General features: G+C 54.0%; 2 protein-coding genes across 3 annotated transcripts; one reads left to right on the plus strand and one right to left on the minus strand.

The window, feature by feature from the left end:
• Window positions 1–7,670: 7,670 nt before the first annotated feature.
• On the plus strand, window positions 7,671–34,590 carry LOC111149860 (VPS37C, ESCRT-I subunit). Of its 2 annotated transcripts, XM_022507165.1 has the most exons (6): window positions 7,671–7,697; window positions 16,543–16,654; window positions 28,146–28,243; window positions 31,219–31,390; window positions 32,201–32,283; window positions 32,909–34,590. In XM_022507165.1, the coding sequence occupies exons 3-6, from the start codon at window positions 28,151–28,153 to the stop codon at window positions 33,629–33,631; spliced, it is 1,071 nt and encodes a 356-aa protein (XP_022362873.1). In that variant the 5' UTR covers window positions 7,671–7,697; window positions 16,543–16,654; window positions 28,146–28,150; the 3' UTR covers window positions 33,632–34,590. The 2 variants fall into 2 exon arrangements, with proteins under 2 accessions (XP_022362873.1, XP_022362872.1); XM_022507164.1 differs by lacking the exon at window positions 7,671–7,697 and having other exon boundaries at window positions 16,488–16,654.
• Window positions 34,591–38,907: 4,317 nt separating this feature from the next.
• Window positions 38,908–57,552, minus strand: LOC111149699 (CD5 molecule). The gene is made up of 11 exons (XM_022506921.1): window positions 57,437–57,552; window positions 48,497–48,535; window positions 45,947–46,252; window positions 45,415–45,477; window positions 44,801–45,139; window positions 42,553–42,846; window positions 41,758–41,883; window positions 40,976–41,029; window positions 40,191–40,310; window positions 39,511–39,602; window positions 38,908–39,237 (listed from the first exon to the last, which is right to left on the minus strand). The coding sequence occupies exons 1-10, from the start codon at window positions 57,486–57,488 to the stop codon at window positions 39,514–39,516; spliced, it is 1,482 nt and encodes a 493-aa protein (XP_022362629.1). The 5' UTR covers window positions 57,489–57,552; the 3' UTR covers window positions 38,908–39,237; window positions 39,511–39,513.
• Between the last annotated feature and the right edge of the window lie 11,269 nt (window positions 57,553–68,821).

Genomic DNA, 68,821 nt, shown 5'->3' on the forward strand with positions numbered 1-68,821 from the left:
ACCGTGGGGCTCGAACTCAGGACCCTGAGATCAAGAGTCCCTTGCTCTACTGAGTCAGGTGCCTGTCACTGTTTTTAAAGAGGGAATACTAACAGAACCTCATGCGTTAATATGTGTAGGATGCTTACCCCCCTTGGTAGGTGCTCTGTGAATATTACATAAAGTATTTTGGACTTAAATTCATACATGTTAGACAGCTCTGGGTGGGAAGCCTGTCCGGGATTTAGGCGTTAAGAGGGAGCTGTCACTTAGTGCAATGTCATGATTGAGGGGCCATCTGGTTCCATCTCTGGTTTTACAGATGAGAAATCAGGACCCAGAGAACAGCAAGGACTCGGCCAAGGTCACCCCAGACCGAGACCACTGAGTGGCAAAACTTACTGGAGCTCAGAGGCATGGTGAGGCCCATGTCTGAGGCCCAAGTGGGCTTCTCCCTAGCTGTGTGATGTTGGTTCTGGGGGTGTGTCCAGCCTGGGATGAATGGGTTGCCTTGTGGGTCTCTGGCCGGAAGCTGTCCCACTCTACTTTGGTGGGGTCTGCCTAGAGTCGGCTGCCTGCAGGAGAGGCTGTCCTTTCATTCTGACACCAACTGGCCCTTGGGCCTGGGGAGCTGTGTTTGCCCGGGCCCTTATCATGGCCCATCCCAAGGCCGGTGAGGATAAAAGTGTGGGGAGCTGTGGTGGGACACCAAAGCTTAAAGGTCGGGGGCCCAAGCTGGAGACTGAGCCTGGCCTGTCTTGCTGACCACATCACCGGCAATCACATCACGCCCTCCTTCTTGCTCTTAAAAAAACTGGCGTGTCTGTGCATGCATGCGTGTGAAAGCATGAGGGTGAAAGTGTGTAAATAGGTGCGTCTGAATGTGCGCACACGCATGTGTTTGTGTGTGTGTGACTGTGGGGGGGCTGTGGGGGGATTTAATGCCAGAGTGCTAGGTGCTCCTGGTCCAGCTGAGGGCTCCCCCCAGCTCAGCAGAATGGCTCACTCTCAAAACTAGAAGAGGCTCTTAGCCTTGGTGGGATTCTCGAGCCAATGCTGGCGAGAGTGGAGGGGGTGCAGGACACATCCACGTTATCTGAGGAGGCATTTCTCGTGGCTTTGGTGGTGCTTTTGTTTCTAGTAGCACCTGTGACCTGCCTTGGGAGGATGGACTACAATGGCCCCGAGGCCACAGCGCAGCTCTCAGAGGAGAGAGCCCAGCTCCCCTGCCTGGGGCTGGGCATTTTCGAGGCCAGACTTACCTCGTTCCCTGCAGGAGCAGGCTGGAGCTTCCATCCGTAGGATTTGTGCAGAGTCACGGCCAGACTGGGCTTGGTCCCTTCCCCGTCCTGTTTCCCCTGCCCCTCAATGGTTTCTCTGAGAGCAACTTTGAAATAAATTTTTTCGACATGAAAGCTCATCTTTTGGGCTATTTCTGGGGAGACTGACCTGAGAAGACCTAAGATGGTCTTCTTCTTCTTCAGGCAGCTGATGGACCGAGACCTCGGCCCGTTTAGGTTTCCCTCCTAGGGGCACCTGGATGGCTCAGTGGGTTAAAGCCTCTGCCTTCGGCTCGGGTCATGGTCTCAGGGTCCTGGGATCGAGCCCCACATCAGGCTGTCTGCTCAGCAGGGATCCTGCTTCCTCCTCTCTCCCTGCCTGCCTCTCTGATTACTTGTAATCTCTGCCCATCAAATAAATAAATAAAATCTTTAAAAAAAAAAAAAAGGTTTCCCTCCTATATCTTCCTAGAGCACCCTGAAGTGTTCTCTGCCATATAGCTTTGCCCATGCTTGATTTTCTGAAACCCCTGTTAGACAACATGCTCCGGAGGGCAGGAATCTCATTTGACTCATCCCTAAGTCCATGGAAAGACATTTGGTTTTTAAAAGATTTTATTTATTCATTTGAAAGGGAGAGTAAGAGAGTGCAAGCTAGTGGGGGGAAGAACAGAGGGGGAGGGGGAGGACCAGAGATTCTGAAGCAGACTCCACGCTCAGCGTGGAGCCTGCTGCAGGACTTGATCTCACGTTCACTAGATCATGATCTGGGCCAAAAACAAAAGTCAGAGACTTAACAAACTGAGCCACCCAGCTGCCTCAGGAGATATGGTTTTTATTTTCCATAGTCTAATTGTCAAAACAGGCTAGCACATGGGTTGGGTAGTAGGTTACAGGCTCACCTTCTGTAACCAAGGCCTAAATAATCAAGGCTTAAATAAAATACAATTTCATTTCTCTCTCATGTATTACTCCAGTGGCTCCCTTGTGATGGGGACCCAAATTCTTTCTTGGTGCTTTGATATCTTCAATGTGGGATATTTGTCTCTTGGTCTCGTGTGGCTGCTTCAGCTCCTGTCATTGCATCTGCATTCCAGCCAGCTGGAAGTAGAGAAGGGGAAGCAGGATGTACCCCATCTCCTAAAGGGCACAGCCAGAAGTTGTAAATATGATTTCCACTCATATCTCATTCGCTCTAATGAAATCACAGGAGTACTTCGAGGTGAAGGAGAGGCTAGGAAATGTACTCTTTAGCTGGGTGGCCCTAGACTAGGGGTTTGATTACTAAAGAAAGACGGAGACAATTAACATTCCCTGCTATGCTCTCCTAGTTCAATGCAGATAAGCTGTTACACTGTGAGGACATACAACCCCCAGATCTCAATGGGTCAACACAACTAAGATTTATTGCTCCCTCACATCTGACATAGGTTAGCAGGGGGCCCTGCTCATCACAGTCACTCAGGGAGAAAAGCTGATGGATGTGCCCTCTTGATGCAAGGGAAGGGGATGGGCGTCAAACTGGACTCTGGTTTGTGAAGGTGTCTACCTGGAAGTGACCTACAGTAACCTCAGTGCACATTGCAGTGGCCAAAGCAAATTCCCCAGTCTTGCAAACCTGGGGCGGGGGCTGGAGGGGGTTGGGGAAGTGCGATCCATCTAGAATATTTATGACAAGCCATTATGGTCTCCACCTTCATTCACGTGCCTACACTTTTCTTTGCTTCTCCCCACCCTGCCCCTCAGCCTCTTTTTGCCAGCAGATTCAGATTTGGATGAGATTATATGAGAGGACATATACTGGGCTGTTAATAAGTAGGGAAACCGAGGGCAAAAAATGAAGAGAAAAAAAAGAATCCAAAACCATACTTTAAAAAAGCATGTATGTGTATAATTGCAATTTTGCATTGACAGAAGAGTATGTGTGTCTTTGTGTGTGTATGTGTGTGTGTAGTTTCTGTGCAAATTTAATAAAATAATAAAGGAAATAAATCTGTAAAATATAAATTCGTTTACCAAACCCAAATAATGATAAAGCAGTGCCATATTAACCATAGCCATATCAGGTTTCAGTTTGGGCACTCATTACAAAAGATCTAAAGTGACCATGTCAAGATAAAACTGGATTTTTTCCCCCTCCCTCTTAAACCAGTCTGGGGGTAGGCCATCCAGAGCCTGAATGGTTTCCACTATGTCACCTCATGGTCCAATATAGCTGCAGGAGTTCCAGCCATCACATCTGAAATTGAAGCAACAGTTGAGAAGGTGGGGAAGGCAAGAGGAGTCACCTCTCAGCTGACTCAGCTCTTTTTTTTTTTTTTTTAAAGATTTTCTTTATTTATTTGACAGAGATCACAAATAGGCAGAGAGACAGGCAGAGAGAGAGGAGGAAGCAGGCTCCCCACTGAGCAGAGAGCCCGATGTGGGGCTTGATCCCAGGACCCTGGGATCATGACCTGAGCCGAAGGCAGAGGCTTTAATCCACTGAGCCACCCAGGCGCCCCTGACTCAGCTCTTTTAAAGCAGACTTCCAAGTAACTCTTCTCAATCCTTCTGCTTATATCACAAAGTCACTTATTTATTTATTTTAGCAGTTCCACGCCCAGTGGGATCCCAACACAGGACTTGAACTCTCGATCCTGAGATCAAGACCTGAGCTGAGATCAAGAGTCAGATGCTTAATCAGCTGAGGCATCCAGGTGCCCCTAGTCACCCAGTCATAACCAACAACAAAGGAGTTTGGGAAACGCAGATTTTTTTTTTTTTTTTTTTTTTTTTTTTGCTACTGGGCACATTGCTATGAAATAAAATATACTCTAGTTTTGAAGGAAAGCCAGAGAGTGGATAACTTTGTTGGCAGCTACCAGCCCCTGCCTCAGTGGCACAATTCCCTTCTGGGTCGTGCAGGCAGAAGTGCTGAGTGCAGAGGCGGGGGGTGGGGGTGGGGGGCACCCAGTGAGAAACCAGGCAGACCAACCTGACATGCAAGTCCAGAAAAAAAATAACATGAAGTCTCCACTGAAGATCTCTTGAAGACCGAATTGGGGGTCATGTGTACCACATGGTGAAACTTCTTTTAAAAACTGCTTTTCCATCCAGTTCCCAAACCCTCACTCCCCAATACCTCAGCTTCTCAAATATCTTCTTTGTTACACCTCGAACTCTGACCTGTCCAGCTGTCCTCACTTCCGCTGACATCACTTCTCCAACCAAAAAACGGGCATAACAAGATCCAGTGCTGGGGAGCTAACCAACCAACCAACCAACCAACCAACCAACCAAACAATTTGTAGAAGAGGATAGAGAGGAAACAATAAATATTTCGACTTTGCTGAGATATTCGGGGGAACGGAGATCTCCTGTGTCCTCTCAAATTCCAGCCAAGAATGTGACTTCCCTGAGGCTAGAGATGGTGTCTGTGCACCTTTCTATCTGCAGTTCTTAGCAGTGAATGTATGTGGAATGAAAGAACGAGAGAAGAATAAGGAGCTGTCTTCTTTGCTCTCTCTCTCTCTCGCTCTCGCTCTGTGTGTGTGTGTGTGTGTCTTCTGCATCTATCAGGCTGATTCTGAAATATGAATGAAGTGGGGGATAACTGAGGCACGATATAGGGGACAGAAGTGCCAGTGATAGGACACCAGGACCAAAGGGGTTGGGCTAGACCACGGGGAGCTGAGAAGAGCCAGGAGTGGAAAAATGGGGGAAACAAAGTAGGAAGAGCACCCTCTTCTGGTGCCACCTGCCTCAGATGACTTGAATTTCCTGCCACTTTTTCCTCCCTCCCTCCCTCCCTCCTTTGCCCTAATTTTCCATCTTTGGTTATTCAGAAGGGCCCGCCCCAAAAACCCAGATGACTTGGCAATGTCCCGTTTGATGCGGAAAGTATGCAGCAGTGTGTCATTTCCCCTCGACACTCTGGGTGGAATCATTGTGTCTGTCACCTTCACAAGTTGTTAGTGTCATTGTTTTAGGAGTTTCTAGCATTTGCAGAAAATGGTGTATAAAATAGTTTCTGCCTGTCCTTCTGGAAGTCACTGTCCAGGGGGAGTGAACGGTCAGTTACAAAAAAAAATGTAGTAAATGCTAAGAAATGAAAAAGTGTGGGGTGTTTGAAGAACAGACAAGAGGACACTTACCCAGCCTTGGGGGTACAAGAGGGGCTTTCTAGAAATAGGTCTAACACCCAAAGGGCAAGAATGACAGGAATTCCCAAATAAGTGTGGCTTATGCAAGGTGGTTTACTTCCCTCTCCTATGAAAGTCCGGAGGCGAGCATCCAGTGGGGTCACGATGCTCCGTGGTGTCAGGGCTCAGGCCTTTCCCTTATTTCACCTGCCAGCACAGTACCGTGAGCGAAAGGATTGTTGAATATAAACTCAAGTTACTCCATCAGTAGTATTTTCTAATTTTATTTTTTTTAAGAGAGAGAGTGTACATGCATGTGCATGTGAGCGGGGGGAGAGGGGAGGGGCAGAAGGAGAGGGGAGAGAATCCCAAGCAGGCTCCTTGCTCAGCTTGAGGCAGGACGCAGCGCTCGATCTCACGACCCTGAGATCACGAACTGAGCTGAAATCAAGAGCTGGATGTTCAGTCGTCTGAGCCACCCAGGCACCCTGTATTTTCTACTTTTTTTTTTTTTTTTTAAAGAGAGCACAAGCAGGGGGAGCAGCAGGCAGAGCAGGCCCCCACCGAGCAGGGAGCCCCATGAGGGACTCAATCCCAGGACCCTGGGATCCTGACCTGAGCCGAAGGCAGACGCCCAACTGACTGAGCCACCCAGGTGTCCCTGTTTTCTACTTTTTTTTTTTTTTTTTTCCCCCAAAAAAAACATTGCAAAAGGTTAACTATTTTATAGTCCAAAAGGTTTATGACACAAAGTGACGGTCATCTGCCCTGGTCCCCCCGCCCAACCCATCAAAAACAGTTTCAACCCACTTTCTGACAGCTGCTGTCAACAGGAGCTGCTCTGACATGTTCAAAGCGAGATGTTTGCAAAACCCAACCAGGATATCCCTCAAATAAGTCAGTAGCTGAGACTGCCTTCCTCATGATCCCTTCTGCTCTCTAGGGGTGATCTCTGAGCAAAGTGTGATCACCTGGGTCATTAACTCATAGGCTGCCTGGCAGCCAGGAGAGGCAAGAAAGAGGAAGCTCTGCCCAGCAGGCATGGTGGTGATCACCAGAGCCAATCAGATCCATTCTCTCTAGAATTAGAAAGAGAAATTTTGAAACTACCTGCTGAAAGTTTTGATGTGTCACACACACACACACAAAGAGCAGAGTCAAATGAAGAAGATGAAGCCTTGAATACTGCTGTGCCCGGTGCTACCAATCCCCCTGGACTTTGTGGTTATGTGACCCAATAATTCCCAGTCTGCAGAAACTGGTTTGAGTTGGCTTTCCTTCACTAGCAATGTTGGTCTTAATTCAATACCTAGTAAGATTGCGAGTTTTGGGTGCTACGGTTTCCTTGCTCTAAAGCTCTCCTCTTGGGATCCCACTTCTACAAAACTGCTGTCGTGGACCCTCCTGAGAAGCAAACCAGGGACTGGGATTCCCCTGGCCGTTCAGTACAGGCTGCCCAGGGAAGAGAGCGCTGACAGACATCAGGCCCTTCTTTCCAGGTCATCAGTCTCGTGATTCCGGGCAAGGGAGGATGTAGAAGGACGTCTGTCATGCACTCCCCACACAGAATGGACTCCAAGTGCCGTCTAGGGCCTCGGGAAACTACGCCGAGTTGTTCTGAGGAACCCGCCAGCCAGTTCCAGACTGACAGGCACTGCTCTTTGTCAGGGAAGCGTACACGGACAGGTCCGTGGTTACTCCCGTGCTGGGGCCCAACGGTGTCAGGGCCATGGGCGTATGGTTGGCGTGGAGGATCCTCAGCCTGAGCTCAGACCACTAGGGCGTTCCCCAGGTGCTGGGATTCCACTCGTTTGTTCTCGGGCCCCTTTTGGGCAGCTCTGAGCAGCCTCCCCAACTCTGAGCGGGATAAAACAGCGCAACCTCTAGCTCAACTGCCTGAGAAGCCGCCGGCTGTTCGCGCAGGCGCACTCGCCCAGGCGGTCGGTCTCCGCCCAATGGGCGGTGCCCCCCCCAGGGGCGGGGAGGAGGCCTTTAGAGGGGCGGGGCCCGCCGTCTGCCGCTGGCGGGAGGGTCTCGCGGGGACTCCCGTGGGTGTGGCCCAGGGGGTGCTGCGAGTGTGTGTAGTGGGGGGGTGCGCAGGGGGCAGCGGTGTCGCGGTGACTCGGACCCGCGGGCCGTCCAGCGCGGTGCGGGCCGAGCGGCGCGGGCCCCGTCCCCAGTCCCGGACGTTGGCGCGGAGTCACATCCGGCGGGAGGGGGCGGGCCTGCGGGCCCCGGAAGTGTGGGCGCGGGCAGTGGTTTAACCCGCGGCGCCGGTGGCGGCGGCAGCGGTGGCGGCGGCGGCCGGGGGCAGGTGAGCTGGACCCGGGGAGGGGCGAGGACGGGGAAGGGGGTGGCGCTGGCAGTGGCTCCTAGCGCGCCCCCGCCTGTCCGCCTCATTCTGGCAGAGGCCGGTGATTGGGTACAAGGGGCGCGTGACTGCCGCCGGCGCCTCTGCCCCTCGCCGCCGAAGGGAGGGAGGCCGGCGCCCCTGCCCCTAGTGCCCTCCCCTCCCTTCCCCCTGCGGGTGGGGCCTCGTGCCCCACCCCTCCCCACCACCCCTCTCCAGCCCCCATTGCCCCCTTCCACCCCCCACCGCACCCCTCCACCCCCCACCCCATATTTGAGCATCTTGCTGGGCACAGTTCTAGTGACGTTAGAGCCAGTTCGCCCATTGTACAGATGGGAAAGCAGCCCTAGAAGTGGGAGCCAGAGGTCACACGGGGAGGCCGGTGGCAGAGTAGGGTCACAGACTGTGACTCCCTGCCTGTGCCCTTTCCCCAGGACAGTGAAAGAAAGGGGCTTTCAGCCTCCGCTCTGTTCTCCTTTTTTCTGTACCCAGACTAGGAGTGCCCAGCGTCCTGACCGAATCCTACCCCTGGACCTGCTGGGTACAAAGGGCATTGGGGTGTGCGTTTCTGTATCTGTGTATCTGTATATATTTGTATCTCTCACCAGTCTATATCCCGTTCCTCTTGGGTACAAAGGACAGTGGGGCGTTTATGTGTCAGTGTATCTCCCTTGGGTGCCTGGTTCCTCCTTCTTTCTTCCCCGCAGCCAAGAAGGTGCTTATCTTCCCACCTTATGGGTGGGAGAAGGAGTGACCTGGGGCTATGTTGTGAGTTACTGGCAGAGTTGACCCTGCATCTTGGGGTTTCAGCCCCTGAGACAGTGCCTTCTCAGTATAGTGTCTGGCCTCACCCACCCTAGAAATGTCTCCTTTGGCCCTGGAAACTTCACAGACTCACTTCCCTTCACTCACTAATCCTGTTGCTGAGTCAAGCCTTTTCCACTCTCTTCATTGGCCCCTTGCCTCTTTTCCAGGAGTCCTGTTTACTACTGGTGTCCCCAGGATGCCGCCACCTGACTCTCAGGACTGTTGGCCCTAGAGCTGGAGGTGGCGGTGACAGAGGGAGTTGGGGAGGAAGGACTTTCTTTGGCCGTTGTGCAAAGCTGCAGCCCTGCCCAGGCCTGGACCTTGTGGTTCTGGGTGGGAGGAAGGGCTTGGGTGAACTACTTGCTGCTGAAGTGAGAGTTTTTGTTCTTGGCGGTCACAGTGCCCAGAAGGGCTGTTTTCCTCGATTATCTTGGAAACTGGCTTGTTGCCTTTGTAATCTCCATTAGGTAGAACATTTCATTTTAGATTTCTTCATCTGGGTAGCTTCTGCCGGCTGGTTTTTAGGTAGCAGTAGCTCTGATTTCTAGCTTGACTGCCATGTGCTCTTGGCACTGTTTTAGGGGCCTTGTGAACATAGTGAATTCTGAGAACATGTCAAGGTAGGTGGTGATCCCATTTTACAGATGGCAAGGGAGTGGCAGAGATGTTACTTAATTGGGTCACATGGCCCGGAAGTGTCAAGTCAGGATTTTTTTTTTTTTTTAAGATTTTATTTATTTATTTGACAGACAGAGATCACAAGTAGGCAGAGAGGCAGGCAGAGAGAGAGAGAGGAGGAAGCAGGCTCCCTGCTGAGCAGAGAACCTGATGTGGGGCACCATCCCAGGACCCTGGGATCATGACCTGAGCCGAAGGCAGAGGCTTTAACCCATGGAGCCACCCAGGAGCCCCTCAAGTCAGGATTTTTAACCCCTTAGTCTCATCTCAAAGCTAATGTTCTTACTGGACCTTAAGAATCATCTGTGATGCTTAGGAAAGGCTGGGTGGCTCCGTCGGTTGAGCATCTGGCTCTTCATTTCAGCTCCAGTCATGGTCTTGGGGTCCTGGGATCAAGCGCTGTGTTGGGCTCCATGCTCAGGGAGTCTGCTTGAGGATTCTCTCTCTCTCTCTGCCCCCCTCTTGCCCCTCCCCTCTTGCACGCTTGCTCTCTCTCTCTCAAATAGATAAATGAATCTTAAAAAAAAAAAAAAAGAAGAAGAATTGTCTGTGATAGATGTTAAAAATATGGAGCCAAACCTCTGGAAATTGTCAGGAGAGGTCCCAGAAATCAGGTTTTTTTTTTTTGTTTTTTTTTTTTGTTTTTTTTTTTAAACATAGGCACTGAGTGATTCTTTTTGAAAGTCAAATTTGGGAAGCACCACCTTAAAGAGTTTGTAGATTTTCTGTACTTGGAAGTGACATTGTTTCTAAGGAGTCTAGTTTTCTCTTTACTTATTGCTGTGAAATTTGCTAATCTGGCATAAATCAGCCATTGAAAGGGCATTGGGCTAACTAGCCATGTGAAGCATTTCTGGATACTTTTGGCCAGTACCAGTAGGGTTTTTCCAGGCTGACATAATCAGGTCATTGAAGACTTTGTTTTAATCCTGCTCGATCTCTGTTCTGAAATTCTGTTAGTTTCTGCTTAGGGTCTAGAGTTTTCATAAAGTTCCAGTTTGTTCCAGGATAGTTGCCCTGTAACTCAGAGATTGCTGTAAGGTGAGGTCTCTGAGCATTTGGGTGCTTTGTTAGGCATGTTTACCTCCCAGGTCCTCTCCTCCTGCTGCATTTCTTTTCCCCTTGGCTGGTTTCTGTGAGAGACTTGAGCAAACCCCAAAACAGGTTTGTCGTGATTTAGCTGGTGCTGACAAGTGGGGCCCCTGGGGCTTAGGATGGGCAGGAGAGGAGAAAAGGAGAGACTCAATCATGAACAGGTTATCAAACAGATAGCCCAGGTCAGGTATGCCTAGCATTGAAGACATTTAAATAACTTTTAGTCCCACTGCTAATGTATCTATTCCCTTCTTGGCAGGATTACAAGTAGCGGAGGACACAAAGTCATCATTATACTGATACTTTCTCTTTCTGTCCAGTAAACACTGATTTCTAACTTAATTTCTTTGTAAACAAAGGATGTACTCTGTATGATTGGAGATGTCTTAATTTACTGAGAGTTGTTTTGTGACCCAGGATATGGTCTTCCCTGGTAAATGCTCTGTGAATACTTGGGGAAAATGTGCTTCCTGGTTTGTTGAGTAGAGTGTCATATAAATTGTCAGTTAAGTTGGTTGGTGGTGCTGTTCAAGTCTTAACTGCTTACTGCTTTTCTGTCTGCTTGTTCTATCAATTAGTGAAAAAGGGGTCATTGAAATTTATGACTATCATTATTGATTTGTCTATTTCTCCTTGTAGTTTTATCACTGTTTGCTTCATGTATTTTGAAGTTCTGTTATCAAGTACATAAACATTTTAGAGTGTCATTTGTTTGATGAATTGACCCTTTTAACCCCTGGTAATGAAATCTACTTCATCTCATATTAATATAGCCAGTCCAGCTTTTAAAAATTATTGGATTGATATCCAGGCTATATATAGAACTACAACTCAAAATTAAAAAAAAAAAAATGGGCTGGTTAAAATAGGCAAAGGACTTGAATAGACATTTCTCTGAAGAAGATATACAAATGACCAATAAGCACATGAAGATACTCAGCGTCACTGGTCATTAGAGAAATGCGAATCAAAATGACAATGAGATACCACTTTACGCCAGTTAAGATGGTGGTTATCAAAAGAACTCAGAAGTGTTGGCAAGAGGATACAGGGAGATCGGAACCCTTATTATTGCTGGTGGGAATGTCAGATGCACAACTGCTCTGGAAAATGGTATGGCAATCCCTCAAGAAATTAAATATATAATTACCGTATGATCTAGCCATTCCAATTATGGGAATATGCCCTAAAGAAGTATAAGCAGAGACTCAGCTAATATATTTGTACATCGGTGTCCATGGCAGCAGCATTCACAGTAGGCAAAAGGTAGAAGCAACCCAAGTGTCCACTGACAGATGAATGGACAGACAAAATGTGGTACATCCATAGAACATTATCTAGCTTTAAAAGGAAGGAAATTTTGACATGTGCTATGACATGGATGAAACTTGAAGAAATAATGCGAAGCAAAACAAGCCAATCACACAGGGACAAATATTGCATAAGTCCTTTTATGTAAGATTCCTAGAGTAGTTAAGTTCACGGAGTCAGAAAGAAGAGTGATGATTGCCAGGGGCTGAGGAGGGAAGAATGGGGAGTTAGTGTTTCGTGAGTATAGAGTTTCAGTTTGGGGTGATAAAAAATTTCTGGAGGTGGTTGGTCGTGATGGTTGTATAGTGGTGTGAATGTATTTAATGCTACAAAACTGTACACTTTAAAATAGTTTGGTAAGTTTTATATATGTTTTGTCACAGTTTGAAAATGGATAGTGTTTAGAAAAATCAACATTTGTTTGATGTATTTCTTTATATCCTTTTACTTTTAAATTATGTGTGTCTTTAAATGGGTTCTTGTAAGCAACGTATAGATAGGTTTTGCATTTTGTAAAATTCAGTTTTACAGTCTGCCTTTTAATTGGGATGTTTAGAACATTTGTGTTTAATATGATTATTAGTATTATTGGGCTTAACTATTATCTTGCTGTTTGTTTTCAATTTGTCCAATATTCTTTCTTCCCATTTCCTTTTTTTTTTTTTTTCCTGATCTCTTTGGGGTTGAGTAATTTTTATTATTTCCTTTTGTTTCCTATGCTAGCTTATTAGCTATCACTCTTTTTTGTTTGTTTTTTTAGCAGTTGCCTTAAGATTCATAGTATGCATCTTTAACTTGTCACAGTCTATCACCAAATGATATTATACCATTTTGTATATGTTTATTTCTTTCCTCCTGGACTTTGTATTTTTGTCACATGTTTCACTTCTACATATGTTATAAATCCCACAATACGTTGTTATTATTTCTGCCATAAACAGTCAATTATTATGTAAAGAGATCAAAGAGAAAACGTTTTATATTTACCTACATGTTTATCATTTCTGGTGTTCTTCATTCTTTTGTAGATCCATTTTGTTTCATGTTCTTTCTGACTTGAGGACTTCCTTTAATATTTCTTGCAGGTGATGAATTCTTTCAGCATTTAGATGTCCAAGAAAGTCTTTATTTTGCCTTTGTTATTGAAAGGTGTTTTCCCTGAGTATAGAATTCTAAGCTGATCTTTTAATTTCTTCATTTAAAGATGTGGTTCCAGTGTCTTCTAGCTTGCATTGTTTCATGTGAATTATCAGTTGTCCTTTTTATTTTTTGTTGTTCCGTTTCGAGTGTGCCCTTTCTCCTTCTGCTTTTATCACTTTTTTTAAAAAAGATTTTATTTATTTGAGAGAGAGAGTGAGCGAGAGAGAGCACAAGTGGCAGGGGGTGGGCAGAGGGAGAAGGAAAAGCAGACTCCTCACTGAGAAGGGAGCCTGACATGGGGCTTGATCCCAGGACCCTAGGATTATGACCTGAGTCGACAGCATATGCTTAACCCACTGAGCCACACAGGCACCCCTTTTTATCACTGCTTTTAAACAACTTAATCATTGTGATGTGCCGTGGTATAATTTCCTTCATGTTTATTGTGCTTGGATTAGTTGAGTTTCTTGGATCTATGGGTTTATAGCCTTCATCAAATATGGAAAGTTTTCAGCCCATTAATTCTTCAGATAGTTTCTCTATTCTCCTTTCTCTTTTTTCTTTCAGGACTCCAATTACAAGTGTATTAGGATGCCTGAAGTTGTTCCACAACTGTCTGATGCTTCATTTATTTTCTCTCCTGGTCTTCTCATTTTTTTCTTTGTGGTTTGTTTTGGGTAGTTCGTATTGTTATTTCTTCAAGTTCACAGATCTTTTCTTCTGTAGTGCCTAGTCTGTTGTTACTTCCATCCAGTATGTTTTTTATCTCAACATTATAGTTTCTGTCTCTGTGGCTTCGATTTGGGTCTTTTTTATATTTTCCATGTCTCTACTTAACACACTCAGTTTTTGCTTTAGCTTCTCGAACATGTGGGATATGGTTGTAGTGACCATTTTAATGTCCTTTTATGCTAATTCTGTTATCTGTATTTCTGAGTCTGTTCCTGTTGATTGATTTTTCCTTTGTTATGGATTCCACTTTCTTGCTTCTTTGTATGTCTGGTAATTTTTGATCAATGTCAGGTGGTGCAAATTTTACCCCATTGGGTGCTGGGTATTTTGTATATCTGTGTATATTCTTGGCGTTGTTTTGAGACACTGTTAAGTTACTTGGAAACAGTTTCATTCTTTAAAGTCTTGCTCTTAAGTTTTGTTACCTGGATCAGAACAATCTTTAGGCCAGGGTTAATTTTTCCCCACTAATAAGATAGCACCTTCTTCAGTGTTCCACAGATACCCTGTGGATTACTGTCTTTTTCCACTCTGGCTGAGATACAGATTATTCTTGGCTCAATTTGCGGTCCAAGGATTGTTCCCCCTAATCCTGATCTGTACTCTCAGCACTCAATTGAAAAATAGAGGGGGACCCTTTGCAGATTTCCAGAGTCCTCTTTTTGTGCTGCTGTTTCCTTTCTGGTCTAGGCTCCATAAAGTCTGGCTGCCTTGGCCTCCCAGGACTCCCAACTTTCTTTCCCCAACCTGGGAGACTGTCGGGCTCCGGGATTGTCAGGCTTCACCTAGGCACTCTGTCCCTCTATCATGGCCTGGAACTTCTTTCTGGGCAGTGAGCAGGTCAGCGGGTGGTGTTGGGGACCAATCATTTGTTCTTTCCTCTCAGAAACCCTTTCCTGCAATGTCTGATGTCCAATGTCTGAAAACTGTTGTTCCATTTATTTTGTCTGGTTTTTAGGTTGGTTGAGGCAGGAGAGAAATCTGGTCCTTGTTCCTCTGTGTTGGCACAGAGTGGGTGTCTCTGTCCAGTCAGCACTCTTTGAGTGCCTTGTGTTTGCTAGGCATTGACCTCGTGCTGGGGTGCAGATCTGAGCGACCTGCCTCATAGTCTTGCTGGAGAAGCATGCTGGTTCCTATGTGCTACATGCCAGGTGGTACTTACAGACCATCGTGGGAGGGTGGGATGAGGTCTGTGGAAGAAGGAGCTGATATTTGAAGGATGGGCAGGCATTTTCTAGCTGGAGAAGGCATAGGAAGGAGAACTCCAGGCAGAGAGAATGGTAAGAGCAAAGGCTGGGGGGCAGGATCTCTGTCATACTGACCTTTTTTTGGGGGGGGTAGTTTTTGTCAAGTGATTGGAAGCATGTTGCTTGTTCTGGGAAGAGTAGGTAGCACAGAGAGTTGGGGTGGGGTGAACAGTCCCTGAGGGTGTGGAAGGAGATCTAGCTGAAAAGAGAGGTTTGGGGTTAGCTGATACAGGGCCTTGTATGCCAAGCCAGGGAGCACAAGATTTTGAATGTAATACTAAAGCACTGGGGAGCTATGGAAAGTTCTAAGCAGGGATGTGTGCACTCTGATTGGCTTTGTTCTCTAGAGATTCCTGGGGTGTTTTAGGGGGAGGGCTGGAGAGGGTGGAGTCTGTTAGAACCAGGCAGGCAGCTGCTGGAGAGGCTGGCTCAGAGTAGGCCTTTTGCTGGAGAATGAAACTGAGTCTAGAGCCCAGTGTAGCTGCTGATAGGGAGTCTGCCTGTTTGATAATGGCCTTTGCGGGTTTGATAATGGGCTTCATGGATCCCTGCTTGAGTCAAGAGCAGATATGAGGAGGCTCTGGCCTAGTTTCTCTTTTTCTGGGGCTCCACTGTTGCCCTCAATGGACCTGCCTGCCTCTGGGGGACCCAGAAGTTCATAGTACCAGACATCACTGGCAGGGGGAGGGTCTACAGGTGCTTCACCTTCTACCAGCCTGGGATGGCCTCAAATCAGTGAGAACAGTGGTCTCGTTGTCCTGGCCTTTGAACAGACAGACCTTGAGTGACCTCATACAGACTCCTGGGTGTTTGCCTTGACCTTAATCCTGATCCTTCCTAAAGAGGTGGTCACACCTGCGTGCTCAGCTTGCCCTGTGCAGGTTTGCAAGTGCGGGCAGGGGTAGGGACGAGGCAGAGAGCTGCAGCCTGAGATCCTTTCTGAGTCACCTGAACAGTTGGGGCAAAGGAGAAACAAAGTGGCCATTGGGTGTGGAGTAGCTTAGGATGGTTTTCTTTTAGGCTGAGCCATGGGCCACAGGATGAAGAGACTTTGCAAGGTGTCCCACTTGTGTTTTACTGTTAGGAAGTTTCGAGAATGGGCTACTTATTAAATAACCTGTTTCTTGGCCATCGTATTGACTGAAGTGGAGCATTACTGATCTGTGCTAACATCCCGCCCTTGGATTTCTGTGGCATCGTTGATTGACGCTGCCTCTGGAAGAATGTCCAGTTCTCTGTCCTCTGCCTCTGCAGAGGGAGTGGGCTGGGTGGGAGCTCAGCCATGGTGATGAAGGTGGTTCTGACCCCGTATTGAGCCTGGCCTGAGAGCCGGGCATTGGACTTCCTAATGCACTGATTCATTTCATTCTTAAAACAGGCCCGTGTCAGAGGAGAAACCAAGGTCCAGAGAGATGGAGTAGCCCGCCCAAGCTCCCCAGCCAGTAGTGGCCGAGTGCACGGGTCTGTCTGTCTCCCAGAGCCTTTAGCCACTGGGATTTCTTTCCCTGCAGGCCAGGGCCTGAAGGAGGCGCTGGGAGATCTGGAGCCCCGGGGTCTTGTGTGGCCAGCCTCTGTCCTTTAGAAGTCTAATGGAAAGATGTCAGCAAGAACGACCACGTCCTAAGCTTGTCCCCAGTTCTGGGCATTGTGTTGCATGGGCGTGCACTTGACTAAGGGGGTGACACAGTGCCATGGTGAAGGGTCAGGGCCCCGGGGCCAGACCACCACAGTGAAATTCAGGCTCTGCCACTTCCTCGTCGTGAGACTGGGGTCACGTGCAAGTCTTCTGTTTGACCCAGGTTTCTCGTGCGTAAAATGAGGAAAGCCAAAGGCCACACAGCCACGAGGGCCCGGTGTGAGGATCACCCCATCTGCTGCGGACAGAGTGCCTAGGACACGGCTCGGTGCATCGTAAGTGCTCGCATGTGATATGTGGCGGCTGTCATCGTTTCTTTCTCACTGGTGGCCCAGCGAGGCTTGGGGAGGGAGCCGAGTGGTGGCGGGAAAGCCTGGTTTGCTCCTGTCTACGAGGCGTTCCAGGCTGTAGCACCCAGGCTTTGCTCTTGCCTTTTGTCCGCCTGGAATGCTCTGCCCTGGGCCTTCCCCTTCCTGAAAACACCTACCTGTCCCTCAGATGTCAGCTCCTCTGGGACGTGTCCCTTGCTCTTTCTCCGAGAGTTGCGCTGGCCCCTGCAGGGCTCTGGAAGTGCCCAAGAGCACCCGCACTCTCTCCGTGCCCTGCTGGTGAGCTCTCACAGCTGAAAGAGAGTCGAGGCGGGGGCTTCTAGAGGGAGGGTTTCTGAGAAGGTGGCTTTGGGGGAGACTGAGCTGGAAGAGGAAGGCTCCCTCCCTTCCCCACCCCACGCCTGGTCTCTGCCATCTGTTCAGTTCTCTGGGGGTTTGGAGTAATATTTTAAAGGAGAACTCTTTTAGAAAATGGGAAAACTCAGAAAACAACAGGGCACACCAGGCGAGTGGGTAAAGAGGTTGGAGGTGGAGGTCCTGACAGCCAGAGGGGTGGGGATGAGGGAGGGGGAGGAGATGGCTGGTTTCCGGGGAGGCAGAGGGAGCTAGAAGCAGTGCTTCCAAAAATGACTCCACAGGTGGCTGGAGCAATGACTAGATGAACCCTGGCGATGGGACAGGAGAGGAGTCGGGGTAGCCTGCAGGATTGGGAGTGAGGGCATGAAGCTGAGGGCATGATGAAGATGGGGGTCAGGCGGGGCAGGTGGTCTGGGGGGAAGGGAAAGGTGAGTAGTGGAGTGGAGCCACCCCTGGGATGCGGGTGAAGGGAGGACGATCATCAGGCTTGGGAGGGGCCCCTTTAGGGGTGGCCTGGGCCGTCCAAGGACTGTGAGTAGCCAGGGGCCCCACACCCTGCCAGCTGCGCCCTCGGGCTTAGGGTCCGCACTGCGTCCTCTACTGATGGACCACCCTGGCCTGGCCAGTGGCCCACCCGGTAGATAAAGCAGTTGGCTGAAGTCTTGGTGCCACTCTGAGTGTCCCCGTGTTCGGCACAGGAAAGGGGCTCATCCTTCCTGGGTCTTCTCGCTTAGCGGCTTGCCTGGGGGGGAAGGGGGGCTGTCAGATGGAGTAATTCAGTGGACCTGAGGAGCATGTGGTTGTTACATAATTATCTATGTAAAGACGACAATTGCTTTCAAAAAAGCCTTGTCCTTAGAGGTTGTGCACCCCTCATTGGTGTGTTGGCTTACTTGTATCTGGGGACCTTTGTGCAGATCGTTTCGGAAAGTCACATGCTTTGCCGTCCTGAGGACCTGCCCTCCCTCCCCAGCCTAGCTGGGTGCCTGGCCGGGGTGTCGGGCAGCATTTTGCAATGGTGGTAAGATGTGCGTGTGTGGATTAATGCTACCTAGTGCCCGCTTGGTGGTTTTTCTAGCCCCCCTAGAGGTTATCGCTCTTGCTTCTCTTTAAGTCCTTATAACAGCCCATGACGTTGGTAATGTTAGCCCCATTTTACCAGTGAGAAACAGAGTAAGAAGGATGGAATAATTTGCCCAAGGTCACAGAGCTAGTAAAAGGTCAAGCTGGGATTCCATCCAGGAATATTTGGGTCTTAAGCCCTGAACTCCTTCTGCTTCCCTTCGTGCTGTCTTAACTGTTCAGCATTGGGGGTTGGGGAGGAGTTCCCCACCCCAACCCCAGAAATTCCCTAGAGAAAAAACTTAAGAAAATTCCCTTCTTGCGCTTACATGGCAACTTTTCAAATTAAAGGGAAGGTCAGGTTCATGGTGCTTTGGACCAGGTGAGCAGTCCATGATGTTTGATTTGTTTTTATTAACTTCCGTGGGAAGTCAGGTGACTGAACGACTGGTCTGATACTTGAGTGCACGGCTAGAATCATTCTAGGGAAAGAAAACTAGATCAGGTCAACAAATCTGTCCTCATTAAGCAGCATATGGCATAGGAAGGTTTCTACAGGAACTGCAGGTGTTTTGGACAGGAGGGGTGGGATGTGGCCAGGTCTCTATAACTCAGGCATACTGGACTGTGCAGGTTGCTATGGGAACTGCTTATGCTGCCTTAAGTGGATGTGGGAAATTTACAAGAAGCCCAAAACCTTTGCAACTCTCCCTGCAGTGTGATTTTGGGCTTGAAGTAGCTGGCGGGTCAGCACGGTCTCCTAACGGTGAGGAGAGGAGTGATCGGAACTGTGCTTTGTCTGCCGGGGGAGCTGGGGAAACAGAGACACCCTGCTCAGTCCCAGTTCCATCTTCTGAATCAGTAGTAGCAGTCACATTTGCTTGACTCAATATCGAGCCCTAAGGGTATCAAGAGTTACCCCTAATCATTGGATGACCCCTAAGAGGCAGAGTAATTAATATTTGTTCAGTGCTCAGGAGGTTTCAAAGCCCTCTCCAGGGCCGTTTGCTCTTCTGAGGCACACAACCCCTAAGGTGGGATTACCGTCGTGGTGCCCATTTTCCAGATAAGGAAACTGAGGTTAAGAGACTTGGTCAAGGTCACACAGCTAAAGGGTTGTGGAGCCAAAGCACAAACCCCAGGCATCAGTCCACATTCTGTGCTTCTCTCTCCGTCCCGTCGGGGGAGAGCTGGCATTGGCCGTTCAGACAGAGGCAAGGGGCCCTGGGTATCGCCAGCCATTTCCAAGGCTGACACACCTTATTCGGATCTGAGCTTAGAAAAGACTGCATTTTGCTTTCTGTCTTCACTTTTTAAGTTTATCCCTGTAAAGGATCTAATACCCGTTGAAGCTGTTTGGTTTTGAGCTAAACAGTCCTGGCAGAGATCCACATTGGGCAAGCGCCATCCAGACCTTACTTTTCCCCCCTCTCCCTCCCCATTAAAGACAGATCTGGAAGAAGGCCCAAAGTTTGAACCCTTCCCAGCATGCCCTGTCCACAGCTCCATTCTCGGTCTCCTCCGGCCCACCCAAGGGAGTGGTGGGAAAGGGCACTGCCTCTGGCCTAAGGCCCCTGGGGTGTAGTGGAGTCGCCTTTGGTCTGCTATCCTCACTCGATCCTGTTCCCCATGCTCCAGGCATGTGAGATGGACTGAGTCAAGATAGCAAGTGATAGAAGGAAGTTGAGACCATGAGCTCCAGGGCCAGTGGCCTGAGACTTCCCTCTCTGTGGAAGTGTGCGCAGGAGAGGCCCAGGGACTGCACCCCCAAGGCTGCCCTTGGTTCTGCTTGCTGCTCCAGCCTGGTCAGCCCCCAGATGCAGAGCTCGGTGGCAGGAGGTGAGCTCCAGGATGCCTGGGAAAGGTCTGTCACCTCGCCCCCGACTCCTCTTCTTTCCTGCGGAATCGGTCCTGGGGCAGGCACATGTCTGTCCTGGAGGGAGCGGTGTTGACAAGCCACACCTGCCTGTTGTTGTTGTTGTTTTACAATTTTGTTTTTTTTTTTTTTTTTAAAATTTTTTTTTTTTTTATTTGAGAGAGAGAGAGAGAGAGAGAGCGAGCGCCAGTGGGAGAACACAAGCAGGCAGAGCTGCAGGCCGAGGCAGAGGCAGAGAGAGAAGCAGGCTCCCCACTGAGCAAGGAGCCCGATGCGGGACTCGATCCCAGGACCCAGGGATCATGACCTGAGCTGAAGGCAGCGGCTTAACCAACTGAGCCACCCAGGCGTCCCAATTGTTTTACAATTTTTTAATCGGCTACTGAAATGTAAGAGTGGAGAGGTGTCACATGGATCCAGAGTTTTCGCTTCCCTGGAGACCCGGCAGGTCTGGCCAAGCCCAGCTGCCCTCCTGCCCCTGGGGAGTGCGCGAGCTGGGCTGAGGCACCCCGGCTTTCCAGAGGGACACCCTCCCTGCACAGTGGCTTGGCCTTGGCCGGCCTGGTCCTTGCTTGTAGAGGGCCAGATTCATGACCTCTGCTGTAGGGAAAGCTGCAGAGGAGCCAAAAGGAGAAGAAAGTTGTTTTCCTTCTTGGCTTATTGGCAGGGAAACTGCGATTTTCTCTTCTTGCGGAGGGAACACAGATTAGCGCATGCGTTGTCTTTCCCACTTTGTTCCCTGTCTGATCTCCTTTGCGCCGATGGTATCATCCCCCAGAAGAGGAGCTGTCTGGCTGTACCTGTGAGGGCCGCGTGGCCGCCTGCCTGCCTCAGCGGCCTCCCTCTCCCCGTCTCCCAGGCGTGTGGGTCTGCAGCGGCTCCTCATGGGGCCCTGCTCTCACCTGCCCGTGGCCCGTGACTCCTGTCCCTGTACAAGCAACAGCACCCCGCCCCCCGCCCCAGCCCTCAGAACCTCTGCCTCCCCGCTCCTTGCTCCACCGGCCCCCACCTGTGTCCCATACCTTCGCACCTGCCCTCAATGTGAGTGCTGGTGAGGTTTTTGGTTATTTTTAAATTTTTATTTATTTATTTATTTATTTATTTATTTAAAGATTTTATTTAGTTATTTGATAGAGGTCACAAGTAGGCAGAGAGGCAGGCAGAGAGAGAGAGGAAGGGAAGCAGGCACCCTGCTGAGCAGGGAGCCCGATGTGGAGCTCGATCCCAGGACCCCGAGACCATGACCTGAGCCGAAGGCAGAGGCTTAACCCACTGAGCCACCCAGGCGTCCCTGTTTTTGGTTTTTAACATGGAATTGAGTTGGGGGAGTTAGCATCAGTGTTTACATGTTCAGGTTGTGCCTGGCGCGCAGTAAGAAGTTGGCGTTTATTCACACCCCTCTGCCCGCCTTCATCCTGTCTGCTTTGATGGGGTCTGGTGCAGTTCTTGGCGTGTAGTAATGGCTCCAGGAAGGCATGGAGAAATGAAGGAAGGCGTGAAGAAGGGGAAGGAGCCCTGTTCCTGCTCCTCCGTGTCTTTTCTGACTTGTCTGCCAGCTGACGGACCTGTTTTCTCCCTTCCTGCCTTGGTCTCTCCCTCCCTGCCTTGGTCTCTCCCTCCCTGCCTCGGTCTCCCTCCCTGCCTTGGTCTCCCTCCCTGCCTCAGTCCCCCCTTGCCTCGGTCTCTCCCTCCCTGCCTCGGTCCATCTTCCTGCAAGCACTGCTACGAGCTATCATTGTGCCAGAGGCTGGGGCAGGAGCTGGGAAGACAGAGGTGAACGAGACAATCTCCCCGCCTTCCAAGGGGCTTGTTGTCTTCTCTCGTGTCCCCTCCCCCAAGCAGCAGTTTCCAGACAGCACCTGAGAAGTACGCAGCATCTTCCTGGGCACATGGGTAAGCAGAAGGGGGTCCAAGTCAGGGCCTGGGGTGCTGAGGGGCCTGGTCATTGTACTTGTCATTCCCTCTAGAGACAGAGCCCCTGGGCCGTGGGTCCCCAGGTAGCTTCTCAGTCATGTCCCAGTTCTCTGTATGGTGACGTCCCTGGCAGTTGTGGCCATTTTGAGAAGGGCTGGTTTGGATTTTTCTGGCACATCGGGTGGCCGGGAGGCAGACACTGCTGGCAGCGGGTGCCCAGGCTTCAGGGGCGCCTGCTCTGTGGGCCTCAGGCAGAGTGTCCTGTGCTCTCCCGCCTTTTCTGAATCACGAACTCAGGGAGGGGTGTGCTGTGTTCAGCCTCACTGGGAGGCCCTGAGAATCAGGAGAGGTCTCTGGGACTTCGGAAGGACAGGCATCAGTCACTTCCAGGGCTGGGTGATGCCCCAGGAAAGCCCAGGCCCGGAACTGTTGTCGGAGGGTGAGGATGTGAGCCACCTCCGTCCTGGAGGCAGGTACCAAAGATGGGCCTGGGTGATCAGTGGGCTTGCGTGGGATTGGAAGCTCTGCAGCTTGGACAACCTTGTAAATAAACCGTCTTCATGGCTCTCCTGCGATGGTCGGAGCCGGTGGGGCAAAGACACCCATGCTGTTAAAACACCAGGGACGGAAGGGGACTTGGACCTCCAGTGGTCTGACCCCAGCAGCTTACAGGACCTTGGGCAATACCCTTATTACTTGTTTCTGGGTTTCATTTCATCTCTGAGATAGAGGTAATTAAGCTTTCTGTTTGCTTTAGTTCCTGGAGCAATTATATAAATTAATGCGGGAGTTTGCAAAGGGCTTTGATCTCAGAAGAAAGGAGCCATGTGACTGGCAGGGACTGTTTATACCCATTTCACAGGTAAGGAAAGTCCAGTCCCTAAAAGCAATGTGTGGCACATTTGGGTGTGGACTCCTGAGCACACAGCTTCTTCTGGAAGAAGTGGGGATACGTGGCTCTTACACGTGCCTGCTGTGACCGTGAGGTGGTGTGAGGAGGCCCGGGCACAGGGGAGGTGGGGAGCCTGGTGGAAGGAGCAGCAGGCCAGGGTCAGGCTCCCAGTCCGGGTGTCCCCTCTTCTGTAAGCACAGGCAAGCTTTATGCCACTTGGCCTCAGTGTCACCACCTGTGGAATGGGCATGGTAGAAGTGGGAGGGATATCGGGATGTTGAGTGAGGGACCAGAGAAGGTGGAGTTGGAAGTGCCACGGCCCCCATGCCGCTGTGGCCGCTCCTGCTTGCCGTATGCTGAGGCCCACTTCCTGTCGCCTCTGGGATGCCAGAAGACCCAGGCTGCCCTTGGGAGTTCCACCTAACGGGGGTTGACCTACGGTGAAATGGAGGTGTTTCAGACCTGAAGTTCTCAAGGCATTTAAACTGTGTGTGGCCTGTTGTGAAGTCTGCTGTGAAAGGGGATTAACACAGGAGATGTTTCTTTTCTGCATGCGGGGGCGGCATCTTTTCCCAGTCAGGGAGTGGCAGAGAGTCATCACAGACAGGAGCTAGAACATTCTCCCAACCCCTTGATCTTCCAAGTGCAAGCAGGGGTGACCTCAGCTCGGAGTACGCCGCTGGGGAAGGGATTCCCCGACCAGGGACGTGTGGTGGGAGAGGAAGATCTCAGAAGGAGAGCTGTGTGCTTCATCTGTTGCCGCTTTGGGGAGAATTCTCGCCGGCTGAAAGACAGTGATTATTCGGATCAGAAGCTGGAAGTTCCAGGGTTTTTGTGTCTCTGGGATTTCAAGGCCATCAAACAGAACCAGGCGTGGGGCTTTAGACTGGAGAGGAAGACTGTCATTCCGGGTGGTGGGTGGAGGGGTTGCACACTTCAGTGTGCCCCAGAATTATCTCTGATTTCTTGATTGGCCACCATTCTTTAACCCAGCAAAGTCCCCTTTCTAGTTAAATGTCTGCAGTCACTTACTGCCGCTTTGCTGTTAAGTTACATGCTTGGTGCTGTTGCCATCCCACCCTTCGTGAAAGCAGCGGCAGCCCCACGCCAGTTCTAGTGACATTGGGCCCCTCTTCGTGTGACCTGGGGAGGGGACTTTCTTCCACAGACCTCCATTGCACGCGCACACGCACCCGCCCTGCTGGTCCCAGGATGGACACACACGCTGGCTCCCGGAGATTCCAGTGACAGCCTTGGGGAGCCCCAGTGAGGAAACAGTTCAGAGTGGTACAAAATGCTTGAATGCTTTACAAAGTTTTTGTTCTGGTTCTGGTGACTTTCCTCTAATGAAAATATTTCCCTTTTCTGCGGGGAAAGAGAAAGAAAGTGGCTGGGGAAGGGCGAGCCCGTCAAGGAAGCCAGTCTTCTCGGTTGGCTAAAGGGTGGGTTCTGCGTCACTGCCTTCTAGTCAGGCGGCTCCCAGTGCCCCCGGTGCCCCCAGTGCCTTCTGGGCCTCGAGCCCAGCACAGACCCTCCCCTTGGACTTCCCCTGACTTGGGCCCTGGGGAGCGTGGGTCTCCTGGCCTGTAGAAATCCCGCAGTGTCGCAGGCATGCCCTCTGTGGAGCTCCCCACAGAGTTGGCCAGAGCTTGGGGTGTCTTCTCAGGAGCTGTAGCCTCGACGTTCTGCTGGTTGGTCTGGACGCTGCAGTGTCTACACTGCCTTGCCTGGCCCCCCGCTATGGTGTTGCAAATCTGGAGCTTCAGTTCCATCCCGTGCCCGGTCACACTCTGCCTACACAAGGCAAGCCACAAGCACCCGAGGGACGTGTGTCCGGGGTCCCGACAGAGGTCGCTCAGGAGAGACAACACGGGATCGAGCCCTGCCTTTGCATCCTTCCTCTGCACGGACTGCTCGACGAACCCCTTCTTCTCCGCGGTCTTTGCTTTTCCTCTGTCAGAGGGCTGGGCGAAGGGCAAGGAAAGGCCACAGATGCCACACGAGTTTGGCCCTGGGTAGCTTAGTTAAAATGAAAACTTAGTTAAAAGTCACACGAGGAGTCCTGGAGAGTTCTGCGTCTGGAGGAAGACTCGAGACTCTGGCGATTTCGAGGGGCATGGTGCAAAGCCCCCATGGGGAAGGCCGTGCCACTGCCCGGCTGCATGACCTCGGGCAAGGGACTTCCCCTGTCCAGGCCTCCGTGAGGTCAGGTCAAGGTGGCGGTACTCGCCACATAAGCGGGTGGCGAGGGTCCTTGTAATGCAGGTACTTACTTACTCGGTGCTCTCGCTGCCTTCCAGCCATGGCAGTTCTGACAGAGAAACCCAGGCACGAAGAGGTCAAACAGTAAATGACAGGGAGGGATTCAGAGGGATTCAGGCCATCTGGCTGCAGAGTCCATTCTCCTAACCTCGAGGCCAGCGGTTCTCAAAGTGTGTTCCTGGAGGCCCTTGGAGGGGGTTCTTTGAGATCTTTTCAGGCTGCCTGTGAGATCAGAATGATTCTCATAATCTAAGGCATTATTTTGCTTTTTCCTGTGTCTCCTGCATGAATATACAGTGGTTTTCAGAGGGGACATGGAATGCGATCATGTCATCCTTCTGGTGGCTTCCGGCATATGGGTGCTTGCGTGGTCTTGTATTTTAACAATTTTTCCCCCTGGCAACCACGAGCATGTTTTCCATCTCGACAACCTTCTCATCTTAAGAAGGTTATATAAAAAGAATCCTATGTTATATAAGCAGAATGTTCTATAAATGACTTTTCACTCAGAAAAAGTCCCTTGAGATCCATTCAAGTCGCAGACATCGATTTCTCCCTTTTTACCAGAGAGCCGTGCGTTACTGTGCAGCTGGAGCGCCACTTCTAAGACTCTTGGCTAATTGGAGATCATTTGGGCTGTTTCCAGTTCCAGGCTAGTCCAGTGAAAGCCGCTAGGAACACTCAAAGAAAATAAACTTAAAAAGTTTTTCACTTTTAATATCTAAGATGGCCAGTACTAATACTAAAATCCACATGAGGGAAACCTCTGCGGGTTCCTCAGTACTGTTAGGGGTGAAAAGTGTCCTGAGACCAGAACGTGTGTGATCTGCTGCTCGAGGCCCTGCTGCCTCGTGTGGGACTTACGGAGCCCAGATGGTGACACCCGCTGTGGGAGGGGGCTGGGGGACAGGTGCTCTGTGTGTTGGAGTGCACCTGCTGGGGCCTCCGTAGACACTCTGCCAACTGCGCGGGGGGGCGTGTGGTCAGCCAGCTGCCTGGGCCTGAGCTTCTGAGCGGTCTGCACTCAGCCCCGACTGTGGGAGCTTGCGGACACCCGGTTCTGTGATGGAGCCTGGATTGGCGTGGGATCCGGGCCATGCTGTCGGCCGTAGTAGTATGTGATTTCTTTGGCGTCGGAGTCCTCCACCGGCGTTTGTTCTAAGCCTGCACTGTGTCTGCGAACCTAACGCCAGCCCATTTTGCTGATGGAGAACCCGAGGCTCAGGGAGGTCCCAGCAGTAGGTGGGCCTTTGGCTAGGAAGGGCAGGGCCGGGACTCAGACCAGGTCTGTCTCCAGAGTGCTGCTCCACTTTTGCCCTGCTGGTCTGGTTCATGGCGGACTCCCTTGGTCTACAGGGTGGGAAGCAGTGTGCCCCCAGAGTTCTCCTTCCCGGGGCTTGTTCAGCTGGCCGTTCCCCTGCTCTAGGTTTCAGACCAAGGGTTTTGGGAGCAGTAGGATAAGATGGGGACAGAAAGGAGGTCTGGATTTCCACTCTGCCCTTTACTAACCTTTCTGATGCCCACCTGTAAAGGGACAGTTGCCTGTCCCCTCCCCCCGCAGGATCAGGAGAGACCGCTATTCATTGCCTTAGGGCTTGGGGACCACATGGAGCCTTTAGGAGATCAGAGATGGTGGTGGCCGCTCTGTTTGGCTAGCCCTTTCTCAGTGGAGTGACCCTATAATTTGTTGTCAAGAAACTCGTTTTGAGCATGAGGAGAGGGCACCGTTCACAGCTATGCCTGCATAAGAGGAGTAAACCAGCACTTGGTTGGCCAGTGGGAGGCTGTCACTGTTGGTCAGTTTCTCCTTTCCTCTTTCTGATGACCTCGGGGAGGCCGTCGCCTTCCGTTCCAGATGGGGAAGCTAGGACCCGGAGGTCCCCTCTGGCCACACAGGTGTCACGTTGGTCCTTGATTCCAGAGTGCCAGGGCTCCTACAGGCTAAGCGCTGTGCCAGGGAGGACGGGGGCCTCCTGGTCTTGGTCTCTTTGGAACCTGGAATCTTTTGAGAACAAATATCACTCTTGTAGTGAGGAAGATCGACATCAGGGCTATAAGGACGAAGATGGCAGAAGATCCAGTGAGTAGAAAGGAAGAGTGGCCTCGGCGTATCTGCGCTTCTTTCCCTTCGTCCCCGGGGCTCCCTCCAGGGGCTCGGCTGTGACCCCTCTGTCACACAGACTGTTGATATCCCTCTTGGCAGAGTGACGGGGCAGGGGGGCTGAAACCAGCTCTTCTGTCACAGTGGCTGTTCTGTTGGGATTGGTTGGTTTTCTTTGCCTTCTGAGTTCCTTGGGGGCCAGTCTGATGACTTCTGTTGTTTTTCTCTGAGGAGGCCCTGCACGTGACAGTCCCTTTCCGTGGCACGTGGAGAGCGTGGTCGCTGAGCACAGTCGAGGGAAAGCCCAGGGGGTCGGGGCACTAAGCAGAATAGGCATCGATGCCCTTGAGCCTGGGACGCTGAAGCCGCATGGCCCCCAAGAGTGAGGGTCCAGGTGTGTTTCAGGCAGAAATAGACGCTTCTGGGGTGCCTGGGTGGCTCAGTGTGTTAAGCCTCTGCCTTGGGCTCAGGTCATGATCTCAGGGTCCTGGGATCGAGCCCTGCATCGGGCTCTCTGCTCAGCGGGGAGCCTGCTTCCCTGCCTCTCTCTGCCTACTTGTGATCTCTCTCTCTGTGTCAAATAAATAAATAAAATCTTAAAAAAAAAAAAAAAGAAATAGACACTTCCAAGAGGGCCTGCTGGTGTCAGGGTCCACAGGTGGCCTTGGACCCAACTTGGTCTCTGTCCCTGATGGCCTGGCTTCTCCTCCTGCCCTTTCCTGGGTGCTCCTTGGACAGCTTTATCTAGTACCCCAAGGAGTCATGGTGTTGCCTCTGGCTGCCGAGGGCTTTCGCCTATCCTGCTGCTCTTGGTTTGGTGGAAGGAGTGGCTCCCTGGTCTCCCGGGGACAGGGGATAGCCGGGTGGCCGGGATGTGCTTGGTGGGACCTTTGCCCCTCTCTGAGGCTTCCTGCTGAGGGGAAGCATCGTGGGAAACTGCAGTGTGGTCTTTCCCTCTGTTCTGTGTTCACAGGGAAGATGGAGTCTCTGAAAGACAAGACCTTGGAGGAGCTGGAGGAGATGCAGAATGACCCAGAGGCCATTAACCGGCTGGCCCAGGAGGCCCCCGAGGTAGAGTGAGGCTGTCACGGGGCCCGAGGAAGGCTGGCAGATGGGACTGCGGCCCTGCTTCCGGACACCAGCTCAGTGGGAGTTGGGGCCATGTTCTACCTGTTCTGTGGCCTCCCCCCGGTTTGGACCAAGCCGGAGAATTCTCCGAGATCTGAATTTAGTTCCTGGGCTTTATAGGAGTTCTGGGGTGTCCAGGGCCCCTTTGTGAGTCCCCACTATTGTTCCAGCCTGACCCTGAGGCTGTTTCTGAAAGTACTGGTACTGTTTTGTGGCTGCCTTTCCCCAAGGGCCTTGTCTGGCCCTTCATCTCTGGGAGGAGCCGTCCTTGGCCTGGGGTATGGACTCATCTCCTGTTTGACCCCATTTCCTGTAATCTCAGCCCATCCCAGTCCCCATGGAATAAAATAACCCTGAGCGTGTAGAGCTTTATGCTCCATAAAGGCCTTCCCTGCCTTCCCGTCTCCTTGACCCTGTGACCCCTGCGAGGTCAGGTGGCTGGATGTGGCCAAGAGCTGGCTATACCCACAGTCCCACCTTGAGTGATTGCTGCCTGTCCCCAGCAATGGAAGCCAGCCCTGGTGCCCCTCATGCTGGGGACAGACACAAGCACAAGCAATGCCAAGCTCATCGGATTAGCGTTCGGAATAGATTTTTATTTTCACTGATGATCAGGTATGGTGTGTCTCTGCTGGGGGTTCACGCTGTGTTCTCAACACAAGGGAAGCCACCCCCTCCGGCTTCTCCCCGCTTTCTGTAACGGATGCCCCGTGAGGCCATGTTCCCTTGCCCCTTCCTACCTTGTGCTCTGGCTGCCCCAGCTGCCCCACTAACCAAGTGAGCAATCTTTGCTGGGGGGGAGGGGGGTAGAGTAGGGGGCGGGGATGAAGTAGGGGGCAAGCTGGGAGGACAGGTAGGGGGACTCGGTGTGGCACATTCTGCTGCCTTGAGCCTCGCTCAGCGAGGACTGGAAGCCAAGCCTGCGCTGGTTGAGCCCCAAGCCTGCCTCAGCGGTCAGTCAGGTCGTGACCCTGCCAGGGTCTGGCCCAGCCAGCACTGAGCCAGACTCCCTCATCCTCCGTTTGTCTGTCATGAATGAAGCACCAAGTGTTTCTTGACTCTGCCGTGAGCACGCGTTCTGGGAATTCCAAGGCCTGCTCTGAAGGACGTGTAACTTGGCGAAGTGAGCCGTGGCACAGTGTAATTAATTGACTTCCAAGCCGAGCGGCTGTAGACTTGATGCCAAAGCACAGGATGGCAGGAAATGTAAGCGCAGACAACCCCTGGGGCTGAAGGCGACTCGAATTTTGTGGCGTGCAGCCAGCCCGACCGGTCGATTGGAGTTCTTGGAGGGCAAGAACACCCCTGGGATCGAGGGGAAGCGAAGTAGGGCGAGCTCCTTAGATTTGCAAAACCCCATGGGTGAGGTTTCCACCGTGGTCAGTGGAACCCAGTTTTATACATCGCCGCGCGGCCGTGCAGAGACAGGAGCTGGTCGGTGTGCGGTGTGGACGTTGCTTGGAGAAAAGAAAGCTGGCTGGTAGGGGGCCTCTCTCCACAGAGGCCAGTGACTGGGTGGGGGGTCCAGGCAGGCCGGCAAACTCTTTTGGGTGGGGTGCTGGAACTGTCTAAGTATTGCCCTCACCTCAGGGACTGGTGGAGGGTGTCATAGTGAACCCCGACGGAGAGAGATCTGGGGGAGGATGTGGGAGAACAGGCAGGAATGTGCAGGGCAAGACGCAGGGCTGAGTGACACAGCTTGAGTTACTGGTTGAGACCCAGGGACAAGACGGCACCCGGGAGGGCCGGTGGGCCCCCTGATTCCTGGGCCCCAGCAGCCGCCCTGTGGAGGGGAGGGAGCTATGGAGTGAGACGAGCAGGCTCCAGGCCCGCCCCAGAGCTCGGAACCCGAGGCTCCATGGCTGGGGAGCAGCAGGAGAGCAGGCTACGGGGACACCCCTGGCCGGGGGTGGGGGAGGCACCTGAGCCGGTCCCTTCATCACGCGCTGGCCATGGCGGCCCCTGCCTGGCAGGTGCTCGTGCACAGCCGTACCCTCAGCCCTCTCCTGGGCGTTGAGCGCTCTCTTCTTTTGCCACACGGGGGTCTTGATGCACTGTCACAGTCTTGGGGTGGTAGGTCCGACTGTCCTCCCCACCTTGGTAGAGGACTCCTGGGCACGAGGATGGAGCTGCAGGCCCGTGCAGGTCTGGGGAGGGCTCCTGGGGCTGTCGCCTCCCCTGCTAATGGTCACAAGGGACCTGGCTGAGGGGAAGGCGCTGCTTTGCTTGGGGACGTGCTTTCAGGGGGACACGGCCAGGGGCAGAGGTTGGTGTGTGGGCCTCAGGTCGCCCGTGTTGGTGGGGGCCTCCCACTGGCTGTGAGGCCCCTCTAGTTCTTGGGGGGCCCCGCTGTTAGCTCATCTGCGCAGCTTCTCTGCAGGACCTACGTGTGGCCTGGGAAGCAAGGACCAGTCTCCCTGGACTCAGCGTCCTGGTCTGGCCATGCCCTTCTCACCCTTCTGAGTAGCCATCCTGTGCTCTGACTCGGGCCCTCTCAGTGCACGTCAGAGTAGGCCTCTCGCCTCAGAATCTCGGGGATAAGTAGTTTGGGATTTTGGTCCCTTCCCTCCTGGAAAGCCTCTGAGTTGTTCACATTAGTGGTCCCCTGGCTTGCTGGAGCTCTGCAGGGCTGCGGTGGGCCTGGCTGCTCCTCCTGTGACCTTGGGCAAGCTGCTGACTTCAGCTGCGTCCCGGCTGTGTCCATGGCCCGGGGTGTTGGGTTAGGGGTTCAGTGAGGCACCCGGCTCAGAGCGCGTGGCTCAGGGTTTGAACCCAGGTCCCTCGGGCCCTAGTTGCGGGTACTACCCTCTTCTCCCATCAGGGTTGATGAGTCCCAGAGGCCCCGGGTGTAGCCTGCCACGAGGTGCATGGGGGTGATGGTGGTGACGGTTCTCACGGTCAGCATCCTGTTCTTCCAGGTCCAGGACCTGCAGCTGGAGCGGGAGATGGCACTGGCCACCAACCGGAGCCTGGCGGAGCGGAACCTGGAGTTCCAAGGCCCCCTGGAGATCAGTCGCTCCAACCTCTCGGACAAGTACCAGGAGCTCCGGAAGCTTGTGGAGCGGTGCCAGGAGCAGAAGGCTAAGCTGGGTAGGGGTGGCCTGGGAGTCTGGTCTGGGGCGCTCCTCTGTTAACTTGGGGGCCCCGCTTGAGGTTGGCCTGGGAGGAGCTCCCGGAATGGTGCGGAAGAATGGGTTCCCTCTCCCTTCCCAGGGACAGGAGAGGGCCAGCCATGAGGATGAGCCCGTGCTGGCCCCGTACTGAGTGCTTTACGTTCATTTTTTCGCAATAGCCTGGAAGGGAGGGTCCTGTTTTTCTTGGTTCATACATAAGAAGAATGAGGCTCAGAGAGAAATGTGGCCGGGCTTCCGGGGCTAGATTTGGGATTGGAGTCGAGAGCCTGCCTCCCGTGCTGTCGCTGGGCGACACCGCCAGCTCGGCCTCTGTGCCCTGAGGAGCTGCGCTGGGCTCTCTGTGTCCTGGGACCTACCGTCGGTGAAGTGCTGGGGGTGGCAGCGGGGAGCGCTGTCCTGGTCTCTGCCCTGAAGAAGCTTGGTGCCGAGACAGTGCGGGAGCCTTGTCTCCCCTGCTGCGCGGCAGCACAGGGTTGGGGCTGCTTGGTGGGCTCTGATGCCCGAGTCCTTCATCCTGCTGGCATTGGGAAGGCTGGCTAGCCGAGGTCGGGGAGGGAGAGAGAGAGAGAGTGAGAGAGCCCCTCTCTGCTCAGGAAGGTGACCTCAGAGAACTGGGCTCCACGGGGCTCCACACCAGACCTCCCGGGAGCCATGGCTTGGCCTCTGAGCACACAGAGAACACTCCGAGGGTGTTTGTTGAAAGCTTAGCCCCTAACGTGGAATCGAAAGGCGCTTGTAGAATGTGGCTTTCTGCCCTCCTTCCCAGAGAAATTTTCTTCGGCGCTGAAGCCAGAGACCTTGTTAGACCTCCTGCAGATTGAAGGCATGAAGATCGAAGAAGAGTCTGAGGTAAGGCGGCCGTCGTTGCGCCTTCTTCCGTGGGTGGGGGTCAGGCCCTGGAGCAGGAGCCCTTTGGAACGAGCGCTGAATGTCTGCAAAGCTGGGACGAGGGGAGTTAGCAGACAGCAGAGGTGGGTGACACCATTAGTCCGGGGGAGGCCCTCTTGGCCCCCAGCCCCGTCCCGGCTGCCTGGCCTCTGCTCTGCCTGCCTCTGGCCATGTCTTCAGTCTGTGGGCGGACGGGCTCCCTCCAGTTCTCCACACTCTGGGTGGAAGAAGCCGCCAGGGCCTTCCAGCGCGGGGCCCTCCTGCACGAGCAGCCGAGTAGCTAGTGTTCGTCCATTTATTCGGACATGTGGGAGCCGCCATGAGCCTGGCATGGTGCCGGGGTTGGGGACAGCAGTGGCCAGCGCAGCCCCTGCCCTCCAGGAGTGGTCGTTCTGGTGAGGGAGATGGAAGACCCCAGCAAGTGCAGGTAGAATATGTCAGCGGTGAGAAAGGACATAAGGAGAAAGTCCCCAGTGGGGACCAGGGAAGGCAGGGAGCCCCTGCAGTGGGCTGAGGGGGAGGGCTGAGCACGGGCAGCCTGGATCCCAGGCAGTCCCCTGTTGTCACCAGACCTTCTATCTTCTAGGCCATGGCTGAGAAGTTCCTGGAGGGCGAGGTGCCCTTGGAAACGTTTTTGGAGAACTTTTCCTCCATGAGGATGCTGTCCCATCTGCGAAGGGTGCGCGTGGAGAAGCTCCAGGATGTGATGAGGAAGCCCAGAGTTTCCCAGGAGCCGGCTGGTGATGCCCCTCCTCCACGCCCGCCGCCTCCGCCTCGCCCGGCCCCTCCGGCGACACCCGCTGTGGCCAAAGAGCCGTCCCCGCCACCTTCAGTAGTGCCTCCTTACCCTTTGCCCTACAGCCCGTCCCCTGGCATTCCCACGGGCCCCACTGCCCAGGGCCCGCTCCAGCCGGCCCCCTTCCCTGTGGTGTCCCAGCCCTCTTTTCCCTACGGGGGGCCTTTGGGCCCTCCTTACCCGGCAGCCCACCCGGGACCCCAGGGTGCTACGGGCTACTCCTGGTCCCCACAGCGGAGCACACCTCCCCGGCCAGGCTATCCTGTGGCCCCCACTGCTGCCTCTGGCCCCGGGTACCCCTTGGCAGGGAGCCGGGCCCCCAGTCCTGGTTATCCTCAACAGGCCCCCTACCTCTCTCCAGGAGGAAGACCTCCCTACCCAACGCAGCCCCCGCTCCCGAGCTTCCCAGGTCAGCCCCAGCCCTCAGGCCCCCCTCAGCCACCCTACCCCCCTGGGCCCGCGCGTCCTTATGGGTTTCCACCACCTCAGGGTCCTACCTGGCCTGGGTATTAGACAGCATCCTGGCCCTCAGTCCTTCTCTCCTCCCACCCGTCCCACAGCCCTTGGCCCACCCGCCACTGAGATTCGAGGTTAAACTGGAAGTGGACTTGTGTCAGCACACAGGGGCCTTGGGGGGACCTGGTTGGGAGTGTGGAGGCCTGGAAAACACCAGGCAGTGTGACTGGCTCGGCCGCCCCAGCACTCCGGTGCCCTGGCCTCCCAGGGCAGGGGTCGGGGGTTGGGGGAAGGGAGCGCCTCCTTTTAGTGACTGACTTAGGTCTTCTGGTGCTAGCCAGGCGGGGAGTTCGGTACCTCTTCGTGAGTGTCTGTGTGAGCGAGCAGGAGCACGTGTTTGAGGACACGTACTTGTGCCTGCGCTCGCGGACACGGGAACCAAATGCGGTGATCTCAGTGAGGCGGGGGCTGGCCTCTGGCCCCTGCTCGCCCCCTCCCTCTCTCCTGGGATTTGGCAGGTTCAGCCCGGTGCCCACAGTCTGGGATGCCACTCCGTGTCTACTGGTCCTTTCAAGGATGGCCTGCCCCACGTGCCATGTTCAGGGTTGGATTGGGGGAGAGTGCAGTTAGGAAGAACACTTGCTGACTTTTAAGTCCCATAAAGCCATAATTGAACTCTGCTAGGCCCGTGTCAGAGAAGCGTGTCCTGTGAGCTGGTCTGAGCGGTGGCGGCGGAGCCAGGGCAGCGAGAAAGCTGGGGATTGTGAAGGTGGATCCCACACCTTGCTTGCACTGGTTGGAATCCAAGGGGTTGCCTTGCCTGGATGGGAGGGAGCAGCTCTGGCCCAGGAGATAGTGGTCATGCTGGACTCATTTAGAAGTGGAGGGCCGGGTCACCTCCCCGCCACCCTCTTCTCTGGGGCCCTCCACTTTGGGTTGACTTCTGGGATTCCCTGCCCCCCAGCCATCCACTCCTCTAGTGCCTTGAATCTCATCCACAGCAGCCCCCCTTCTCCCCCCTCCCACCCCCGTTCATCTCCGTCCTCTGGCTCCTGGCATTGCTCCCCCCACCCCAGCACCCCTCCTCAGACAGACATCAGAGGACGCCCAACAGTGACTTCCCACCTGGTGCTTTCTCAGACACCATCGCTCTGTCGGACCGAGTCCGTTTCTTGGCTTTTCTCTCGTCTTCGGAATGTGCAGGGCAGGGACTGTGACTCCGTGCCACTTGCGGCCCCTGGCAACTGGGGGTTTTAAGCGCGTTCAGTGATAATGAAGGCAGGAGACCAAAGGGATGTGATGAACGAAGCATTAACTTGATTGTTCCGGATATGAACCGGGTCTCAAGGGCAGACTCCGGAGCTGCTATCAGCTAGGAAGTCACACGTGCCTTGCAATGTCCACTACTTGAGGACCCAGCGTCTGATGGGCCTGGGGTGCTGGGGGCCTGCGGGGAAACTCGACCTTCTGGTGCCTGCCCCCAGCCCTGCCCCCGGCCCGCACCATCAGCGGGCGTTCTCCAGGACATGCTCCGTCCGTGCCCTCAGTTGCTTGCCAATTGTGCTTGCTTCTCGTAAGTTATTTATAAAGAGAAATCACTAATGGACTCTGCTGGTCCGAGAGCTTCCGGGCCGGGTGAACGATCGCTGGTGTTTGTAGAATTCATTGCCATAATAAACTTTGATGAGTTACACGTGGTGTGGCGGCTCCGGTGGGTTTGCGAAGTGCAGCTGTGGCTGCTGGGGCGGAGGGGGTGGCATTGGGGTATCAGAAGGGGTGCTGGTGGGGGGTGGTGGGAGTCAGGATCAGGCTCTGCTGAAAGGCCTCTTTGAGGCCACAAAGCCTCATCTACCTGGATATCCTCTCTTGAGTGGCTGCCTGCCCTTGCTCCTTTGCCCCGGGGCTTGGCTCTCAGTGGCCTTTTCCTTTCTTCTCCCACACTTTGGTTTTTCATCTTAGGCTTTTTCCGCGGGGGCCCGAGGATTTGCTTCTTCCTGGGCCGAGCTTGGGCCCTGCCAGGCCCCAGGCCGCCACCAGGGGGCGTGCAGGGCCCAGCCTACCCGGGGCGGCGCCGCATTCCTGCCACCTGCCGTCAGCCGATCTAAAAGGACAGAGAGGGGCAGTGGGCCACGAAGCTGGCTGTGAGCCAAGTGCTCTTTAGCTGCCGCACAACCTGCCCCCTCCCCAGTCCACCCTGAGCTCAGCTGGTTCTACCATGAGCTTTGGCAGGGCGTCTTCTGCTTTCGGCAGGAAGGGCAGCTCTGGGGCTGTCGAGAGACGGGGCTCCTGATGGACCCTCCAGCCAGCCCTTCTGCCATTCCTTCCTGGCAAGGTGACAGGGACAGGCTGCCTGTGGACAACTTGCGGAGATGCTGTGGACTGTCAGTACTGAACATGTGAGGGGATCGCCGACGTGCATGCAACATCTCACTGGGGCCTTTCCACAGCCTTTTGATCCCCAGCTGTAAGCAGGGTGGACTGCAGGATGGCGGGGTCAGGGACCTGGTCGCACAGCCTGGGGTGGGGGCGGGCCTGGGCCCTGGCTGTCCCACCTGCTCCACCATCCCGCCAGGCCTTTGTGGTGTCAGAGGAGGGCATGGCCCTGAAGAAAGCTTGCGGAATCTAAGCCCGCGTGGAGAATCCCTGGGCTTTAGTCACGTTTTTACTGCCTTGGGCCCCCTCCTGAACTCTGGTGGCGCCTGGCATGCGTCCGGGGTTAAGGACACAGGACACCAGGGAGAGTTAGAAGCCGGTTTGGCTTTGTCGGAGGAAGCTGAAAAATTCGCACTCCGGCAGCACAGGCTAGTCCCTGGCTTCGCCTCCGGTCACAGAGTGATGGTAGGGCGGCAGGGGGCATGGAGGGGCTGGTGAGAAGAAGCACTTAATCTGAGAGGGCTTCGGCTGGTCACCCGTGCACGGGCACCCCTACAGCGCCTTGCTCTCCTCTCTCCCCAGGCCCTCCCCACACCTCTCCCTGCCTTGCATCCACCACATGAGGTCACTGGGCACCTTCCCCCAGACCGCAGTGGGCCCCTTGCTGGCAGAGCCAGCTGCCCGAGGACGTGCCCCAAGCGCCAAGTTCAGGTTCCTAGCTTAGTGGGAAGGACACTTTGCCAAGTTAGCTGGGGTGAGGCCGCTGGAGATGTCCCTTTGGCTGTCATGTTGGTCCCATTCAGGATTTCCAGATCCGAGCGGCATGATGACTTCGAAGCTAGGCTTGTCCCTGGTTACTCAGAGCGAGCTTCTCCTCTGGGTCCTCAGGCTCCTTGGCTCAACAGGAGAACGTGCCTAAATCAGGCTGCACGCTCACATGCCCCTGACGGTCGGGCAGGTCACGTAATTCAGGCAAACGGGCCAGCGTTGGGGGGACACCCAGTGAGCTCTACCCTCTCCGGCTCAGGGGCGGCCGCCCCTGCTCTGCTGGAAGGCGAGAGGGTGGACCTGAGGGGCCCCAGGCCCCAGCACAGCCTAGTCTGCAGTGAGGGAGGCAGCCCGGGAGTGGCTCTCTGGGCGAGCAGCCCCCTCCCGGGGCCTCTGGCCTGAGTCTTCCCGCCAAGGCCTGAGCCTGACCAAAGGCAACTCCAAGTCCCAGACGGTTCTTTTTCAACTGTTAACCAAACACATCTTTGTGGGGTGTCCCACCCAGGCCTGCCACGGCTTAGAAAACAGTTTTCTAAAGGGGACTTAAACCCCAGTGCAGCTCCTTTTCTGGGGGGGGGGGGGGTTAAGTAGGTCACGGTTGTGTTGAGACCATGCACGGTGACCGAGCTGGAGAGCAGACGGCTTTAATGCAGAAAGGTGCTGGTAGGCGGCATTGGGCACCTCGCAGCCTCTGCCCTGTAGGGACTGAGGGCATGCCTTGCCAAGATGGGCCGCTTGGCTGGCCAACTAGTTTGAGCAGAGGGCAATCAAGACTCTGAGGGCTCATGAGAAACAGTTGCTCCTCCTTTAACTACATAGAAGAATCTAAATTGGAGGTCTTTCCAGAATAAGTGTTATTGCCAGAGATAAATTTTGTCTGAGCGGCCCATCTGTACGGCAGGGCAAACATGTAATTACCAAACATCTGGTCTTCTTACTGTCCCGTGAAGAACATTCCTTCCCTTTGCAGTCCCAGAGCCCTACCCCTTCTCCTTTGTTCAAAAATGACGCATAGTCCTCATCCGGCCTGTCTTTGCAGTTTCTGTGTCTGTGTGGATTCCCCGTCTGTGCTCCTACTAAATTCGATTTTCTCCTGTGACTCTTGTCTCATGTCAACGTGATTCTTAGTCCAGCTTGAAGGACCTCTGAGGGGACTGGAATTCTTGCTCCCCGACAACTCTCCCTAAAAGCCGCTTCTTAGTTCCCCTTTGAGGAACCCTTCACCCTGCCAAGTGTAAGAAGGTGAATGGGTGCCCCTGCTTTTGGATCCCTAGCATGGTTGGGGCAGACCTGAGACCTGGTTGGAAGGTGTGGGCGGAGGGCTGACCAGAACCTTCGGGCAATATAGTATCCCCGGATCCCCTGATTCTCCCCCACATCCTTCTAGTAACTTCCCATGTTGGCTTCTGTGACTCGGGCTGTGAAAAGCTGTTGCTCCCGGTAGAAACAGTGACAGAGTGTGCGGAGGAAGCCCCAGACTCAAGATGCCTCCCTAGGACTGGTGCCCAAGGGCTTAGTGGGGCCTGGCCCAGCCTCTGCCTGTTCTAGATCTTCAAGCCCCCAGCGAGATGTGCCCCTCTCTCTCATCCTCCTTTCCTCGCTAAGGAAACCCAGGCACCGCAGGCTGCCGTGTGTGTCTGGACGCTCTGACCAGCAGAGACTGCTTCTGCTGAGGGAGTGAATGATTTAACTTCCAGAAACGTCCAGTCCCGGTCTCTGACTCTCAGCTTAGAAGTTAGCTGTGATGGGCTGAAACCTCTTTAGCTTTGAAGTTTAAACTGCTGTGTGAAACAAAACCCTACGTGGGCTGGGATTTATGAGGTGCCCTCTCCAGGCCCTGGGCTGGCACGGCGCCCTTGGGCTTGGCAGCCAGTGGTCCCGGAGATCTAGTGCTCTCTGCTCCGGAAGGCGTCTTGGGGCGAGGGGCTGGGGGGCTCATGGAGGGTGAAAATGGGGCTCCGTGTCAGGTGGCAGCTGCCTGCCAGGTTGAGGCACTCTGTCTGAGGAGCACAGCCCCTCGGACCACGACGGCTATACCGCTGTCCCGAGAGGGGTCCTGGCGTTGGACCCTGGACTGCAGAGGGGAGACCCTCTAGCTCACAGGAAGTATAAAAAGTGTTATTTACAAAGAACATATTAAAAAAAACCCTGGAGAACTGAGCACCCCCCCACCCGCCCCACCCCACGGCCCAGAGCGGAGCTTCCTTGCTCGCTGGGATCAGAGTCTGAGGAGAGAACCAGGTCCTCCGGGTGCTGCCCCCCACATGTCTGCTTGGGGAAGGTCTTGTTTCTGGGCTGTCCCCGTCACGGTTCCCACATGGGGAGGGACAGCCCAGCTGTGTTGGGGGTCTTCCCTGGGCTGGGATCCGACACCCGCAGCGGCAGGGACAGGGGACATATCTGAAGGTCCTCTTGTCTCCGTCCATGTTGTAGCTGGGGCAGAAATCATTTCCATGCAGCGGATGCAGACTGTTCTTAGGAGACAGGTCTGGCTCTTGATGTTTCATGCCTGGTGCCTGGTTCTGTGGGGAGAGAAGGAAACAGGTCAGAGGAGGAAGCCTCACACCCGGAGATGGTCCACGGAGGTGGGGGATAGGCACCGAGCCCCCGGTTTCCTAGCTTGTGCTCTCTCCCTCTCAAATAAATAAATAAAATCTTAAAAAAAAAAAAAGAGTCAAGATATGTAGAGCCCCCCATTCTGGACCGGCAGGATGGGCAGGAGGCGAGGACCCAAGGAGCTGGTGCTTCTCCGCAGGACCGTTCTGAGGTCCCGGGGGCCCGGCAGCCGGGCTCACCTTTCACAGCCTCTGAGTCCCGTGCAGGTCGTAGTCACTGTCGGATGAGTTATCAGGCTGGGTGGAAACACGACGCAGGGCCCCTTCCAGAGCTGCAGAAAGGAAAGAGACCTTTTGCAGCAGGCGTACCCCACCAGGCGACCCAGAGAGAGCCCCTCAGAGCCCAGGAGCCCGTGGGGGCCTGCAGATCACAGGGGCTTTGCGAGCTGGTGGCTTGACAGTCTGGTATCTGTTCTGATCAAATCAGCGGTGTTCACTAATGATACTGAACTCCAGGCTCCCTGGGGCTTAATTGTTCATGCCAGACAGGGAGCACTCAGTACGGGGCTTCCGCAGGCCCCTGCCAGCTCTGTGCTGCCTGGAAGGAATCCAAGGGGCCTCATTTACCATCCAGACCACAGGGCCCTGCGGAGATGCTGGCCTGTTAGGTTGCAACAGTGCTGTGGCTACTGGTGTCCCAGCGTACGCTTCTCCTGAGCTGAGTGGCTAACAGTCTCGGGGCTGGGGGTAGGGGAGGCAAGCCGAGGACGGTGAAGGCTGGATCCCTTCCATACCCAGCTGAGACAGCTGTCAAAGGGCAGTGAGAGCCCCGTCTCCCCCAGGGCATCCCGTCTCCCAGTGATCACGTGACCTGTGCTGGCCCGCCTCCTCCCCAGAAGCCAGGGGAGATAGCTGCTTACCTGCATAAGCAGAGACCTGGGAGTTCCTGGGCGGCTGACTGTATTCATTCTCCACGTGCGAGACGGTGGCGTTCTCAGCCTGGGACCGGACGGTCACCGTGTGGTTGCGATGGAAGGACACTGAGCAGAGGCAGGGGACAGTGTCATTAGCCTCCTGGCTCTGTCCCTCCTCCTCCTTCCTGGTAGGGGCTTGGAATTTCCCACTGTGGATAGGGGAAAGGCAAGGGCACCCACAGCTTCTTCAATGCATCCCTCTACTCCTTTCTCCCTGGGAAGGTTCATTCTTGCAGGGGCCAGACTTTTAGAGCAGCTTGGGGTTGGCCAGCAGTCTGGTGGGGTGGGCTTTCCACCGACCAGTCATTCATCAAGCATTTATTAAGCAGGGGATTGGAACACAAGTGATAGGGCGATATCATCCCTCCTCTCCTGGAGCTAAGGGGCTTTATACTGTAAGAGACTTCACAACACATCCTGCCTAGCAAAAGGAAAGGAAGGATGTGGAGTGGGAAGTGGGACGCATCTTGCAAAAATGCCCATTAAGGTTCCAATAAGTCCCGAAATAAAGAACCAAGTCTAATATTGCTTAACTCACTGATTTCTAAATCTATATGACCATGGATACCACCTGGTAACATCTGTTGACCACAGTCCCACCTTAGATGAGTATGGGGGTGGGGGTTAGAGGCCTCAATAGTTGCTGGCTTCCATGATGGTCAGCAGTGAGCCGGGAGCCCCGTAGACACTGGCTGGGGCTGAGGGAGGACCTTGCCTCCCAGGACACTTACTGTTCTGGTTCATTCCTGTGGGGCCAATCCACTGGCGCTGTTTCTTCTGGCGGACTAGGAGACAGGAAAAGCACATGAGGACGAGGGTGGGCAGCCATCACGGGAGGGAAGGTTGGGGAGATGCTGGGGGAAGGGAGGCAGGAGGCGGCAGATGCAGCTGAAGGAAGGACTGCTGGACTTCACCCCCTGAAGCCTTTCGGGGTCTCAGTTTTCTGATTTGCTCAGAGGGTAACTGGACCCACCTAGAGCTAAAGGAGTGTGTTGAGGGGGCTGCCTCTTCAGAAGAAATGACCACGGGGCATTAGAATAGAGCCTAGCGCTAGGGACCTAGCCGACACTGCCCATCTCCAGGCCTTCTCTTTTCATCTCTTCTAATCCACTTCCTGTCTCTGAATAGTTTTTTCCCAGAGTTCTGCGAGGCAAGGATACCAGCCCCTTATATTCACAAGGTGTGCAATCACCCATTAGGCAGATGAAGAAACTGAGGCTCAGAGAGGAAGTGGCTCCACCAGCATCTTGCGCAGTTGCTAGGGGGTGGAGCCAGGTCCGGAGGCTGGGGGCGGGCCCCTGTTTGAAAATGGCCACGCCCTCTCCTTGGCCTGGGTGGGGGGTGCGTCGTGTGGGCCAATCAGCGCTTACCACGTTCCTGACTTTCTCTTTCTGTTCGTGAGGGCGGGGAGAGGGGCGGGACCGGGTGGCAAAGCAGAGGTGCCCTCCTCCGCCCCTCCCGGGCCCCCTCCCGGGAGCTTGAAAGGCAGGGGGTTTGGGGCACCCGCACCTACATTTCTTCACCAGCTTTCTGTAGGCGTGAGGGCCGCACAAGACCAGCAGCACTGCCAGGAGCACAAGGGCCAGGATGATGCTCACCACGGTGCCTGCGCCCAGGCCTGCCGGGTTTGGGTCCTGGCCTGGGGGAGGCAGAGAGGTCAGGGTGGTCCTGCCTGGGGCATCGGAACTGCCTGCTCAGAGGAAGGCTGCTGGCCGGCTGCCTGGCTTCCCCTGTTCCCCTCCTCCTCCCCGCTCCTTGCAGTAATTCACCAGCGTGGGCAGAAGGCAGTCATACACCCGCCTCTCCACGCCTCTCTCCAATTCTCTGCTACCCATCCATCTGTCTACTACCTGCCATCCAGCAATTCATCACCCAGCTGTCACTGGCCCCTCTTGTTACAACTATTTAACGTTCTACCCTTTGCCAGTTGCTTATAAGTGATCACCTTGCCATCATATGCTAATAGCCATCCGTCTGTCCGTCCATCCATCCCTCTTTTATGCGCTATTTGATTACCATTTCTCCCTTGCTTTTCTATCTTCCATCCTGGAAGACTAGAAGATAGACTGAGAGCTCTCTCATCCATTATGGCCAGTCTCCTCTTTATGGCTCATGTTCATTGCTGTCTGAGCACTATTGCCAGCCCCGTCCCCTCCACCCCCCAGTTTGCCACCTTTCCTTCCTTTTCTAAGGCTCCGCAACTCTCTGTCTAGTCCTTGAGCCCGTCCTTCAGAAACACGCTCATTGATTAGGTCCTAGAGGGAAAATCCAGAATGTCCCTCTGCCCCCGGGGCTGTGGCCAACTCACATGTGACAAACACACTCCTGCAGCGGGTTTTTTTCTCTTGAAGCTGGTGGCACTGGGACAGCTTCTCCTGGGGACAGAAGAGGCCGTGGGAGGTCTTCTCGGTGGCATCCAGCACCTGGTAGGAGTTGACTTTGCCGCACTGCAGCTCCTGGCACACCTCTTCCCACCGTGCGGTGCCCTTGGCCCAGGGGATGTCACACAGGACTTCCCATTGCTTGCCCTGGCGCACCTGCACGGAGCCTTCACACAGACTGCTGCCCCCCACCAGGCGGCTCTGCACCTTGGGCTGGAAATCTGGAGAGGAGAAGCAATGGAGGGCAGGTGGCAGGTTTGGAAGGAGCTCCCTTGGTCCCTAGTCTATGTGCCTGACCACTGGAGCCATGTGTCGCTGGCCAAGAGGGGGCCCTGGCAGAGCCCAGCTAGTTGCGGGGGGGTGGGTGCTGGGATCACCTTCCTTTCTGTTCTTCCCTCCTTCTCACATCTTCTAGCTTTCCCCCCCCCAGAAGCTCTTTCCTTGGCATGTGTGGGCAACTGCTGGTAGCTATCCTGAGATGTGACATCATGGGTGCTTTCAGGGAAGAAGCTGGCGGAGTGGCGATGCCCGTGGCAGCCACGGGAGGGAGTTGGCCTCCAGGCAGGGGAGGGTAAGAGAAGAGAAATGAGAAGCAGGCTCCCCCCCGGGTCCACGTCCCTCTGAGAACCATCCTCTCCTTCTCCTGCTGCTCCTTGGGAGACGGGAGGGCTTTTCAGAAAGGAGAAACTGAGCCCCAGGGATGGGAAACACTTCCTGCTCTGGGTCCTGGCAGTTCAGGGGTGGGACAGAACCCAGGAATCCTTCTGTCCAGACTCTGGGGTGGCTTTCATGAAAGGACTGAATCCATTTCTGCTTGTCGGGGTGGGGCCTGGGCTCCAGAGCTGAGGCACACCTGTGCTCAGGTTAGAGTGAGCGGTGATCACACCAGCTTGGCCAGTTTCCATAGCAACATCCATCTAAAAGGCCCTAGTGAACGTTCTATTTAGAGTGGAATTTCAAAGGCAAGACCTCCCCGTCTGGTTTTGCAGGTTGTAGACGGCAGGAGGGCAAGGTGGGTCAGGGGGAGAGACCCTGGGGGTCTGCATCTACCTGGAGGGGGCGGTGTCTTGCTAATCCACACCAGGTATCCAGGGGCTGGGCGGGGTTGAGAAGTGAGGACCGGTGTGCTAGCGGGAGAGTGGAGTGGTCCAGAGCAAGGCTTCCAGAAGTGTGCACACACCCCCCTAGGACCTTGCTGAGATGCAAATCAGAATGCACCTGCATTCCTAACCAGCCTGATGTAGCTGGTGCTTTTGGTAGCGGAGGCTTGGACAGCAGGCTCTGGAGTGACACTGCTCGAGTGGAAATCCCTGCTAATGCTCTGTGATATTGGGCAAGAAATTTAACCTCTCTGAGCCTCAGCTTCCCTATCTGTAAAGTGGGGATAATAATAGCACCCACCTCCTCAGGTTGTTGTGAAAATGAACAACTGTCCTGGGAAGGTCTCTAGCACCAAGGGAGTGCTCAGGAAGTCTGACTTCTTATAGTCCGGACTGGTGATGGGGACCCACTCCCTCCCGAGGCATGCTATGATTGTTCTTACTCTGATCTGTGGCCTTTTCCTCCTCTGTTTTCCCAGCGATCCTGGTTTTGGGGTCCCTAAGACCATCCTCTTGGGTCTCCTCCCCTCAGCCACACCCAGATTCATCAGTCTTCTTGTCATGGTGCAGGAGCTTCTGCGGGGAGCTCTGTGGGGACCTGCTCGGGCTCCTTCTGCCTGCTGTGCTGGGGGGACCTCCTACTTGTCACCCCTGCTCTGGCCCCATCTGTCTCTGAGATTTACAAACTCCTCTCCTGGAAGGCTGGTCCCCCTCGGTGCACCACCTGCTCCGATCCTTGGCACGAGTCACAATTCCCACCTAAAAAGACTTCTCTCCTCTGTTCCAGCAAACAAACCCCTGCTCCTCTCCTCCTTCCAAACCCCTGAGGAGACCTTGCCTCGTCCTGGAAGTCCTGGCTGATCCCACCTTCCCGAGCGGCAGCCTGTGCATTTGAGCTCGTTCTGTGTCACTCTGCGGAGATCTCCAGGGCATTGGGTAGAGTGTAGCCTCACCCTCTGTTTCCCTCCCCTTCTCCTTGGTGCCCAGTGCCCTGTGCTCCACGCAGGGGTTTCCGGGAACAGGTGATGATGGACGGTCTGGGGCGCCCCGTGGGTCCTCACGGGGTCTCACTCACCAGAACAGACAAGGGCCAGAGCTTGGCCACCCTCATAGGACGGGACTTTCCTGAAACACTGCTCCAGGGACGCACAGCTGGCGTTCTGGATCTCCCATCGAATCGGCAAGGCCTTGCTCTCCCCCGGATCTTGGGTCCTGGTCGTCTCGGCCTCTGGCAGGTGCTTCAGGAAGGAGCCACAGTGGAGGGCCTCGCAGATGCGGTTCTTCAGGTCCTGGGTCCGGTCCTGGTCCTGCTCCTGGTAGCTGATGGCCCCCCCCAGGCTGCCGTAGTAGAACTCCACCACGCCGGCGCACCGCAGGCCCCCGGGCCCGGCCACCAGCTGCAGCCTGGGAGGAGCTGTGGAGAGACGAAGCGGGGAGCGGGTCTGAGTGTCACCCAGCCGGCTGTGGGGGTGGGGGGGGCTTGCTTGCTGGGGCTTTTTAGCTCCAACACAAGGTTGAAGGAGAGACTGGCCGACCGCCGTGGGGGTTGGTGAGCTCCCAAATGTTGCCCAGGACCTACTTATACTAAACTTCATCATGTTCACCTGAAACTCTAATGCAACGGGGCATCCCATGTTCTTATTGGCTAAGTCCCGCACCCTGCCCCCCGGAACCTCCGAATTCTCTTACCTGTGGGCTCTGGAGTGGTGGTGGGTGGGGGGCTCGTGGGAGGAGGTGGTGTCTTCCGAGGCTCTGCAACGAGATACTCCAGTGAGGGAGGGGCAGGGGCCCGGGAGGGAGGACTGGAATTTGGGGGAAAGAAGGCAGGGTCGGGGGAGGGCTGGGGGTACTGGATGGTTTGGAGAAAGACCTAGAACTCATGATGTAAGTGCCGCTTGCCCCATTAGGCCCACTTGACCCACACGTTGTCTCTAAGTATCCTGTGGAGGGGGGGCAGCGCCGGCCCATTTTACCGTTGGTAAGTGAGGGTTAAGAGGAGACGCTAACGTTAGCAATGGCAGAACCAGGTTTTCGATCTCTTTCAGCCCCCCCCCTTAGCCTTTCCCCTCCAGTTCCCCACCAGTGTCTGGGGGGGTCATTGTTGTACATTAGGACCCCACTTCCACCTGCCGGCTTGGGCCCCAGATCCCAGGCCCTGGGCAGCCTCCCCCGGGGCTGGTGCTCAGGTGCAGGGGACCCGTGTGGCCAGCTAGTCACCCACCTTGGCAGATCAGGCCCAGAGAGCTCCTCTGGCTGGCCTCACTGTAGCTGCAGTTGGAGAAGGACCCCAGGCGTCCGTAGCAGGTGACCGGGTGCTGGGGATTGTTGAAGTCAGGGAGGTGGGCCAAGACCAAGGCCTTCCCGCAAGCCAGGCTCCGGCAGAATTCTGAGGCCTGCGTGTTGTCCTCCCTGCCGTTTGTACCCTGGTTCCAGCTCCACTGAGACACTGTGTGCCATGTGGAACCGAGGAGGACCTCCAGCTGGCCCTGGCACGGCGAGTGGGAGCCTGTCAGTCTCACCATGTTTCCTGGGGGTCAAAGAGGTATGTGTTTGGGGGGTCCCCTCCGTGGGAGCCCTCCTCTGCCCTCTCCCCACCAGGCTCCTACCCAGCCAGGCTGTCTTCCATCCCGGGGGCTGCCTGCCTGGCTCCCGTGAGCTTTGTCCTCGGGGACATGGCAAGGAGGGGGGCTTCCCAGACACTCAAGCAGTCCCTCAAAGCTGGGCCCCTGGGGCTGGGGCTGGGGCTGGAGACCTCAGAGCAGAAGGGAACTCAGAGCAGCGGCAAGGGGGTGCTCAGGACCCCACTGTCCGGCAGGATCGTCCCACTCTGCAAACTCTGCTTCATTAGAAATAGGGCCTGGTGCTTGTTCTATTTCTCTCTCTCTGATTTCTCAAACCAGTGTCATTGAGGTACGATTTAGACCCAGTGAAATGTGTGCACGTAGGAGTTGTTCAGGGGAACTTGACGAATGCATGCACGTCTGGACCTACTGCCACACTCGAGAGGTAGACATGTCTGTCACCTGGAACGTTCCTTCGTGCCCAGGTGTGGCCGATTCCCCTGCATCCAGCCTCAGGTGCCTACGGATCTGCTTTCTGTTGCTAGAGACGCATTTTGCCTCCTCTCCAATGTTATGTACGGGGAATCACGCAAATCGTGCAGTGTGTTTGTTTCTGTTGTCCTGTTTTTCTCGTCTGACCCCCTTCCTTCGGCATTCAGAGTTTCTCTGCATCGTTGCACCCACCACGTTCCCTCTTGTTGTGGAATGAGGTCTCGTTGTGTGGCTGTGCCATGATTTGTTTATCTAGCCACTGTTCGGCTGCTTTGAACAAAGCCGCGTGGGACATTCCTGAGCCGATGTCTGTCTGTGTGGGCACGTGTTCCGTTTCTCTTGGGTAAATACCAAGGAGTGGAATTGTTGGATCGTGGGTAAGAATGGGACTAGGGTGATTTTATAAAGCTCCGTGAAATAAAAAAGAAGGATATATATATTTGTACCTGCACAGATTCTAGAAGGAGAGAAAAGACAGGAATCCATGTGGTTGTTACCTGGGGTGTTAGGGTGGGGAAGGACTGGGCAGATGGGGGACAGAAATGGAAATGAGATGCATCACTACAGGTCTTTTCATATTTCTAAAGATTTAGGCCAGGCAACTGTATTACCTGTTCATGATTTCTTTCTTTCTTCCTTCCTTTCTTTCTTTCTTTTAATGTAAAAGGTTTTTCCGAGTGATTGGGAGGTGGAGGTTTTTCCCTGGTTGGAAACTTCTAGACAGGCTACCTTTTTCTGGGCTTGGGGCCCAGAGCACAGGGCTAGGGGTTGGCAAGGTCACTGGACTAGTTTGAGACGAAGGGGTCTTGTCCAACTCCTGACATTGGCAGGATATTTTGCCCCTTTCCCCCCAGGGAGCTGACTCACCGAATCCTTACCAGGGAACAGCTGTTCTCCCCATTTTATAGGTGGGGAAATTGGGGCTTAGAATGGACAAAGCACTTGCTAGGGCTCAGAGCTAGGATGCCACTGCAGGGCTCCGGGTCCTGGACAGGGGCCTGCTAAGGCCTCTTCAGCTCCTTCTGGTTGCACATGGCTTCATGAGACCCTCCAGCACATGTCTCCCAAAACAGCACGATGTTATCTCAGGAGACATGAAAGAATGAGGTCTGGGGTGAAATGAATCTGAGAACGGCTGAGTTAAAAAGTACTGAACAGGTTTTTTTCACTGCAGGACTTCTCAGAGCCTTTTCCAGGCCGGTCGGTATACGTAGTCATCCTCCAGGAGGGACGTCTCCAGTGTTGCCTAGCTTTTATCCAATGCATTCCAGGAGCCCTGTTTGGGAAACACTAGCCTCTTCAAGTCTCACCTTGAAGTCAGGGCGTTCCACATACTTTACAGTCTGGAGCAGCCCCTCTCCACAGCGTCAGCTGCGAATGCCTTTGATTGGGGAGACCTGGCAGGACTGAGTAGGAAACAGGACTGTGCAGGGTGCATTATGGGCCAGTATGTTTTCTGTGCGTGGTGAATGGGTCCCAGTAGTAATTACCCTGAGAACCAGCATTCAGGTGGCGCTTTTGAGGCCATTGAGGGCATCTGTAGGCATGTGGGCATCTAAATGTGTACGCTTGTGTGGGTGTCCATATCTGCGCGTGCTGGGGCGCTCTCTCGCTCTGTGGGGGTGGGGTTCACTCTGGCAGGTCCCCCTACAGCCTGATGGAATCATAGCTTCCCCCCATCACCCCGTGGTCCAGGCCTCTGTATGGCTCTTCCTTACCTGAGTTCTCCCGGTAGGGCCCCCCGAGGCAGGAAGTGACTGCGGAAAGGAGAGAGGAGGGTCAGGAACTGGAGCCTCCCTCTTGTCCCCCACCCCACCTCACACCTGCCCACTGAGTAGTGGCCTCCTCTGCAGCCCCCTGGTATGGGGTTCTGGGTTCCATACTACACATCAGAGCCCCTAGGTGGGTCATGAAACCAACTCCGTGGGTTGCAACTATCCATGTTTTCCCCGTTTTAAAGCTTTACTTTTTATATAAACATCAGTAAAAGGGATTTTCCTCTGGTGCATAGACTATGAAGAGAGAATGTCAGAATACACGGTTGGTTGTGAGGATAAGGGATCCCTTTCCCTGCATCTAGCTGCAGTGTGAAACCCTCGTGAGCACTGCTTTCAGCCTAAGAGAGTTTGAACTTCGCAGCTGTAGAGAACCAGAGGAACGACCGAGAATGGGAGGCCCCAGCATCATTTGCTACTTTCCAGCGTCCTGGTGGCAGGATGGGCATGACAGCAATGTATCTTCAATGGCTCAGCTTCTGGAGGAGGAAGTCAGCTCCGAGATGGGGGGGTGGGGCGCAGAGATAACACAGCCAGGCGGCACAGTGCTCGTCTGTGGCTGGGGTGGAGGTTGGATTTGGGTGGGCCTGGGGGGGGGGTGCACTTGTGTGGCCTCAGAGCCCCCCTCCGTGTTTGCTGCTCAGCTCTGTCAGCCTTAAAGGAGGGGCTCTGATTTCCCTCTGTCTGACCCCTGGGCTGGCTTCGTAGCTGGGAGCCGGGACAGTCACGGTGATGACTTTAGGGAGTAAATGGTTCCCTTGAAATTGCTTTTGAGAAATTGTTGCCGCGTGTTTAAAAGAAAAAAAAAGTGTGTTTTAAAAAGCCTATTTTTCCCTGAGTGTTCTGGAGCTGGTGTTAGAATTATAAGGGAAGACAGGCCCCAGCCAGCTGGCCCTTTCCTCCCAGCCAAGGCTCCCGGTAATAACACCCACATCGCACCGTGAGGTTTCTGCATCTGGTGCTCAAAGCTGGGGGTACTGGAGCCCGTGGGGCCTGGGGCAGGCATGGGGAGGATAGTCAGGGAGCGTTGCTGGCCTGGGGTGCGTGGAGAGCCAGACAAGAGGGCTCACCACTCCTGCTTCCCACCTGAGACCTTCATACTCCCCAGTCAACATTCATTATTAATAGCAGCTACCAATAATTGAGCACCTACTGTGTACTCAGCACTCAGGGTCGCTCCTGACGGATATCATTGTTACCCTTCACATGGCTTCATGATGTGAGTCGAATATATTCATGGTGTCAATGTTGGGAGAGGGAGAATGCCCTGTCCAGGGGGACACTGCCAGCACCTGCCAGGGCCTGGATTCAAACCGTGAGTCTGCCTTCCAAAACCATGCTCGCTGCCACCTAGTTGTGCCTCCAGAGTGCCAAGTTGGGGGTGCAGAGATGAACACAGCCCAGACTCTGTCCCTGAGGGGCTTGAGCCCCCAACATTGGAGCCCTTGGGGACAGGGACTGGACCAGACCGTTCTCGCAGATCTCACACAGGATGACCTACAGCCCCTTCAGAGAACGTTCTTGGGAAAGAGGGAACAAGCTGGAGAACCAAGTAAAATCCCCAAAATGCTCTTTGAGGAAGGGCGTCTAGGAATCCCAGGGCTTTGGCTCCCTCTGGGTGCCTGGTGTTCTCAGTAGAGCAGCATTTCCTGGATTGTTCCTCCTTCACCATCACCATCACTGTCACCATCACTGTCACCATCACTGTCACCATCACTGTCACCATCACTGTCACCATCACTGTCACCATCACTGTCACCATCACGGTCACCATCACCGTCACCATCATACTGTCACCATCACTGTCACCATCACTGTCACCATCACTGTCACCATCACTGTCACCATCATACTGTCACCATCACTGTCACCATCACTGTCACCATCACTGTCACCATCACCGTCACCATCATACTGTCACCATCACTGTCACCATCACTGTCACCATCACTGTCACCACCATACTGTCACCACCATACTGTCACCATCATACTGTCACCATCACCGTCACCATCACCGTCACCATCATACTGTCACCATCACCGTCACCATCATACTGTCACCATCACCGTCACCATCACCGTCACCATCACTACCTCCATCAGCCTCACTGTCACTACCATCGGCACCATTGCCATCACCATGACCACGATCACCTTCACCACCGTCACCATCACCGTCACCATCACTGCCTCCATCGGTCTCACCATCACTACCATCAACATCATTATATCACCATGACGACCGCCATCACCGTTACCGTCACTGTCACCATCACCATCACTACCTCCATCGGCCTCACCATCATCACCATCATGACGACCGTTAACCACCACCAACAACACCGCCATCACCATCACACCCATCACCATCACCATCAGCCTCACCATCATCATCATCATCACCGGAAACACTGTTAGAGTTCACAGTCACCAGGCATTTGTATATGTTAACTCTCTCAAATCTCACCACAGCTCTATGAAGTAGGTACTATTTTTTTTTTTAAGATTTATTTGTTTTAGAGAGGGAGGAGAGAGCATGTGCTAGTGAGGGGAGGGGCAGCTGGAGAGGGAGAGAGAATCCTCAGGCAGACTCCCTATCCAGCACGGAGCCTGACGTGGGGCTCCAACACCCGACCCTGGATCACAACCTGGCTAAAACCGAGAGCCCGATACTTAACTGACCGAGCCACCCAGGCGCCCAAGTAGGCACTATTATTTTAATCTCCATTTTATAGTTGAAGAAGTGGCGGAAGAATAACTAACTTGCTACGCCGCAGGTCACTGCTGGGGTTGGGACTCAAAGCCAAGACATCTGTCCCAGACTCTGTGCTCTTGACTGCTGGGCCAAGCTGCCTCCCATCCCTTCACCACTCTTGGCATGTTCATGGCGTACGGACCTGATGATCAGGAGTGAACTTGGAATTCCATTCCATTAGTGAAACATGCCATCGGGAACCTTTTCTGCGAACTTGCTCTGTGATCTTGGCAAGTCATTCAACCTCTCTGGGCTTGGTTTCCTCATCTGTAAAATGAGGAAGTTAGATGCCACCATCCTCAGCTTCCTCTCTGTTCAGACTTCTCTGATCTATAACCTTCAGGTCCTGATGTATCTCAGTGGCTGGCAGGGACCAGGCAGAAGTGGTCGGTGAGATGTGTGACTGACCCGGAGCCTTCTGGATGCTTCTTCTTTCTGTCTGTCCAGAGACATGCTCAGGTTTTCATTGTCCAAGATCTATTTTCATTCTCTTAGCTGCTCCTCACAGGGGTGTGACCAGTAGCCTCCTTCCCTGGAGCCCTGCAGACTGGGCTCAGGTTCTCTCTGAGCCCGTCCGGGGCTGTGGCTTCGCCAGCCCCGCGTGTGGCTGAGGCCCATGGCTCTGCGGCTACAGGAGCTGCAAACAGAAGCCCAGAGACCCCGAGGCCCATGAGGGACACCATGGCCATTTCCTAATCCGCCAGCCATGGCTGCAACTGAGCAGCTGGGGCCAGGAATGAGAATCCTCCAAAGGCCCCTTTTCTTCCCTGCCCGCCCCCCTTTGAAGGCCCCTGATGTCGGGCTTGGAGTGGCCGAGCCCAGGCCGTGTTCAGGGCTGAGAAAGCCTGAGAGCTGGCCAGCACCTCTGAGGCATCCTACTGTCCCCCCGTGTCTGGAGTTCCAGCTTCCAACTCGTGATGGGTTCTGCAACGGAACATATGGATTTTCACGTGATGTGGGAGGCGCGGGGTTAGAAACAGCCTGCTGTTTGTTCAGGTCAGGATTTGCACCAAAGGAGTTTTCCAGAGATCCGCAGACGTCGTTTGGGTTTGGGAATTGCTGGCGAATGTTCCGTGTTAGCGGTTCCCTTTTGCGGGACTCGGCAGAGCTAGAGCTTGGTCCAGGCTGGCCGGCGCCGGGCTCGCTCCCAGACCCTGCTGGGACCCGCGCACATCCTTTGCAGTGGCCATGTGCCGGGAAGCAGAGGCAAGGCGGCGGGGTCCTGGTGGGAGCTGGGATGCGACTGATGGGAACAGTGAGAGTGAACCCTCACGGCACTCCTACTTGGTGCAACCCCAGGGCGAGCCCTTTGTGCGGGAGACCCCACTCCCGACAGCCTAACTGAAGGGGGCTGCCATCACCCAGTCTCCCAGATCAGGAAACAGAAGGACTTAGCCCGGTTTGGAAGTCAGATGTTCTGTTTTTCCAACAATGAGTCCGTCTAATAGTCCGCAAACGTCTCATCAATTCACAGCGAACACCCCACGTCGGACGGCCTTTTGGGGGAGTTCTGGATTTTTCTTCCTTTCATCGTCTGCTGAGAGGCTGACTTGGAAGATCGGAAAGCCCCTTTTCTGAAACGACACCAGTCAGCAGAGCGGGGTCTACCCCTCAAGCTTGAAGGAAACAAAGATCACGAAGGCCCCAAATTCTGTTTCTCAGTGGAGCACCAGAGGCACTGGCTGGTTTTTGATCAGGAGCCTCTTTATGGGCAAGACACACAGAGAATCATACCGAGCTTATGCCAGGAGAAGCCTGGGGACTGGCGCCTGCAGAAGGAATGGCAGATTTGGGCCTCTAATCCCACTTGCTGGGCCTGAGCCAACCTGAGGATGTGAGCCAATCACAAGCACAATGGCCGTCACAGTCTACAATTGTGGTCGCTCTCTCGCTGGTGGCTTGCTGTGTCTGATCGAATTTGCGTGAATTTCATGCCATATATGCATCTCCACTGTGACAGGGACGAGCCCTCCGTTTTGTTCAGAACTTCACATATCCCAAAGTTTTTTTCCACCCAGGCCCCGTGAGGAAGGGCCCACACTCATTCTCATTTTCAGATCTGCAAACTGAGGTTCAGGAAGGCTGAGTGACTTGGCCAAGGTCACACAGCTTGCTGATGGTAGCGTCAGGACACGAAACCCCATCACCATCACTTTACAGGGCCCTACGGGAATCTACCACTGGGAGAACCTGGAGCCAGCTCACCCCAGGGTACAGATAGGGGAAACTGAGGCCAAGGAGGGAAGGGCTCACCCTGGGTGTCTCCATGGGTGTCTGTGGCGGCCCAGGACCCTTTTTCCTTCTGCCAATCACCACCAATTGCCTATCCTGTTCCCACCACATCTGTCCCAGCTGAGCCCCAAGGGAAAAGGGAGTTTCAGGGTTCCTGTGGGAACCGGACATCATGATGGTGATGGAGGAAGTGGATGGAGGAAGTGATCTGGGGCTACAGTCCCTCATCGGCCACTCAGAACCCCAAACCAGAAATCTTTTCTAGTGCACTTGGCGGGAGGATGTTTGCAGCCCTTGCGAGTCTCTCTTAGGGTGTGAGTTCATGTTCCACTGAATGGGAACGCGTTCAGTTAGCGGGTGTTGTGCAGACCTCATTGGTGGGTGATGAGCACACAGCACACACACAGTATGACCCATACTGGAAAATTCTCAAACACGTCTTGCCCAAGGTCCGGGATGAGGGTGTGTGGACCTGGAAAGGTATAGGGGACCATCTACCATCCTGCCAGGGCCCACACAGCATGCTCACTCACTTCCTATAAGCTGTTGCCCAAACATTATCCTCTCGTGAGACCCCCTGCACCCTCCCTGGGTAAGCACGGTGCCCAACACTGCCAATCCCCCAGCCCCACCCCACCCATGACCTCCCAGCACCCATGCTGTTCCATGATGTCTCTCCATCACACCTAGACTCTTACGTTGGATCTGCCAGGGCAGGGATTTCGAAGGTTCAGTCGTGTCCCCAGCGCTCAGAATAGTGGCTGGCACACAGTAGGTGCTCAGTAAAGGCTTGCTGTTGGAATGAGTGAATGAACCAGATTTACAATTGCATTGACCTTGAAGGTGAGCGCCCTGGTCATCCCCATTTTATATATGAGAAGGCTGAGATTCTGAGAAGCATTCTTGTCATTTGTGAGGGGCCCTACAGAAATCATGCCCCAGTCTGCACGACTCCAAGCCCCACAGGCCTTCGCACACAGGCAGGCACACACAGCCCCTATGCACGGGCTCACAGGCATGTGGCACACACATAGCATGCACACATGGGCTCACACCTGTACCCACACACTTGCACACACACAGACTAGTGTTCAATCAGTTCCATCAGGGGGTTGAAACCCCTCCTTGGTCTCTGCGGGGAACACCCCGCTGGAGTGTTGGAGCTGGGCAGAGTGACTGGAAGGGCCAGTACCGGCCCCGGGGCCCCCAGGTTCCTCTATTCCCCACTGGGGGTGGGGAGCTTGGGCTGCTGGGTGCTAGATTCTTTTCACCCAGAGCCAGCAAGGGCCTCAGCTTCTGCACGCTGGAACAGCGGGCCAGGGAAGACTGCCCGAAGCTAGAGTCCCCGAGGCCACCATCTCCTGTGGGTGCCCAGCCCTTCTTGGGCCTGTCCTGCCTACTGTGTCTTGTCAATCCCTACGGGATGCGTCTCCCTTTTCTCTGCCTGGCTCCTTCCTGCCTCCATGTCTCCCCAAAGACACCACCACCTCAGAGAGGCCCTCGGGGAAGAGGACTGGGAAAGAGAAGGCTCGATGGCCAGGCTGGCATCTGGCTAGACTCCCCACCACGTCCTACCCGACTTGTTCCCTGCTGACCCCGACCCTGGTGACGATGATGGTAATAGTAACTGGGACCATCGATGTTTACTGGGCACTTAACTGCGCTCGAACTGACCTTCCTACTCAGAGCCTATAGTCATTGATTCGTTTAACCCTTACAAATCTCTACGAGATATATACTCTTATTATTTCCATTTTGCAGAGGAGGAAACTGAGGCTTACAGAATGGTCCAAGGTCACCCAGCTGGCAAGTGGCAGACCAGAATCCAAGCTGCGGAGCCCATGGCTTTGCCCCAGTGCTGGCTTCTGCAGTCCTGGTGGGCGGGCATGACCCTCAGGGCTGCCTGTACCCCCCAACTCCCACCCCAGCAGGTGAGTCCCAGGCAGGTCGGGACTAAAGGCAGCGACAGAGGGGACCAGCTGTCACTACCACCCCAGGTGCATCATGAGCATCTTTGTGCCCCAAAGTCCCCAAGTCACAGCCCTGATGGCCAGCCAGGAGACACGGCATCTCCGGGGCTCCAGTGGCCAGGCGTCCCTTCCCGGAATGGCTCAAAGGGCATGCGTGCTGTTGGTGCCCAGCCCCAGCCCTGGCCCTCATCATCCCCTGCCCTTGGTGGGGACATGTCTGCACAAGGTAGTTGTGACCCGGAGCCCTTTTCCTACTTGTGGGAATGGCTTTGGTATGTCTGAGCTCTTAAGGTTACAGGGGTTCCCCAGGAGAGCAGGGGTGCTGGGCCAGGGTCGGCTCTGGTGCTCCCTAGCTGCAGAGCCCTGAGCTTGGCTTCTCGGCTTTTCTAAAACTCCAGTTTCCCGACTATAAAATGGGGGACACTGGGCCCGCCTCCCTCCTAGGCTGTTGTGAAGCTTATAGAAGAAAATGGCTTTAAAGGCATTTTGAAAGCTGGGGGCCACGGAGCAATGGGAGTGTTTACCCTCCGCCAGTTCACACAAAGCACTGGAAAGCATGAGCTCCTGCGGTTCTAGATGGTTCCCGCACTCCTGGGGAAGGTGCTGCCTCCCAGTCTCCCTGACTCTGGGCTCTGCTGGCCCCTGGGAGCTGCCCGATCCTGTGGGGAGCCTGGACCCATGACGGGCTTCAGATGGGAAGCCCAGGGAGCAGGACCCCATGCCCATCCCCAGCTGGGAGCCTGGCCAGCCGCCCTGCCCCGGTGGCGTCAAGGTCCCCGTCTGAGGAATCCCCAGGGCCAAGGAGGCCGCAGCACCTCCTCAGGGGGGTCCCATCTCTGGGCCTCTGCCCTGGGGACAGAAGGCGTTTTGTGTGTCTCGCAGTTCATGCGAGAAGAGCTGTGTGAACGCATGTGCACCTGGGCATCATCACATATGCACGGTGGATGGCAAACCTGCATTTACGCACACACACACACACCCCTTCACACACACACACACACACACACACACACACACACACACACACACACAAACACACACGTACCTACTCATCCTTACTCACCAGCCTGTCTAGGAGGGACTGAGCCTCCCTGATCAGGCAGCCAGTGGCCCCCAGGTCCTTTCCCTCCAAACCAGGAAGCCATAGGCCCCCTGTTCCCACCTGGCCTGAGGTCAGCATCTCTCTCGCCCCGCAGTACCCTCCAAACCCTTGCGAAGTGGTCAGACCTCACCCAGTTCACCCTCGACGTGTCATAAGTGGGGAGCCCACCAGCTTCCATTGACTCCCTCCCTGCAAACAGGAGGCCCCAGGCTCGCCCACCTCTAGCCTGACCCCCAGCCAAGCTTCTCAGAGGTCCCAGATTCTTCCACACTGGCCCTGGGGGCCCAAGTTCTGGAGCCCCTGCCCTGGGCCTGGAGTGAGAGCAGACCCAGTGTGCGCTCACAGCCTGGCCGGCCCGCTGGGCTGCGGCTCCTCTGGGACGGAGTCAGGGGGACTTGGAACTAGGGGAGCATCTTTGACACACACTCAGCTGCCTTCTCAGAGGCAGCCCCCACTCTGCGGCGGCCCTTTGTGCTCAGAGTGCCATCAGAACAGCCCAGGAGACCATGGGTGCCCTGGGTCTGGGTGTATCTAGGTCAAGTCTGGACACTCAAGGTGGGCGGGGGGAGCTGGATGGGGGCTGAGAGTCTGATTTTGCCTGGGTCCCACCTGGAAGGGTGCAGGATGACCCCCACAGTACAAGAACAAAGCCGAGCTGGGACAGGTGGTAAAGGGATGGTGGGGAGACAGGCAAGGTGGCCCCAACCCTCCCTGATGCTCCTGAGACGGGACATGTGCACCTGCATCAGACCAAGTTAAGAACTGGCATCTCCCCCCTTGCACCCCGAGTCCCAGGAGCTCGGTACGTGCCTCGGTACTCACCCAGCACCCCCAGCAGGTACAGGGCGGCCAGCGACGGCTGCTGGGACCCCATGGGCACTGCCTCCTCCTGCCTCAGCCCTGGCAAGCTCGGCACCTGTGGGTGAAAGGCGTCTCGTCCTGGGTCTCCGTCTCGGGTAGGAGGGGGTGGGGTGGGCAGGCGCGGGCAGGGGTGTGACAAGGAAGCAGGCAGTGCGAGGCCTGCGTCACCCGTGTTTGAAGTTGAACTGTCAACTTCCTCCTGGTAAAACCATCTGCTCCAGTTCGAATGGCGGCCCTGGCCTCTGACAGCTTCCTGCCTGAGGTGCCCAGGCTGGGGCAGTGGCCCCGACCACACCGCGCTGGGACGGGGCCGCAGCATGGGGCAGCTCTGGGCCCAGCTGCTGAGGGGGAGGAGACTTGGCCTCCCTGCGGGTGGTTCTGAGGGAATTGGGGGGTGGGCGACAAGCTCCCCAGGCAGGGGTCTCACTGAAATGGCACTGAGCTGTGCTAGCAGGGGACAAGTGGGTGTGGGGGTGCCACACCAGTTCTTGCCAAAGACACGGTGGTGAAAACAGCAGATGAAACCCTCTGTCTCCTTTTTTGCGGGGATGAGGTAGGCATTTGAGATGGAGCCCCAGGTGGTGGTATTTTACCATAGAGCACGGAAGAGGGCTCCTCCGTGAATGCTGGGCGTGTGTTGTGTGTGTGTGTGTGTGTGTGTGTGATCTCCTCCTCGTCGGTCTGCGTAATTTCCATGTCAGCAGGTGTGATCTCCATGCAGTGTTGCTCCCACAAGGGCTGGAATCAACCTCTGGCCTGTTCAGGAAGAGCAGGTGGCTGGGTTTCTGCAAATTAGCTGGGGGGCGGGGGTACCTAGCTCGGGGGAAGGGCTTCAGCCCCTGGGCCCCAGGCTGGGTTTGGTCCCTCTGCTCTCCAGGACGGGGCAGACCCTGACCTGGGCTCCTTGGGGCTTATCATAATGTGAGCCACACCAGGAGGCACACAATGGTTCAGAGACACCGAGCTGACTGTGAACAAGCGTGAAACCTGAAATGAGTGTCAAGGCCTCCCAGCCACACCCTTCTGACCCTCTGCAGCAGCTCTGGCTCCTGGGCCCGGACTTCCATGAGCACCCGGCTCCCCAGCATTCCACCCTGCCCCATTTTCCCTTGGGGGGCTCCAGGTGCCTGCATCCGCTCAACAGAATGCAAGACTGGAGGCCGGATGAAAGACTGAGGACCTTGTGACAGCTGTGACTAGGGGCACAGTGACCACCTCATAGGAGTAGGACGCGTTAGCATCAGCCCACCCTCCAGGCCCTGCCCCCCTGCCCTCACACCTGTCCTCCTGTCTTCGGACCCTGAAAATCCCAGACTTTAACATTTTTTTTTCTTTCTTTCTTTCTTTTTTTTTTTTTGAGAGAGCACACATGCGTTTGAACAGGGTGGGGAGGGGCAGAAGGAGGGAGAGGGAGAGAGAGAATCTTGAGCAGGCTCCCTGCCCAGCATGGAGCCCAACTCTGAGATTACGACCCGAGCCACCATTGGGAGGCCAATGCTTAACCCACTAAGCCACCCAGGCACCCCGGAATCCCAGACAAATTAATTCACTCATTCATTCGTTCAACAGAATTTTGCCCCATGCTAACTGCCAGGGATGCCGAGATGAAGGAGACAGACATGGACCCCATTTTGCTTACACTCCGAGGACCCCTCTGGATGATTTTTCTCTTACAGTCTCAGTGTTCAGCAAGTGTGTATTGGTCACACGAGCCCCGCGTGGCAAGTGGCCCTTCACAGGCCCAGTTCACACTTGGTTTAGAGAGCTGTGCTGTGAAAGGGAGAAGGCATTTTACCGAGCACCTCGGTGAGCCCGGGGTGTGGCCTCTTTTATTTTTCCCAACCATCGCAGGCAGAGGGTGGCTTTCCATGTCCATGAAGAAAACTGAGGCACAGAAAGCAATGCACTCGGCCTCTGGAGGCCAAAACTAAGACTTGAACGCAGGTTACTCCCTCTCCCTGCCACTCCCCCCGCCCCCACGGACCCAAAGCAAAGAAAACAAACAGAAAATTTGGCTTTTTATGTGATCTCAAGTCTTCCTCACCAGCAAGGGTGGGGGTTCCAATCCTTTCTTTTTGTCTTTGGAAAACTGAAGGCAGCTCAGGGCCTGGGGGCTTGGCCCCTGCCCCATCCCACTGGAAAGGCACCTCCACCCAGGCCTTCCCCACCCCCCGGACCTGGTGGGCTCCCTCTTTGGCCTCATTCAGCCCTTCCTCTGGGTCCCATCCCCCTGGAGTCACCCCTCCCACCTCCAGGCTCGCTGTCCCCAGCTCAGACCCCGGATCCCAGGCCAGAGTTTCCTGTTCTCATCACCACACTTTCCATGACACAAGAGGAAGTCATCTGGGCCGGGGTTGGGTTTTCCAAGCAGCCCAGCAGCCGTGGGGCCAGAGGTGGGGGGCAGGGAGGGGGTGAGCCACCCCCAGGGCCTGGGCCTCAGTACCTTCTCGGTCTCTGTGAGAGAGGCACCTGCCTGCGCTGCCCTGGGCCCACACCAGGTAACCCCGGGGTGTGCGTGCGTCTGTCCGCTGGTCAGTCAGCCCCTCTGGGCTCTGTGACTCCCCAGTGTCCCCAGAAGTTGCCCTCTTGCCAGTGCTAAGGGGCCACGGGGACAGATGCAGGGGGAAGGGGAGGAGCTGAGCACTGGGAGGCAGGGAGGACGGGAAGGAGGCCCAGAAATGTGACTGGTGCCTAGTAGGTCCTCAGTGTTTGTCGAATGAATGAATGAATCTGGGGGATGGTCTGGTGGCTGGAGGAGAGGCCTCCGCTCTGTGAGTATTTGTTAAATGACTCAGTGACCTGAATCCTTGAGAACCTTGGAGAGGGGGGCCTGCTGTGGGGAGCAAGCTTTGCAGAAGCACCCCGCCCCCCTCCATATCAGGAAGTACATCCTTCCCCAGCTGTGTTCCTGCTCAATCAGATCATTGGTGGGGGTGGGCTGGGGGGAGGAGGGAGAAAGTGGGACAGGATAGGATCAGATTCTGGTTCTGGATGGACAGTTGAGGGGCACGCAGGCATGGTGGAGGGGCTCTGGCCCAGGCAGGCACCTGCACGTGAACCCCAGCTCCGCCCCAGATGGCCAGGTGGATGCTCAGAGCCTCTAGATGACTTGTCTGCAAAATATGGGGTTGGATGATCCCGAGGCCCGTTCTTTTATTGTAGGAACCCTCTGGGGTTGCGTCAGTCCGTTCTCTGTTCTGGGACCTGAAGGGTCTGACTCTTTCTCTTGTGTGAAAGGGTGTCAAGTGCTGGGCTTTTGGTGAAGGGCCAAGGGCTGAGGACGGGAGGTTGTGCAGATAGGGGTGTGCTGGCTCTGTGAGGTGGCTCGGTGTGTGCATTTCCCCCTGTCCCAGGTAGGTGGGGCTGCTCTCAAGGCCCTGTCCAGCCCACAGGGACAGGTCAGGGCGCCTTTCCCCCAGTCTTTTTTTTTTTTTTTCTTTAAGATTTTATTCATTTATTTGTCAGAGGGAGAGAGAGTGCCGTGGGTGAGCTCACAAAGCAGCGGGGTAGGGGGGTGTGGGACAGCAGGCAGAAGGAGAAGCAGGCTCTCGACTGAGCAGGGAGCCTGATGTGGGGCTCCATCCCAGGACCCGGGGACTGTGACCTGGGCTGAAGGCATCTCTCCCAGCCCCTCCTGGGAGCCCGGTTGTGCTCTCTGCTAATACTGGCCTCACACCCTGGTGGTGAAATCTTGGGGCCATGACTTAAGCAAGTTCCTGAGACTCCTTATCTATAAATCATGATGTTTTGAAGATGAAGCAGAATAAAACGTGTAAAGAGCAAAATGCACTCCTGATGCCTAAGAAGGCTTCTGGGAACTTGATTATATTGTGGTGAACATTTCAGGGGGCGGGGAGTAGAGGGGTTTGGGGGATCTGGAAGCTGGCTTTCCCCTCTGACTAGGTGACCTTGGGCAGGTTGTTTTCCCTTTTGGAGACTTCCTTTGTAAGATGGAGTAGGGAATGAGCCCTGGTTCCCATCATAATGACAGGAATGGTGTGTAAACCCTGGTGCATGCCCCTGAGTGTGAGGGCCAGTCAGCGGAGGTCTACACCAGCCAGCCCCAGGACCTCTTCACACTTCCTCACTGGGGCTGTGTGCGTGGAGGCCCAGCAGATGCCCTTGAACGGACTGACCTGGGCTTTCACCCCGGCCCCCGCCCCACAACCCTGGACCTGCAGCAGGCCTCCCCACGGCGGGTGTATAAGAAACACGCCCCCAGCCCCTGGCCCACGGTGGGTGTGAACCACATATGTCAAGGACTCAGCATTCATGGTTTCTCTTCCGTTGCTCCCGAAAATAAGACCGGACTTGTCACACCGTGGGGCATGAGTTTGGATTGAGAAAATAAGGCCACCTAGCAGAGAGAGTAGGACAACTGTTAACCAAGCCCATTTTTCAGATGAAGTAATTGAGGATCAGAGAGGCACAGTGAATTCCCCAAGGCACACAGCCAACTGGCAGTGAGGTTTGGCCTGGACCCCCAGGTCTCCTGGGCTGTGGGCCACCCTTCCTGGGCACAGCCTCTCTGGCATCTTGGGCTGGGACCTCCCCTGGCCTTTGAGGGTCCCACTGTGTTACAGTAGATTGTGGGGGTGTGGGGGACTGACAGGTCAGCTGTGTGTCCTTGGCCCACAGCCTCTGCTCTCAGACACTCCCTTCTGATGGAGCATGGAGGAGGAGATAGGTCCAATCCAGCCTCTGGGAAAGTCAAGGAAGGCTTCCTGGAGGGGGTGACATCCAGAATGAGGCCTGAAGGGCAAGTCGGAGTTTGCCAGTTTGGCAAAGGGATGTTTTTCAGGCTGAGGGCAAAGACTTCTGGGTCATGTTAGCATAATAACTGTGTAACTACAAGTGAGAAGAATTGAGAAGTTGGGGGGCCTGGGGGTGAGTCCTGACTCAGTCCCTCACTGGCTCTGTGTTTAGGGTGGAGTGTTTCCTCCAGGCCTCAATTTATTTATGAAATAAAGGGGCTGCACCAGATGGTCCCCAATATTTTTTAATCTGTGAGTTAAGACTTGAGATCTTATTTCAAGGAATCTAAAAAATCGATACGGCCTTTTTTTGGGGAAAGAGATCAAAAGCCACAACATTAAAAAAACCCAAATCCCTCATACACAGTGTTACCTTTAGAAAGCTCTCCTTTTCTCTCCCCCTGGGGGGAAGGCAATATACATAAGAGGGTTTAGGTCACTTAGGGATAATGAAAACAGGGGAAAGCAGAGCAGAGGGCAAGTAAATTCCTTCCAAGTCCACTCTGGAGTAGGATACAGCCATCAGGGAAAAGGATGTAGATCACAGTGTACCCACTCGGAGAAACGGCCCTTCTGCTCAGGGAAAAGTCACAATGTGCAAACTGCAATCTTACTTTCATAAAATAAAAATACTAGTGAACTGAACAGCTGGACAAAATATTTCTGTATGAGCAGGAAAATGTTTTGTAGGATGTTCATCCAAATTATGATAACGGAGTAATTAATGGTTGGGGACGGGATTCTGTAGAGATGGGGGAAAGGCTGGGCTGGGCTTTCTTTTTTATTTTATGCACTTCTGTATTGTTTAGCTGTTTTCAAAGAATGTATATTATGATTTTATGACAAATGAAAAAAATAATGTAAAAGGGATTTGCAGAAAAGTTTTTAAAGAACAAAGTCCCATGTGTGGTTATGTATCACATATCACATTTTAATATCATTTTCTGTTTTCCTTAAGAATAAAAACGTGTGTTTATTGAGAAAAATCAGCAAGTAAATAGAGTATAAAGAAAAAAAATAAAACCACCTGAAATTTTACTGTTCAATATGACCACTGTTAATGTACTAGAGCATAGAGCATTTGTATTATTTTTTCTGTTTATAATTATAATAAATATACTTTGTTTTAAGATTAGTATCACATATATGATGAAAGTTTATATATATAAGATATGTATATAGGTATATTTTAAGATATATACACACAAAGATATATATATAAAAAATATATATATATACACAAACATATGTATATATTTGTAATCTGCTTTTTTCTCTTATAGTATATTTTGAATGTCTTCTCATGTCATATACTTATATACCCTGATTTTTTAAAATGTTCTATAATAGCCAACGTATAAAAGTCCTGATGCTTGTTTAACTAATCCCTATTAACTGGACATTTGTGTTGTTTACTTTTTTTCTACTATTAAAAATAAATCCATGATGGATATTTCTGCACAAGCATCTTTATTTTTTTTTAAAGATTTTATTAATTTATTTGAGAGAGAGAGATCACAAGTAGGCAGAGAGGCAGGTGGGTTGGGGGGAAGCGGGCTCCCCACTGAGTGCAGAGCCCGATGTGGGGCTTGATCCCAGGACCCTGGGATCATGACCTGAGCCAAAGGCAGAGGCTTTAACCCACTGAGCCACCCAGGCACCCCTGAACAAGCATCTTTAAAAAATATCCTTCCTTCCTTCCTTTAAGTAGAATTATTTGAATCAAAGATTATAGCCATTTTATTTTATTTATTTATTTAATTTTATTTAAATTCCATTAATTCACATATCGCACATTATTAGTTTCAGAGCTGGAAGTCAGTGGTTCATCAGTTGCATACGACGCCCAGTGTTCATTACATCACGTGCCCTCCTTAATGCCCATCCCCCACCCGCCTCTCCTCCAGCAACCTTGTGTGTTTCCTAGAGTTAAGAGTCTCTTATGATTTGTCTTCCTCTCTGATTTCATCTTGTTTTGCTTTTCCCTCCCTTTGATTATGGCCATTTTAAATACCAAAAGCCTTCGTATAAAATTGAATTAGTGACCCCCTTCACCCCCAGCTTAGTTCTAATAAATGCTCATTGACTGCATTAATTAACAAGGGTTGCACCCAGATAGGTAGACAAGCACTTTCAGGAGTAGGGTTTTCCTTCTCTGCATGTGGGCGCTCTGGGTACTTCCTGACAGTCTGTAGGAAGAGCCCAGGCACACCCCAGAGGATGAATGTCAAATAATATTGGCATATTTTTGATGATTTACTGAATGTTCAGAGCTCTCCTATGATGACTCCTGTGTGTCTAATGATCTGGGCCCATCTGGTGGGAGGTTGGGAGGGCTGGCTGTGTTATAGAGATGAGAGAGTGAAGCTCTGAAGGATGAGGGGTCAGGCCCGGGTGCAGTCAGCCTTGGCCTATAGGAAGAGACAGGCCAACACAGGCCTCTGGAGAGAGACTGGCTCTGGCCTGGCACAGAGAGTGGGAGGGTACAGCCTAGTGTTCTCTGTCCAGTGTGTACCCACATGGAGCCCTTACCTGGATGTCCATCGGAGCAGTCCCAGAACTGTCCTGAGTTCTTTAAGCTCTGCTGATGTCAGGGCCATGTTGAGTTGGCCCCATGAGATGGATGGAAGCAAGTATTTACTGATTCTGTGTGTGGTGATAATGATGATGGTGATGGTGATGATGATGATGGTGGTGATGGTATCAATAACAATGATGACAATGGTGAAGATGATGATGGTCATTTTAATGTTGGTGATGATGTTGGTGATGCTGGTGATGATGGTGATGGAATTGGTGATGTTGGTGATGATGGTGATAGAGTTGGTGATGCTGGCGATGATGATGGTGATGATATTGGTGATGATGGTGATGGATTTGGTGATGTTGGTGATGATGGTGAAGATGCTGGTGATGATGGGGATGGTGTTGGTGATGTTGGTCATGATGATGATGATGGTGGTAATGATGGGTACCACTTGCTAAGAGCCCTCACAGTGCTAGGAGCTCTGAGTAACCCATTATCTTGGTTCTTCCCAGTGTGAATGTGCAGCCATCACTGAATTGGAGGATAATTTGAGGTGGCCCACAGATGACCATTTTTATCTTAATGATTATGTGTTTAACATATGTCAATTGAATATATTAGAAGGTAGATAATTACCATACCAAATGCATGATTTTTGAGAGCAATATAAAATTTCACTTTTACATTCTTTAGTGAACACTGCTGAGTTGATTTAAAGGGAAAATACTAATACTTGGTGCTGGGATAAGGTCAATACAAAGGTGGAATTTAAATAGTTGACATTTAGGACCCTTAGAGGCAGAAACCACTGCTATCCCCATTTTGCAGAAGTCAGAGTGGAGAGAGTTTCACTGGCTAGAGGTCACACAATATGCAAATACTAGAGCTGGGTCTTGGCTCCTGATGCCAAATTTAGAAAATATTTTATTTAAATAAAGGAGACACACAGAAAAGGGCATGTATAGCTTCAGTGACTTCACAAATCGGACAAAGCCATGTAACCAGCCCCCAGAAGCCCCCCTCTGGGGCATCCTCCCAGCCCCTCACCACCTGCTCACCAGGTACCCACCAGCTGGACTTCTAACATTGCAGATTGCTTTTGCCCGTTCTTGAACTTTGTCTAACTGGTATCACAGAGTTTGTACTTTTTCTTGCCTCTGGCGATATTTTAGCCAACACGGTGCCAGAAGATTCATCCTTGTTATGGCATACAGCGGGGGCTGGATCTTCTTCCTTGCCATATAATATTCCACAGTCTGCTGTGGTCACAATTTTACCCCTTTTCCTGCGACGGTCACTGGGGTTGTGCAAAGTGTGAAGATCTCCTGCCCCACCCAGATAACTGCACACCACACAGTATACAGGACTTTCTCCAAGGAGCCAGAGACCAAGCAGGGTGTGAAACACACAAACCCACAATTAGAGAACCGGTGCTTTCTGCAGTGCAGGCTGGCCTTGAGGTGGCCAGCGTGGTGAGTGGTTGGGACCATCATACTGCTTGTCTTGTGGCATTGTACTTTATGAAGCGCTTTTCCCAGCAGTGCCTCGCAGCCCTGTCTGGTGGCGGGTGTCTGGTGTCTGGTGTCTGGGCTATAAATGAGGAAGGGGAGGCCAAACGAAGTGACTCCACCAGCACGTGGGGAAAAGGAAACAGAGCCCAGACCTGAGCTCAGATCTCCTGCCCCTAAATCCTTGGCTATCTGTACCTCCTCCTAGAGGCCTGGTACATCTCGGCAGGGGGGTGGTGCTTACGAGGCCAGGGAGACCCCTGTGGCCTGTGAGGGAGAGGGTTCCAACTGCTTTCTGAGAAGGATCTAAAACCAAACCAAGCCTCTGGCTTTTTGGAGTGAGAAGCTACCTTCCTTGGAGCCTGACTTTATTTCATTTGCAAAATGGGGGGGGTCCCTGCGTCCTCCCCGGGAGGGCTGTGGTCACCAGGACCAACAACGCCTACCTGCCTCCCTCACTGAGCAGAGCCGTGAACTTTCACATTCGTTGTTGTCGGATCTCATAACCACCCCGGGAGGAAGGCGGCGCACGTCGTGTTTGCCCTGTATTTCAGAGGGGTAAAGTGACTCTCCCATAGTCACAGGGTCCCGGAAGGAGCCAACAGGGACTCAGGGCCCAAGGGGATACTCCCTTCTCTGCTATACTGGGCCTTGTCTTCTAGGGGAGCCCTGCTTTTAGGACCTAGTCCACACTGGGGCTTGGCGCCTGAAACACAGTGACGTGGGGGCCCAGTGAGGTGGGGGGTATGCCTCTGGACACAGCATAAGAAGGGTCCGGCCAGGTGAGAGCCCAAGGCTCCTGCATCCCACCGCCTTCAGGATGGGGCCGGGGTCGAAAGCCTGGGCCATGAGGGTCAGCAGAGAACCCCAAGACAGATTGAGTCTAGGGTGGCCTGCCTGGTGGGGATAGGGGTTAAACGAGCTCCTGGAGCCCCTTTTTTATTACCTGGAAATCTCTGCCTGCTGAGTAAACTCAGTAAGATGAGAAAAAGAAAAGTATTTTCTGGATTGTCATGAGGATTAAATGAGTCAAGGCCCAGACCGGCCCCTGGCCTCGAGCACTCCCCCAACCCAGCCCGCTAAGGAGGGCGGCTCAGGACGGGCATGTGCACGGCTGTCCTCTGTGTCCCTGTGAGGTTGGACTGATCGATGTGCAGGGCGGGACTGATCGATGTGCAGGGCGGGCCTAGGTGCCTGATGAGGCAGGCTCTGGGGAGGAAGGGCTGGGCCCAGTGCTGGGGCAGTACACCCGGGGTGAGGTCTGGGCGGTGCGTGGGAAGGAGTGTAGGGGGCGGAAGGAAGCTGGAGCTGGTCCTGCCCCACTTCTCCCCTCTGAAAGTCCCCACTTTCAGCAAGGCCTGGGGCCAAGGCTTCGTCCCCCAGGAAGCCCTCCTTGGTTTCCCTTCTGCAGTGAGGTGTGGCCTGCCTCGTCACCCTCCATCTTCTTTTCTCCTCTCAGGTCCCTTCCGACTTCCCCTCTCTGATAAAGGGGTTGGAAAGAAAAGCCAAACATCTACAATTCTGTAAGCCCGAGAGCTCACTTCTTCCCAGGCTCTGCTAAACGCACAGTCAGTGTGGCCACAGGATGGACTGTGGGGGTTCTGGGTCAAATCCGGATCCTAGCTGGTGGAGAGAAGGGCATATTTAAAACACGAATGAGGATTTTTCTCAAGGGGTCCATTGTCAGCTGTGTGTCTTCCTGTGCCTGGTGCCTGGGTCCCTGAAGACGGAGGCTGCAGGCTGGGGTGGGGGGAGTGTGGGAAGGGGGGTGTCAGGGAGCAGAGGGGCTTCCCCATCATGTTGAGGTCCAGAATGGGGCAGGGCACAAGGCTGCCGTCTCTGCAGGTGGGGTCTTTCAGCCCGAGCTTTTGGGGATCCGGTTACCCACTGATTTCTAGTTGTAAGTGAATCTAAAGGGGGGGTTTTGTGGCCAACTGAGGAACCCCCTTTTTCTGCCTCAGGGTTTGGGGGTCCTGGGAGAGGGGATGAACCAGTCTGGGTGGTCAGGGCCCAGAGCTGGAGAAGAAGCTCTCAGCTTTGCACATCACAGAGAGCTTCCCGGCCTCCAGCCTGGTGTCTGCCTCCTCTGGGGGGGGCGGCCCCAGGCTGGGGAGATTGTCTGGGGTGCCCCGAGCCCAGGGTGGGCGGGGGTCCTGACCACGGGGTCCACGTTTGTACTTCAGGGTTCCACGAGCTGCCCAATGTCATGGGTGTTATTCGTGCGTGGTTTTTGTTTTTGTTTTTTGTTTTTTTTTCCTGGGGAAAGGGCCATCCCTTGGGCCTTCATGCCTCCCTCGCACCTCACGAGGTCCCAGCACCTCTGGTGCAGGACCAGGCGTGCGCTATGGAAGTGTGGTTTCGTGCTTTGTTGGTTTGCTGGGTTTTGCTGTGCAGACAATGTGCCTTCTCTCCACTTGGCAAACCACTGCCTGGGGGCGCAGGCTTCGTACTTTCTGTCTCTATTGCCGGGCTCTGTGGGCATCGATTGTTCTGCCCCAGATTACGGCTCAGCTCGGGCGCGCTTCCGTCTCCGGCCCCCAGGAGCCTTTAGCACTGT

Source organism: Enhydra lutris, unplaced genomic scaffold, assembly GCF_002288905.1.
Source record: "Enhydra lutris kenyoni isolate GAN:26980312 unplaced genomic scaffold, ASM228890v2 scaffoldscaffold22, whole genome shotgun sequence".
Classification (NCBI taxonomy): Eukaryota; Metazoa; Chordata; class Mammalia; order Carnivora; family Mustelidae; genus Enhydra; species Enhydra lutris.

What these genes read in the sequence shown, in the direction of transcription:
- LOC111149860 (XM_022507165.1), top strand. Translation starts at nt 28,151, where the DNA reads ATGGAGTCTCTGAAAGACAAGACCTTGGAGGAGCTGGAGGAGATGCAG. An exon ending in TGGCCCAGGAGGCCCCCGAG is followed by an intron (nt 28,244 to 31,218) that starts GTAGAGTGAGGC and finishes CTGTTCTTCCAG; the next exon opens with GTCCAGGACCTGCAGCTGGA. An exon ending in GGAGCAGAAGGCTAAGCTGG is followed by an intron (nt 31,391 to 32,200) that starts GTAGGGGTGGCC and finishes CCTCCTTCCCAG; the next exon opens with AGAAATTTTCTTCGGCGCTG.
- LOC111149699 (XM_022506921.1), bottom strand. Translation starts at nt 57,488, where the DNA reads ATGGGGTCCCAGCAGCCGTCGCTGGCCGCCCTGTACCTGCTGGGGGTG. An exon ending in CAGGAGTGTGTTTGTCACAT is followed by an intron (nt 41,884 to 42,552) that starts GTGAGTTGGCCA and finishes TGCCTCCCCCAG; the next exon opens with GCCAGGACCCAAACCCGGCA. An exon ending in CAGAAAGCTGGTGAAGAAAT is followed by an intron (nt 41,030 to 41,757) that starts GTAGGTGCGGGT and finishes CCTGTCTCCTAG; the next exon opens with TCCGCCAGAAGAAACAGCGC.